This window comes from Siphateles boraxobius, unplaced genomic scaffold (genome assembly GCF_051911475.1).
Source record: "Siphateles boraxobius isolate OS27281-9 unplaced genomic scaffold, OSU_SipBor_1 214, whole genome shotgun sequence".
Lineage (NCBI taxonomy): Eukaryota > Metazoa > Chordata > Actinopteri > Cypriniformes > Leuciscidae > Siphateles > Siphateles boraxobius.
Genome location: NW_027508827.1, coordinates 1 through 50477, shown reverse-complemented (window position 1 = coordinate 50477; position 50477 = coordinate 1). Strand labels below are relative to the sequence as shown.

General features: G+C 41.7%; 2 protein-coding genes across 2 annotated transcripts; both read left to right on the top strand.

Moving 5' to 3' along the window:
- Nucleotides 1-19249: 19249 nt before the first annotated feature.
- Nucleotides 19250-26453, top strand: penkb (proenkephalin b). The gene is made up of 2 exons (XM_077237965.1): nt 19250-19352; nt 25879-26453. Exons 1-2 carry the CDS (start codon nt 19251-19253, stop codon nt 26341-26343), a joined length of 567 nt encoding a protein of 188 aa, XP_077094080.1. The 5' UTR covers nt 19250; the 3' UTR covers nt 26344-26453.
- Nucleotides 26454-31791: 5338 nt separating this feature from the next.
- Nucleotides 31792-44589, top strand: sdr16c5b (short chain dehydrogenase/reductase family 16C, member 5b). The gene is made up of 7 exons (XM_077237946.1): nt 31792-32076; nt 32170-32508; nt 35024-35155; nt 35710-35809; nt 40568-40712; nt 42255-42380; nt 44423-44589. Exons 2-7 carry the CDS (start codon nt 32188-32190, stop codon nt 44517-44519), a joined length of 921 nt encoding a protein of 306 aa, XP_077094061.1. The 5' UTR covers nt 31792-32076; nt 32170-32187; the 3' UTR covers nt 44520-44589.
- Nucleotides 44590-50477: the final 5888 nt, after the last annotated feature.

The following is a 50477-nucleotide window of genomic DNA, read 5'->3' as shown; positions in this document are numbered from 1 at the left end:
GGTTACAAGGTAGTTTGTGACGTCAGAAACACCAGCGATTTCAAACCGTGTTTTTGAGACTGTCTTTGGTTCACTGCAGTTTTAAGGAGAAAATACTCAGCAATGCTGTCGACTTATGAATTTACACATGGTTTGCCTTAAAGCGTATTAAAAACAACACATACACATATAAACAACATTAAAAGCTGGATTTTCACCATGTGTTTTAATAATAAAACTCTCAAACGACCGGTCTTGTCCGCTGTATAAACTGCTCGTTATCCGACCGCAGGAACTGAAGGTTTAGTGCGTTAACTGATGATGCGTGACGAACTCCCGATCGACACCAGATGCTCTGAAGACCTGCGGTACATTAACCTCATCGACACACACCAGCAATTTACTGTTCACACACACCAAGACATGCTTCATTTGCAGCAGTCGCTCATTCCTTTAAATGTGTCCGAGTTTACATAAAACAAAAGCTAAAGTCGCATTTTTGTGAAAAGCTGCAGTACAGGTATAATGTAAAGTATTATATCATAGTTATTATCTATCTTTAAGAAATATATCTGTTTATGTATGAATCACCCAATACTTAAACCCCTACACACACACACACACACACACACACCTCAAACCCTCAGAACCAGCATGATTCAGGGTTGCCAAGCAACTGTTTTGATCATGTGACCCTTTCAACCTAGTTTTCCACACATATGCTGACAAACCGTTTAATAACAGTAATTCCAGAAACGCACCGCTCCATCTTTCATTCCTCTCAAGCAAACTATGAGTTATGAAACTGTAAACAAGCAGTCTTTAAAAGATTGGGTTCAAAACTGTTTAAAGTGGAATTGTATTTAAAATTAAAATAAAGAAACGTTTTAAAAATAAAAGCAATGAATGTCCAGAGTATGCAGATTTCCATCAGACGTAACTTTATTTTTCAAGCATTATTCACATATATATATATATGTGTATAAAAAAGACAATATTTGGGAGAGAGGAGTTCTCACGTAAATGCGTCTCTATAGCACGCATTGTGTATTATCGTGTAATTTATACGCGAAAATGAGTTTTCACGTGCATACGATACGCAGTTTTTTGCGTGCATTTGATACGCCATTAATTGCGTGTAATACACACGCACCCCACACGACTAATCCTACCCATGCGTATCATATGCACGTAAAAACTCATTTTGGCGTACATTGCACGATAAACACCATGCGTGCTGTAAAGACGCATTTAGTGTGAATGGGTTGATTACAGGCGTATCGTCAGTGTTTTCAGAGAAATCAACATACTGATGTCACCACAGTAACAATATACATTTCTTTGCTAGATAAACCTAAATTGAAAAAGCTTGTGTTTAGCATGAGAGTCAAACGTTGTCTCCAGATACACACACACGAATCCAAAGACAAACACGATTGCTCTTGTAGGACGTTTGTACTTTCAAAGGGCTGATGATGATGTCACTTTTCAAGCATTTTTATTTTCATGAATTTCTTTGTTTTTAACATAAAGAGGGCTTTTGTGTTCAGTCTGCCATTGTGCTCATTCTCTCTCTCTATCGTTCCTCTGTCCTACCTACGGGGACTAAATGAGGTGTAAAACTCTTTTCACTGAACAATACAATCTCCATTCAGACATCAATAGCTGAGATCAGATGACATGATTCAAGGCTTATTTTGTGCAATAACAAAACATGTATGAAGAGAATTTAGGTCAATAAGCTGGTGGTGTGTGTGTGTGTGTGTGTGTGTGTGTGTGTGTGTGTGTGTGTGTGTGTGTGTGTGTGTGTGTGTGTGTGTGTGTGTGTGTGTGTGTGTGTGTGAGTGTGTGAATGAAAATGTGTGTGCGACCTTCTATTAAAACTATATTATCTAAGTGCTGATTACTGACATTTCACACGATCATTTTCTCTTCTAATGCGTCCTGAGACACAAACACAGAGAGTAATCAACTATCTACTGATTGTAAATTTCTCAGATGTGTCAATCATGCAAAACGAATGTTTGTAAGTGTGCGATCGCAGGTGTTCAGAAACACAAGCCTGAGGCTCAAAGTGAAACTGATGCTACTATTGAGACCGTCATGTTCAAAACTAAAGGTTTGTTGAAGTTAATGAACTGTAAAACATCCAAAAACTAAATCACAGTATGTGTGAGTGAGGACAGTGTTTATACGCTGAACTTACGTTCCATATTTAATGGTGCAAAACTAAAATATGTAATCGTGTGCATCTTATGTAGTGCCTTTTAACATCTCGTTTATCGACAGCTAGTGTGCTCTGCAATACACACATGATGGAGACGTTTGCTTTGTGAGTCTAGCAATCCAAAGTAGCTATTAAGACGCCACTCTGGTAAAAAGGCATTTGTAGAAGAGACATGATGAGTGCATTTATGGCTGAAAAGATTTACTCAATGTGACAAAATCATCCTTGTTTCCTCTTTCACTCATTTTGACTGCAAGGCTTTGATTGTTCTGTTTTCCAGAGCGGCAGCCATGTTTTTCTTTATGCTCATGCATGTTTCTTAACTATGTCATGTTATCTGATGTTAAAGGCCTGATATCAAGCCATTCCCCCCAGATTATTTGTTATTGCTTGTCAAATTTCCCGTTTTTTGGATGAGAGCTAAAATTCGCCATGTTTGTGTGTCTCTTTAAATGCAAATGAGCTTTTGCTCCGCCTCCGTTCAGAAGAGGGCGGAGTCTTTACACGAGCTTCATAAACTCCGGCAATAACAAAACAGGCCAATCTCACTCATCCAGAATCCCAGAATAACCAGTAGCGAGTGCAGCCTCACGGAGAGACTCAGGAAGAGTTTCTGAATGTTAGTGGAGACATGTATGTTGTTGTTGTGGAGTTACACTGATCATCTCATCATCATGTTGAACTTCTACACAAGTGTCCACAGTTCCTGAGGTGTTTATAAGACAGCGGTGACATGTTCTGGTCAATAGTGTTCACTGCTCGTCTGTGCTCAACGACAGAACAGTTTCAGGCTTTGCTGGATCTTCTGCCGGTGCGTTAGAACTGCTCACTGTTGTCGCTCGAGAAACCGAATTTCTCGAGTATTATAAACGTTAATATAATACGGTACTATAATACCGAATTTCTCGAGTATTATAAATATTATAAACGTGCAGATTAAGAGCCGGTAATATTATAAACGTGCAGATTAAGAGTCGGTAATATTATAAACGTGCAGATTAAGGGCCGGTAATATTATAAACGTGCAGATTAAGAGTCGGTAATATTATAAACGTGCAGATTAAGGGCCGGTAATATAATAAACGTGCAGATTAAGAGCCGGTAATATTATAAAGTGCAGATTAAGAGCCGGTAATATTATAAACGTGCAGATTAAGGGCCGGTAATATTATAAACGTGCAGATTAAGGGCCGGTAATATTATAAACGTGCAGATTAAGAGCCGGTGATATTATAAACGTGCAGATTAAGGGCCGGTAATATTATAAACGTGCAGATTAAGAACCGGTAATATTATAAACGTGCAGATTAAGAGCCGGTGATATTATAAACGTGCAGATTAAGGGCCGGTAATATTATAAACGTGCAGATTAAGAGCCGGTGATATTATAAACGTGCAGATTAAGGGCCGGTAATATTATAAACGTGCAGATTAAGGGCCGGTAATATTATAAACGTGCAGATTAAGGGCCGGTAATATTATAAACGTGCAGATTAAGAGCCGGTAATATTATAAACGTGCAGATTAAGGGCCGGTAATATTATAAACGTGCAGATTAAGGGCCGGTAATATTATAAACGTGCAGATTAAGGGCCGGTAATATTATAAACGTGCAGATTAAGGGCCGGTAATATTATAAAAGTGCAGATTAAGGGCCGGTAATATTATAAAAGTGCAGATTAAGAGCCGGTAATATTATAAACGTGCAGATTAAGGGCCGGTAATATTATAAACGTGCAGATTAAGGGCCGGTAATATTATAAACGTGCAGATTAAGAGCCGGTAATATTATAAACGTGCAGATTAAGGGCCGGTAATATTATAAAAGTGCAGATTAAGAGCCGGTAATATTATAAACGTGCAGATTAAGAGCCGGTAATATTATAAACGTGCAGATTAAGGGCCGGTAATATTATAAACGTGCAGATTAAGGGCCGGTAATATTATAAACGTGCAGATTAAGAGCCGGTAATATTATAAACGTGCAGATTAAGAGCCGGTAATATTATAAACGTGCAGATTAAGGGCCGGTAATATTATAAACGTGCAGATTAAGGGCCGGTAATATAATAAACGTGCAGATTAAGGGCCGGTAATATTATAAACGTGCAGATTAAGGGCCGGTAATATAATAAACGTGCAGATTAAGGGCCGGTAATATTATAAACGTGCAGATTAAGGGCCGGTAATATTATAAACGTGCAGATTAAGGGCCGGTAATATAATAAACGTGCAGATTAAGGGCCGGTAATATAATAAACGTGCAGATTAAGGGCCGGTAATATTATAAACGTGCAGGTTAAGAGCCGGTAATATTATAAATATGCAGATTAAAACGTGCAGATTAAGAGCCGGTAATATTATAAACGTGCAGATTAAGAGCCGGTAATATTATAAAGTGCAGATTAAGGGCCGGTAATATTATAAACGTGCAGATTAAGAGCCGGTAATATTATAAACGTGCAGATTAAGAGCCGGTAATATTATAAACGTGCAGATTAAGAGTCGGTAATATTATAAACGTGCAGATTAAGGGCCGGTAATATTATAAACGTGTAGATTAAGAGCCGGTAATATTATAAAGTGCAGATTAAGGGCCGGTAATATTATAAACGTGCAGATTAAGAGCCAGTAATATTATAAACGTGCAGATTAAGGGCCGGTAATATTATAAAGTGCAGATTAAGGGCCGGTAATATTATAAAGTGCAGATTAAGGGCCGGTAATATTATAAACGTGCAGATTAAGAGCCGGTAATATTATAAACGTGCAGATTAAGAGCCAGTAATATTATAAACGTGCAGATTAAGAGCCAGTAATATTATAAAGTGCAGATTAAGAGCCAGTAATATTATAAACGTGCAGATAAAGAGCCAGTAATATTATAAACGTGCATATTAAGGGCCGGTAATATTATAAACGTGCAGATTAAGAGCCGGTAATATTATAAACGTGCAGATTAAGAGCCGGTAATATTATATACGTGCAGATTAAGAGCCGGTAATATTATAAAGTGCAGATTAAGGGCCGGTAATATTATAAACGTGCAGATTAAGGGCCGGTAATATTATAAACGTGCAGATTAAGGGCCGGTAATATAATAAACGTGCAGATTAAGGGCCGGTAATATAATAAACGTGCAGATTAAGGGCCGGTAATATTATAAACGTGCAGATTAAGAGCCGGTAATATTATAAACGTGCAGATTAAGGGCCGGTAATATTATAAACGTGCAGATTAAGGGCCGGTAATATTATAAACGTGCAGATTAAGGGCCGGTAATATTATAAACGTGCAGATTAAGGGCCGGTAATATAATAAACGTGCAGATTAAGGGCCGGTAATATAATAAACGTGCAGATTAAGGGCCGGTAATATTATAAACGTGCAGATTAAGAGCCGGTAATATTATAAAGTGCCGATTAAGGGCTGGTAGTATTATAAACATGCAGATTAAGGGCCGGTAATATTATAAAGTGCAGATTAAGAGCCGGTAATATTATAAACGTGCAGATTAAGAGTCGGTAATATTATAAACGTGCAGATTAAGAGCCGGTAATATTATAAACGTGCAGATTATGTGCCGGTAATATTATAAACGTGCAGATTAAGGGCCGGTAATATTATAAATATTATTTGATTTTTTCAGGGTACCGATGTCGATAACAAATTTAGTGAAAGCCTATTTTGGAGATTTCCAATTTAGTTTCTCAACTCCAGAATTCAGCACTACTTGGCAATGCTTAGAGGTTGGAATAATGGCAGGATGCACCATTTCTCCACTGGCTTTTACCATGGCAATGGAAGTAATCATTAGGGCATCAAAATGGGTAGTAGGAGGAGAGCGCTTGGCTTCTGGGATGCGACTACCACCAATCAGAGCATACATGGATGACATGACAACCATGACTACAACGGTAGCCTGCACTAATCGGTTATTGGGGATGTTAACAGATAATATTGAATGGGCACGAATGCAATTTAAGCCCTCTAAATCAAGGAGCATCTCAATAGTTAAAGGCAAGGTAGTAGATAAAATATTCTTCATTAATGGTGACGCAATACCAACAGTTTCTGAGAAGCCAGTGAAGAGTCTTGGGAGATGGTACGATGGGGATCCAAAGGACACAGTTCGAGTGGGAGAAGTTAGACGACAAGCAGTGGAAGGGTTGAAGAGCATAAACAGCTGTGCTCTACCAGGCAAACTAAAACTCTGGTGCTTTCAGTTTGGTCTACTGCCAAGGTTGCTGTGGCCACTGACTGTGTACGAGGTTTCTTTGACAACAGTGGATAAGCTGGAAGCGTTAATAAGTTCATACATCAGGAAATGGTTGGGAGTTCCACGCTGCCTCAGCAGAGTGGGACTTTATAGTAAAGGAGTATTGCAGCTGCCAGTCTCTGCTTTAACCGAGGAGTTTAAGTGTGCCAAGGTCAGACTGGAAATGACTTTAGCAGAGTCACGCGACAAATGTGTAAGGGAGGCAGCCCCTGTGGTAAAAACTGGTAGAAAGTGGTCAGCAAAGAAATCTGTAGTAGAGGCAAAGGCTGACCTTCAAATTGGGGATATCGTGGGACAGGTACAGCATGGAAGAGGGGGTTTTGGGCTCAGTTTAGCTCCTCCTAAATGGCACAAGGCAGGCCCAGCTCAAAGGAGGAAGCTGGTAGTCAACGAGGTGCGAAAGCAGGAGGAGAGGATGAGATGTATAAAGGCCATTTCCCAGGCCAAGCAGGGAGAGTGGATGAGATGGGAGAGTGTGGAACAACGAAAAATGGGCTGGCAAGACCTTTGGTCAATGGAAGAGAGTAGGATCAGTTTCCTTATTAGGTCAACATATGATGTTCTCCCATCACCGCAGAACCTAAACCTCTGGGTAGGAGAGGATCCCTCTTGTCCTTTGTGTTCATCACCTGCCACATTAAGGCACATTTTGACAGGATGTAAGGTGGCTCTTAGCCAAGGTCGGTTTACTTGACGCCATGACCAAGTATTGCGATGTTTGGCTTTAGCATTGGAAGGCAAGCGTAGTATGACCAATAAGTTGCCGCCTGTTCTAGCAAAACATTACACGCAGAAGACAATATTCCTCCGCCCAGGCGAGCAACCACCAAGAAAAGCTGCTAACACCAATTCTCGCCCAGGACAACTGGAAGCTGCTAGGGACTGGAAGATGCTGGCTGATCTTGATCAACGGCTTATTTTTCCACCTGAGATTGCCACCACTAACCTACGACCAGATATTGTTTTGTGGTCTGGATCAGCACGCATTGTTCAACTGATAGAGTTAACAGTGCCATGGGAGGATGCGGTAGATGAGGCATATGAGAGGAAGAAATTGCGGTATGCTCATCTGGCCACTGAAGCAGAACAGCGAGGATGGAGAGTCCAGGTTTATCCAGTGGAAGTGGGTTGTGGAGGTTTTGTGGCACACTCTACAACCCGGTTCCTCAGAGACATCGGATTCAGTAGTCAAGAGTTGCGTCGCACAGTAAAGAACTTATCTGAAGCAGCAGAAAGGAGCAGCAACTGGCTGTGGTTGAGACGGAAAGATTCTAGCTGGCTGAGTACAGGCCGCCATGCTACGGTTTCGTAGAATTCTTGAAAACTTGAAGGGTGTTGGTTTATTTGTATAGGTTGTATAGTATTTACAGTCATTACGTTCCTGTGTATATTGCGTGAATGACGGGATGTTGGGCAGATATTGTGTTTTGCGGTAGGTGGTATGCCATACGGAACCGTTGCCACTGAAACTGCATATTAACGCACCAGTGGGGCTCGACAGCCTTAGTCAAACGGGTTGGCGCGTATGGTTGGGTTGCGGAGAGATTGTGAGATTGTGGTTCGGTCTCACCAGCAAGAGGGAAGTAGAGGTCAGTAAGCTGGGCTGAGTTGAGTGGGGGACGGAGGGGGGTGACTCTGGGACGCCAGAGTCACTGTCGAGCCCTCTTGAGGTGTCGTGGGCTAGTCGACGAAACACTGAGGACGGAAGGTGCCCACTTGAAGACCCTAGAGATGTTCCCTACTCCGCTCAATCCAGAGGGTTGTTATGGGGGGACCGCACTGTGGTTGCAGCCGTTGTGTGTGCTGACGCGCAAATACACTATTAACACCAGACAGAAGGAGATTCACGTCACCAGATGGAAAGAAGCGTAAATGGATGGAGAAGCACAGGTTACTGTAAAGCTACGTCTTAGTTGGTGCTTATCTTGGCGAAAGCCGAGTACAAATCAGCATGAAGTTTTAACATCTACTCTCGTGTAATGGAAATCATAAACGTGCAGATTAAGGGCCGGTAATATTATAAACGTGCAGATTAAGGGCCGGTAATATTATAAACGTGCAGATTAAGAGCCGGTAATATTATAAACGTGGAGATTAAGAGCCGGTAATATTATAAACGTGCAGATTAAGAGCCAATAATATTATAAACGTGCAGATTAAGAGCCGGTAATATTATAAACGTGGAGATTAAGAGCCGGTAATATTATAAACGTGGAGATTAAGAGCCGGTAATATTATAAACGTGCAGATTAAGAGCCAGTAATATTATAAACGTGCAGATTAAGAGCCGGTAATATTATAAATGTGCAGATTAAAACGTGCAGATTAAGAGCCGGTAATATTATAAACGTGCAGATTAAGAGCCGGTAATATTATAAAGTGCAGATTAAGGGCCGGTAATATTATAAACGTGCAGATTAAGAGCCGGTAATATTATAAACGTGCAGATTAAGAGCCGGTAATATTATAAACGTGCAGATTAAGGGCCGGTAATATTATAAAAAGACGTTCTTATTTTTTGACATGCTTGCAGAGAAAGGCTTACCAAAACATAGTTACTGGGTTTCACTTTTCATGAGCTTTCATAAACTCACCGTATCTATCAAGAAAACCGTCATGTGGTGTGACTTAACCACTGTCCTGACATGGATAAGTCAGACTCATGTCAATTTAAGGACAGATCAGCATGCAAGGACGATCGTGAGCTCATCCCTTAAAGGTGCATTGTGTAATATTTAGGAGGATCTTTTGACAGAAGTACAATATCATATACATAACTATGTTTTCAGTGGTGTATAAAGACGAACCGTTATGTTTTTATTACCTTAGAATGAGCATTTCTCTCTACACACACCGGGTCTCCTTACATTCACATGTTTCTACGGTGGCCCCAAACAGACAAACCTGTTTCGTCACTATGTTGTTCTTCGTGTAGAGAAGCTGCTAAAGTCAGCGAATAAAACACTGACACAATGATGAACAAGTAACAATAATATTCGCAATAACATATCGTTTCACTGAATAATTAACTAAACCTAATTTTTTTTATTTATCTTTGTAAAGAACCCTCATTTCTTAACTGGCTACTCTCTGCTGTCTCAGACAATGACATCACTTCCTGTCGGCCACCGTAACTTCTGTTGGGTGCAATTCGCAACCTCACCACTAGATGCCGCTAAAACTTACACACTGCACCTTTAAACCTTTATTTTGAAGAATATTGGAAATCAAACAGTTGAAATGAGTCCATCACCTGTTTGATTGCTAACATTCTTCAAAATATCTTCCTTTGTGTTCAGCAGAAGAAAGAAATTAATTCAGGTTGGTTTGGAACAACTTAGGGGTTGACACCACAGGGCGAGAACCATAGCCTCCGAAACGCCTGGGCCTTTCTTTCAAACACACAAACACACATCAGTTAGGGGATCTTCCTCTCGCGATTTCTCATGAGTGATGCTTCAAAGAAGTGAGACACCGCCCAGACAGCAACATAGTGTTGGCCCAGATCCGGCCCACATCTGAGCCGTGTTGAATCCATGTGTGCCGGATCCGGGCGCACAAAACCTGCAAGATTATTGAACCACTATCCAACCATCTCGACTCCCTGCCAAATTATAACCCGCCTCGGTAAAGCCACTACTTGATTGCCTAATCCTAACCCCACACCTAATCCTAAATATAACCATGATGGGAAATGAATGAGGGGATTCATTTTTTGGCATGAGAGCCGTTCAGCACTCATGTGTTTTTTGTGTAATTCTTTGTGCAATGACCGTTCCTCATTATCTCTGTGCAATAAAGTCAATATACGCTGTGATGGAAGGGGGAAAATACAGTCATTCCCCCAGTCTCTGCCCGTTTAGAGCACACGATATCATTCAGCCTCTATTGATTTACTCAGAAGCATTTAGGGGCATCTTGAAAACAATCAAAATTGAATACACACTCCAATACACAAACCACCTCACCTCAACGTTATTTCGTCTGCCGAGATCCACAGAAATGGGCAGAAATATTGAAGCACAGGCTTTTAAAGTCATTATTTTCTTGTGCCAAAGAAAGATGACAAGGTGCCGCCCCATTATATCTAAGACAACAGTGTCAGTGAAACGGCTGTTCAGAATAATTACTCAAAAGCAGTATCTTTCACACATTCTTCTGTAAGGTTTGTTTTAGTGGGTCTGAAAGACACGTATACACCTCTACAGCTGGAAGATCCAGAGAAGATTTTGTGGGTTTGTTGAGCCTGTTCAAATATGACGTGTGTTTGCCGGCTTCTTTCTGTCTGTGTGACTCTCCCAGCGAGGATATCATCGGCCCCGTCTCATATAACAAGGAGTTGACATGATATTCCTGGGGTTTTGCACTCAGTCCTGAGGCTTCAATCGTCTGGTCCATGTTGGATAATCCGCAGAATTGAAATCGAAGGGCTTTTGCGGTGCTGTGATGTGAACACACCTCAAAACTCACTGATTCAACAATCCGGTCCAAACGAGCCGAGAACTGGGATATAACGATGACTGATGAAAGTGGGTTGCTAACGTTGAATCTTAGATCTGATGATTGTTTTGACTGTCAATTATTTGCAAAGTAGATCTGCTGAAAGAGGACGAGCTCTGGAAATGCTTGAATGTGGCGTTTGTGATCACGACTGTAATTTGACCTAAAATAAAACGGTTATGTTTGCATAGCGTTGATCTTAAAATATTAATGCATTTTCCCCATGATGTGACGTCTGTCCATTGTATTTAATACTAAGCTATTTGTAGCCAAATATTTACATGAATTTTCTTTTTCCAAAACTAACTATGTGTTATTTCACTTGTTTGCACATTTTAATTAAGAAATATAGTTACTTAAATTGATGGATTGAAATAACTATGTACAGTATTCACAGGCATAAATGCATATTGCACTTTTTAATAATCCGTAGCTATTACTTTTCAGACGGACAGAAACTCATTTCTGTTTTTTCTCTGTAAATGGACAGAAATGACAGAGAACAGAGAAATATTAGTATGTCACTAATATTACTGAAGTGCTTTTACTGTTCAGCATGCATAAATAATGCAGCTGTTTAAAAGAGCACCACTTCATGTGACACTCGAACAATGAAGTAACAAAAAACACTGACAGAGAAACAGTGAGGACTGAGTCAGAGTTGGAGAGCAGAAGAGTATCTGTGTGTATCGCTGGGAAATCCAGATAAAACCAGTTTCTAATGGTAGTTTTCACATGGATTCTGGATGGTGATTAGCTGAGTCGGTTCATATTGCCTGGACTGAGAATGATGTGGTAGATTGAGACCAACTTGCGCTGCGTATAAAATACTGCCTAGGTACTACATTTGAAATTGAATTTACTGTTAAAATAGTACATTATATATAGTATGAATGAAATTCGGGCGTACTCGATCCGCCATGTTCTTACTGTGATGTGACCTACCCGCCTCAGCTGCCTTGCTTCACTGTCATTCATAAATACTTTAATGGGATAGTAAAGTGTCCATCATACACACACTTCATAATCTCGCTGGGAATAGTAGGTAATCCAGAACTGTTTTTTGAATACTATATAGAAGTTGCAGACGATATTGTTCTTTTTTTTTGTGTGTGTCGTCTGTCTCTTTAAATGCGCGAGCTCTTAAAGCAGGATGGATTTTGATTGGCTGTTGATGTGTTTATCGTTAATCGGCTGGAAGAATAGTCGTTGCCAGTGAGTTAAGCGATATTGGATTAGCTGTGGTGTGACTGCTGTATGTAGAAAGATTTTGAAAACGATATCTCTATATGATTCTTCACTTCAGCTGTTTTTAACCACTTCGACAGAAGAAGGATTCTGTTACGAGAGCACTCTCGTGTTGTGTAAGCTAGCTTACGCTACGGGACAAGCCTCTTTTCTCGAGAATTCTGAAGCCAAGAATTATCCTTAATTTTGCATTAGTTTAAAACGCATTGCTGCACAGAGCAGACCTAGGCGAAGCAGTTCGTGCACCTATTGGTTGCTCTACGGCAACTGCTGTAGCCTAGCGATGGACTTTTCTTGACGTAAGCACCAATAAGGGTGCGGGCGCCCTCGCCCCCCGCCAGAATGGCCGTGGCTTATGTCTATATAAGCCGAGTCCAGATAGGATGTTCTTTGATTTTACACCTCTTCAGCGAAGACTCCACATCGCTGAATCTCCGTAAAAAAAGCCTGCGCCATTGACGAAGCCTTTCAGTGGGACGAGCATCTGCTTCGCAGAACAGGAGTTGGCCATCCTCTCCGCTTCTCCACCGTACCTGCTGCGCTTTCCGTCGCCCATATCCTTTCATACTTGCTGTGTGTTCGCCCTGGAACGCACTTTATAAAAGAGCTGAGGCATTGCTTCAAATGCCTTGTTTCACTAAGTCCGGCTCTTGCAGAGCCCCTCTCAGCGACGGGGACCGCCAAATCCTCTGCGTTTCTTGCCTGGGACGGACCCACGCCGACCTCGCGCTTTCCCAAGGCGGCTGCCCGGAATGCGATGATGGATTCGACATGGATCCCACTCCTCCGTCTCTTCTGTCTGGGCCGCGCCGTAAAAAGCCCCACTCACAGAGAGCTCCGGAAGCTACCACAGTGAGCTAATGCACGCCGGCCCCCTCCCCACGTGCATCGCTGTCTGGTTCCCCTGCCTCGATCACAGCCGCCCAGCCTCCGTCTGCTGCCATCGTGCACGTCGAGTCTGAAGGGGAAAATGCGGACGAGGACAGCTGTTTTATTGCCGCGTCGCTGAGTGAAGGATGGTCAGGCTCCATTCCGGACCCCGCCCCTTCCCTGCAAGAGTCGAGCAGCGTGCGGGAGGACGAGCGTGGACGACCTCGGCCTCGATTGGTCGCTCCCCGAAAAACCCTCACCCAGCAGGCTGGATGGCTGTTTCCTGCCCGGCTGCCGCTCGACGCCTCAGACGAGGCCCACTCCTTTCCTGCCACAGCTGCACGAGGAACTATCCAAGAGCTGGAAAGCGCCATTTTCTGCCAGGCTACGGTCTTCTATTTATTCGACGCTCTCAACAGTTGACGGCGCGAAGTATAAAGGCTACCTCGCCATTCCACCGGTCGAGGAAGCTGTAGCCACCCACTTGTGCCCGTCCTCCGCTGGATTGCAGGCCAAGCCCGCTCTTCCCTCAAAAGCCTGCAGGCCCACGTCGGCTCTCATCGGTCGCGCATATGCCGCCGCCGGTCAGGCTGCTTCGGCCCTTCACTCGATGGCGGTGCTACAGATTTATCAGGCCAACCTTCTCCGCACAATGGACGAAGCGGGCCCGAACCCTGAGAATTTTACGGATCTCAGGAGTGTGACGGACTTAGCGCTACGAGCCACAAAGTCCGCTGCACAGGCCATCAGGAGGAACATGGCAGCTCTCACCGTGACTTAGAGCCACTTGTGGCTGACTCTGGCTGACATGAAGGAGTCTGACAGGGTCACTTTCTTGGACGCGCCCGTCTCTCCGTCCAGCCTCTTCGGCCCGGCGGTCAAGGGATTCGAGGAGCGCTCTTCGTAAGTGCAGAAGACGTCGCAGGCCATGCGACACTTCATCCCAAGGCGCTCCAGCTCCGCGACAGGTCGCTCTAAACAGCAGCCGCCTAGCTGCAGTACAGCGCCCCCGCCTCCTCCTCCACCAGCCCGCCAACAGAGGGACTCTCAACAGCGCTCACGCTGTCGAGTCGCCGCAGGCCGCCTCCCCCCCGGTGACCACGGCCTAAGATAGCGCTGAAGCCTGAGCCCTCAAAGTCTTCCTGACCTCTAGAGGAAGTTCCGCCGCGGCCGGACTACCATCAAAGAAACCATGTCTCGTTCTCCCAGTCCCCTCGACAGAGCCGGCTGGAGAAGTACACTCTGCAGTCAACGAGCCCGTCACTCGACCCGCTCGCCTGTACCCAAAGGCCGGTTTCACGGCTACCCACATAAATCTCAAAAAGAGCGTTTTCTCTCTGTGTCCGTCTCACGCCACAGAGACTGTGTGTGTAGGAAACGTGCCCACTTCCCAATGTTCACCCCTACACATAAGCACGGCTCGTCCAGTGTCACACACTCTTTCATGGCCCACCCCATTAAACTTGGCTCAAGCCACAGATGTTAAAAACGTAGGTTATGTGCCCACTGCCCAGTGTTCACACATACCCACAAACACTGTTTATCATATGACACACCGCCCGGCTCACGCCGCGGATGTTATAAGTGTAGAAGTGGTGCCCACTACCCAGTGCTCACCCCTACACATAAGCACAGTTCCCTCTATGATTCACATGCACTCAGGTTGCCCAGCTCACGCCGCGGATGTTATAAATGTAAAAGTGGTGCCCACTACCCAGTGCTCACCCCTACACATAAGCACAGCTTGCTCTATGATTCACATGCACTCAGATTGTGTTCAGTGTGTAGAGAGCATGCGCACCTCTCAGAGTGCGCGCCTCACTAAAAGTGAGAGCTTACATGTGAAAACCGCAAGCTAAGTGTCACTCACACGCAGGGGCCAGAGCCCAGATATCATTCTCCCCCTGGCTTTGAGTTAAAAAGCATGGGAAATTATCCCGGGCGTGTCACAATGGGTACTGAACACCATAAAGCAAGGCTATTCACTGCAGTTCGCTTACAGACCCCCACGCTTTCGGGCCAGCACTACGAGCCACAAAGTCAGCTGCACAGGCCATCAGGAGGATCATGGCGTCTCTCACCGTGACTGAGAGCCACTTGTGGCTCGCCCTCTACTAGACGCCTCTATGCTTCCAAGTGGTCAGTGTTTTTTAGCTGGTGCTCAGCTCAAAACCTAGACCCACAACGCGGCAGCGTTACGGAGATCCTCTCCTTCCTACAAGAGCTCTTGGACGAGGGCAGGTCCCCCTCAACGCTCAAAGTGTATGTTGCAGCCATTGTGGCGTTTTTGAAACCCCTGCATAGTCAGTCACTGGGAAGGAATGATCTTATCATCCGTTTCCTTAGAGGCGCTAGGAGACTAAACCCTCAGCGACCCTCTATGGTTCTGGTCTGGGACCTCTCCACGGTCCTGAACGCTATGAAAGCGGTCCCTTCGAACCCCTACAGTCAGTAGACTTGCGGGTTCTATCCTTTAAAACCGTTTTCCTCATGGCTCTCGCTTCAGTCAAGCGAGTGGGTGACCTGCACGCGCTCTCTGTGAGTGCGACGTGCTTGGAGTTTGGGCCTAACGACTCTAAAGTTGTCCTCAAACCAAGACACGGCTATGTCCCCAAAGTGCTCTCCACTCCATTCAGAGTGCAAGTCATCTCCCTGTCAGCCATACCTGGGTCTGACGGCGAACATGATGTTAATCTCCTCTGCCCGGACAGGGCATTGAGGATATACGTCGAGCGGTCTGCTGCGTTGGCATCGCGCTGGCTTATAGGTCTAAGGGCCTTCAATGCCCCCTGAGCATCAGAGCCCATTTGACCAGAGGCGTGGCCTCTTCATGGGCCTGGTCCAGTGGGGTTTCACTCCAGGATATTTGTAGCGCGGCAGGCTGGGCCTCTCCGTCTACATTTATATGATTTTACAACCTGGAAGTGCGCTGCAGGCTGAGCTGTTCTCAGTCTAATACTCGACTGACAGGCTATAAAAGTCAGATGCAATACAGTTCAGACCGACTCAGGTCCCTCCTGTCTGTGATTATGTGATAAGCACTGATTCCTATAGTTATAGTATGGTCTGAATATCACTCAATAGTATGGTTCACAAGTATGGTTCTCCAGGTACATATCCCTTGAGGCTATGTGTGGACACTCTAGCACGCACAGCGTTTTACATTGGGTTCCCGAGGCGTAAGCTAGCTTACACAACACGAGAGTACTCTCGTAAGAGAACGCTCTTGGTTACTAACGTAACCTTGGTTCTCTCTAGATGAGGGAACGAGTGTTGGTTAACCCTGCCGTGGTTGTGCTACGTTCTGGTTTCGCTTCAGTGTGAAAAATCAAACAACATCCTATCTGGACTCATCTTATATAGACAGAAGCCACACACATTCTGGTGGGGCGTGACACGCGATGGCGCCTGCGCCCTCATTGGTGCTTACGTCACGTACAGTCCGTCGATAGGCGCGCGAGCTGCTTCGCCTAGGTATGCTCTGTGCAGCAATGCGTTAAGGATAATTTTTGGCTTCAGTATTCTCGAGAAAAGAGGCTTTTCCCGTAGCGTGAGCTAGCTTACGCAACACTCGTTCCCTCATCTAGAGAGAACCGAGGTTACGTTAGTAACCGAGAGCGTTATTATCTACACTCTTACGTCAGGATGCGGTTATTCGAATCGATATGGATCTGCATAAAGATCTTTGCTTACTTTATATTCCTTTGAATTACAAACACTGTAAGAGTGTTATTTAATGTTTGAGTGCAGCACATCAACACTGTGATGAGATCTTATGCTGTACATGTTGTCCTTTCAAATCTGAGATCATTACAAGGATATTACATAGAGTTAGAGTTTGGGGTTACACTTTATTTGGTAACACTTTATTTTAAAATGTCATTGTTACAGTGTAATTTTATATTTTAAGTACTGAGTAATATTAATAAATAACATGTACTTACTCTAGGGTTAGGGTAGGATTGGGATTGGTTGAGGTTTAGTTGTATGTATGTATGCATAATTTACTGTTATTATATGGTATGTATAACATGGACACTGTAAAGTAAAGTGTTACCGAGTGTTGTGATGCCAAGCCGCTCTCGTGGAAGCTTTATTGTGTTTTGCGTGGATGCTTGGTATAATTATTTATTAAACATGAGAAAACATAAAACAATGATATTACCATAAGTTTATTTTGTACTTATGGATATTCATTTAACAGCCACTGATTTTAATAACAAACCGTTCCACACGTTATTCTCTGTGTGTGATCAACAGTCCCTCGGGCAAAACTAAACTAACGGCAAAATAAACATCATAAGAAGTTGCTCAGTGTAGTGAATATTTTATGGGATTAAATTTTGTCCATCCCTGATTACACACTCAAACACACACACACACACTCAAACACACACACACACACACACATACACACACACACACACACACACACACACACACACACACACACACACACACACACACACACACACATATAGGTTTTTTATAAGGCATTATGCAGGCATTATAATGCCAAATACCTTTATAATATATTATAAATACAGGACAGTTGCACTCCTGATCCTCTAAACTTCTGCAGGAGTGATTCTCTGTGAAATTAAACCACTATTAAAACTTAGGTAATAACCCATTAAAATGAACAACAACCCAGCTTGTCGTTGATGTAAGCGTTGTGCAATCAGAAATGCCACCAAAATTAATACAAATATGATATGAATTGCCCTTGTATGAGTCCTTGTATTTTGTGTTTAACATTTATAAGTTAAGCAATATCACACAATGATGTTTTCTCGAATATCATCACGATTGCTAAATCCGATATTCATTTTATTTTACAATGTTATGTGAATACAAAATTTTTAGACACAACATTGTCAGTTTTGACTGATTTGACTTTATTTTGCCGACGAAAATAGTTCCATCACACAGTGGTGTTTCGTTCTTGAATGATTCATCCTTTTGAACGAATCAGATGAGTCAATGATTCAATGACTCGTAAAGTCAGTGAACACTTGCTTCGTTTATGAATGAATCAGCCGGTTTAAACGAATCGGTTGAATGAATGATTCTATGATTCACTTATTATGACCCACTGGCGGTTTTAGATTCATTTATAATAGTGTCATTTCATTTTTCCCAACATTTCATATTTCTATATTTAGAACATTAATCGAATGATCTCATAATAACATTTAGGCAATTGTAATTTCAATGTTAATGGATTTTGTTTAGAGTGATTTCATTTAACTGGTATAACAGCCCTATAGTGTATAGGTTAAATAGGCCTATTGTAATTAATTAAAAGATGATCAACAATATGTAACTTGAGAGTGCCATTTTTTCCACTTGAGTTCCTTCCCCAAAATGTGTTATTATATAGTTTATGAGTTAAATTAAGATCAGACAACATTTTCTTATGCAGAAATCAGACATAGGAAAGGCTTTACATTACAAACATATTCGTATACATTCAGGAACAATCTGGTTTACAAGCAAATAAATGAACATTGTACATGCATAATATAGAAAAATACCATACGGATTTACTGTTACCAGAATACTGCATGTAGGCTATTAATCAGAAATCAATAGCTCTCATATATCAGTTAATAATGATATATAGCATAGGCCTATAGTATAAAAGCCACTTATACAAACAGTGTGCAACTCCCACAGCAAATTGTTATTTTTATTGCAAAATAATGTTAGCTAGCCCACATTTCAGTCAGGAACTATATCATTTATAATTTCATTTAGGCTAATTAATTGGCTTAATTTATTGTTCAACGCACGATCCCATCGCCCCGCCCCTTTACTCTCTCTCTCTCTCTCTCTCTCTCTCTCTCTCTCTCTCTCTCTCTCTCTCTCTCTCTAATAGTAACGCAGACTTGTGTCTTTAGCATTGACGAGATTTTACACGCACAAACAAACTGGAGTAACTGGCGCAGTGATGAAGGTCAGTAAAACTGCTTATCTTGGTATTTTTCCAGTGATATTCTGAATTATGAACAGCTTAATTTTGTTTTATTTTTTTTACGGCACAAACTTGAATAAATGCATGGATAGAAAGCGTTGTAAGAGTGTGTTCTGTGTGTTTTCTTGAAGACTCTGACAGTTCTCGTGAGCTCCAGGTGCACGCGCCTGATGCTGTGCGCGTGCCTGGTGCTGTGCGGGTGCCTGGCCGTGCGCGCGGACTGCGGTGGAAACTGCGCGTTCTGTTCGCGGCAACTCAACATAAACTCGATAGTAAGTCTATTGTTGTACACACACACACACACACACACACACAGAGAGAGAGAGAGAGAGAGAGAGAGAGAGAGAGAGAGAGAGAGATGAGTAAAATCACCTAGATGAAGAAAACGGGATGAGAGTACAGACTAGGCTACTTGTTTGAAAGTCTTTTAAAAGTGTAAAGATAACCAAGTGCTATTTTTTTTATATAAGCAATTATTTTCTTAATGTTACATTTGCTTAACTAACACAAATAAACGATTTCATTCATTCTTGCAATTCTCTAAAGCTAATAGGCTACATGTTGTAGATCCCTATCAAATTATCAAACAATATTGCTTGGAGGCAAAAGTCGGTCAGTTTTTATTAAAAAAAGCTATATTCATATGTATAGTCTGTACAGTAATCTAAACGCTATTTAGATAAACAGCCGAGAATCGCGACGAACTGTGAGATTGTGTGACATCAACCTCCCCATAAAAATGCGTCAATATTCAACAATTAATAAACCTCTATGGATCAAAATAATTGTTGGCGTGTGATCAGGTAATCGATGAGAGCATTTATAGCTGGAGAAATGACACTTTCTAACAGTTTCTCATGTTAGGAAACGAATGTAAAACAGGAGAATATTCTCTCAGATGAAGCGAAGTTTGGTCCGATTGGGGTTTAGTATCGCTGTTTTTGGGTTATGTTAAATTACCCTTTTTATATATAATTTTTCAGCCTTCAGTCTTTTGATATAAACCATGTTATATGGTGCTATAGATAATGCCTACAAACATATGATCCAAACTAAAGAGTGGGTACGAAGATGACAGATATGATAATAATTCAGCTGAATAAATAAATAAATAAAACTTTGACATTATATTTAACCTCATGTGTTTTCAGTTCTTTATGCTGTTATTTATTTTATTCATTGAGACACACACACACACACACACACACACACACACACACACACACACACACACACACACACACACACACACACACACACACACACACACACACTATGAAACTTCATCTGTCAAACTCCAACAAGGATTTTGTTTAGTCTTTTTGGAGCTTAGTTTCATTATGACATTGTATTAGTGAAAATGGGAGTGAATTTATCATTTTTGGTTGAATGACGTGTTCATGTCAGTTTAGCAACATGTCAGAGAATTGAATAACACACTTGTGTGTGTGTCCTGTTCTTTGTGCTCTTGTTCTGTCGTGAATGTTTAGTTTGTAGTTCCTGTTTTCCAGGTTATTCCCTGAATGTGTGTGTTAGTGTTTGTTCATTTACCCAGTGTGTATTTAAGCCGTGTTCGTGTGTCATGCGACTCGTGTCTGCTACAGACTGTGCGACTTCTGCAATCCTATAAAATCATCATTACTAATCACTGTACGACACGAATAGTACACTTGTCACGCGCAGCTGTAGTAGTTAAAGAAGAGAGAACCAAACAAAGCAGTAAATGTTTCGGTTCTTGTGCTTAACTTGCAACGGGTGATTTGCTACTTTTCTTCTCCTATCCTTCCAAACGAATATCCTGTAATGACCGAACCCATTCATCCGCGGTTTAACACTGAAGGTCCGGGTTTACTAATTTCCCGCGTTGAGTGCGAGAGCCTTTCAAATGGATCTGTGGATTTTGTTTTCAAGTCACTGCACATGCGCAGTTGTGCGCGCCGACACAAAAATCCCGCGGATGATCCTGATGACGGGGCTGCCCCCTAATAGAAGAGGTTTGGTAACAAACTTTTATAAGTCGGTTCATCTATCCATCATAAAAATGCATCTATCCATCCATCATAAAAGTGCATCTATCCATCCATCATAAAAGTGCATCTATCCATCATAAAAGTGCATCTGTCCATCATAAAAGTACATATATCCATCATAAAAGTGCATCTATCCATCATAAAAGTGCATCTATCCATCATAAAAGTGCATCTGTCCATCATAAAAGTGCATCTATCCATCATAAAAGTGCATCTGTCCATCATAAAAGTACATCTATCCATCATAAAAGTGCATCTATCCATCATAAAAGTGCATCTATCCATCATAAAAGTGCATCTGTCCATCATAAAAGTGCATCTGTCCATCATAAAAGTGCATCTATCCATCATAAAAGTACATCTATCCATCATAAAAGTGCATCTATCCATCATAAAAGTGCATCTATCCATCATAAAAGTGCATCTGTCCATCATAAAAGTGCATCTATCCATCATAAAAGTGCATCTGTCCATCATAAAAGTACATCTATCCATCATAAAAGTGCATCTATCCATCATAAAAGTGCATCTGTCCATCATAAAAGTGCATCTATCCATCATAAAAGTGCATCTATCCATCATAAAAGTGCATCTGTCCATCATAAAAGTGCATCTGTCCATCATAAAAGTGCATCTGTCCATCATAAAAGTGCATCTATCCATCATAAAAGTGCATCTATCCATCATAAAAGTGCATCTATCCATCATAAAGTGCATCTGTCCATCATAAAAGTGCATCTATCCATCATAAAAGTGCATCTATCCATCATAAAAGTGCATCTATCCATCATAAAGTGCATCTGTCCATCATAAAAGTGCATTTGTCCATCATAAAAGTGCATCTGTCCATCATAAAAGTGCATCTGTCCATCATAAAAGTGCATCTATCCATCATAAAAGTGCATCTATCCATCATAAAAGTGCATCTATCCATCATAAAGTGCATCTGTCCATCATAAAAGTGCATCTGTCCATCATAAAAGTGCATCTATCCATCATAAAAGTGCATCTATCCATCATAAAAGTGCATTTGTCCATCATAAAAGTGCATCTGTCCATCATAAAAGTGCATCTGTCCATAATAAAAGTGCATCTGTCCATCATAAAAGTGCATCTATCCATCATAAAAGTGCATCTATCCATCATAAAAGTGCATCTGTCCATCATAAAAGTGCATTTGTCCATCATAAAAGTGCATCTGTCCATCATAAAAGTGCATCTGTCCATCATAAAAGTGCATCTGTCCATAATAAAAGTGCATCTGTCCATCATAAAAGTGCATCTATCCATCATAAAAGTGCATCTATCCATCATAAAAGTGCATCTATCCATCATAAAGTGCATCTGTCCATCATAAAAGTGCATTTGTCCATCATAAAAGTGCATCTGTCCATCATAAAAGTGCATCTGTCCATAATAAAAGTGCATCTGTCCATCATAAAAGTGCATCTATCCATCATAAAAGTGCATCTGTCCATCATAAAGTGCATCTGTCCATCATAAAAGTGCATCTGTCCATCATAAAAGTGCATCTGTCCATCATAAAAGTGCATCTATCCATCATAAAAGTTCATCTGTCCATCATAAAAGTGCATCTATCATCATAAAAGTGCATCTGTCCATCATAAAAGTGCATCTGTCCATCATAAAAGTGCATCTGTCCATCATAAAAGTGCATCTGTCCATCATAAAAGTGCATCCGTCCATCATAAAAGTGTATTTATCATCATAAAAGTGCATCTATCCATCATAAAAGTTCATCTGTCCATCATAAAAGTGCATCTATCATCATAAAAGTGCATCTATCCATCATAAAAGTTCATCTGTCCATCATAAAAGTGCATCTATCATCATAAAAGTGCTCCACAGGCTCTGCGGGGGTTAATAAAGTCCTTCTGAAGTGAAACCATGTAAGAAAATATTTAAAACTTTATAAAGTAAAATAACTAGCTTCTGGCTAAATGAACATACGGATTCGACTTATGCGAGTAATGTGACGCACTGCAGATATTTATGTAGGCTACCATAAAAATATCATTAAATCGCATTTAAAAAGTACAACAAAATCCCCTAAAAACACAAAAGTACATTCATTTTATTGAAATGAAAAAATTCATTTCGGTAATTTTTGACCGACATGCTCTTCGCACCGGGATCTTGCTTTTACCAAAAGTTACAGTAATACAGTTTTTTTTCAGTCGCTAACAAGCGTTTGTCCAACCAGTTGTTACATTTTCAAAACTCTAAACACAATTAGCACAGCATCGGTCTATTGTGGCCATACCATTCACACATTTCATGTCGTTTTCACACAATATGCAGTCAGTGAACACATTTCCACAATGCTTACATTTTCTTAACAGACAAGATATACCTCCCAACAAAATTATGGATTGTTTTTGTAGTATTTACAAATGTTAACACACACCATCCCACAATAGCAAAAACAATATTCCAAACCTTAGATACAGTATAAAAACATCTGCTTCTGCAATTATATCAGTTCAAAAACAATATATCTCAGCTGATTATAAACAAACAATTGAATAATTGACACACCGTAGCTGATTTATGTTGGGTAAATTGGGCCAACCATAGCTGATTCCAGTCTGGCTTATACTCAGTAGCAGGGGTTATTTTTTTCTATTACATTGACACTTATACAGTAAACGGAGGACTTTGAGAAGTTATGTTTTTGGACACAGAAATAGAAAAAGACAAACACTGTAATGTCTGGACGAGAAAGAGTAAGAGCAAGGGGCCCAGGGAGAAGAGCAGGCCCAGTGAGAGATGCAGTGAGAGATGCAGTGAGAGGTGCAGTGAGAGGTGCAGTGAGAGGTGCAGTGAGAGGTGCAGTGAGAGGTGCAGTGAGAGGTGCAGGTGCAGTGAGAGGTCCAGTGAGAGATGCAGTGAGAGATGCAGGTGCAGTGAGAGGTGCAGTGAGAGGTGCAGTGAGAGGTCCAGTGAGAGATGCAGTGAGAGGTGCAGGTGCAGTGAGAGGTGCAGTGAGAGGTGCAGTGAGAGGTGCAGTGAGAGATGCAGTGAGAGATGCAGTGAGAGATGCAGTGAGAGGTGCAGGTGCAGTGAGAGGTCCAGTGAGAGGTGCAGTGAGAGGTGCAGGTGCAGTGAGAGGTGCAGTGAGAGGTGCAGTGAGAGGTGCAGTGAGAGATGCAGTGAGAGGTGCAGTGAGAGATGCAGTGAGAGGTGCAGTGAGAGATGCAGTGAGAGATGTAGTGAGAGATGCAGTGAGAGGTACAGTGAGAGGTGCAGTGAGAGGTGCAGTGAGAGATGCAGTGAGAGGAGCAGGGCCAGGGAGAAGAAATGGCCCAGTGAGATATGCACTGAGAGATGCACTGAGAGGTGCAGTGAGAGGTGCAGTGAGAGGAGCAGTGAGAGGTGCAGTGAGAGGTGCAGTGAGAGGTGCAGTGAGAGATGCAGTGAGAGATGCAGTGAGAGGTGCAGTGAGAGATGCAGTGAGAGGTGCAGTAAGAGTTGCAGTGAGAGATGCAGTGAGAGGTGCAGTGAGAGGTGCAGGTGCAGTGAGAGATGCAGTGAGAGGTGCAGGTGCAGTGAGAAGTGCAGGTGCAGTGAGAGGTGCAGTGAGAGATGCAGTGAGAGGTGCAGGTGCAGTGAGAGATGCAGTGAGAGGTGCAGTAAGAGTTGCAGTGAGAGATGCAGTGAGAGGTGCAGTGAGAGGTGCAGGTGCAGTGAGAGATGCAGTGAGAGGTGCAGGTGCAGTGAGAAGTGCAGGTGCAGTGAGAGGTGCAGTGAGAGATGCAGTGAGAGGTGCAGGTGCAGTGAGAGATGCAGTGAGAGGTGCAGGGCCAGGGAGAAGAGCAGGAGAGGGCAAGGTAGAGGTGTAAGAATGAGTGGTGGTGGCATTCCAAGGGCTGCAAGAACAGTAGTCAGTGATGAAATTGCCACTATCATTGACCATGTAATCAACCACGGTCTTTCACTAAGAGAGGCTGGTAAACAGTAAAGGGAAAAAAATGATTTGCTTTTTACTGGAATGCTTTTGAATGTGAACATTACAGTACATGTGGACATAAAGTTCCTAACCAAGACATTTAGTGTAAAAACGGTGGATTGTATGTTTTGCATGCAAATACCTGTAAAACTGAAACACAAAAGTCTATGAAGTTTTTGTAATGTCAACAATAGCCAGTATTTTGAAACCTGGTGTACTGTGATTGACTGCATGTACCTTGTGAAGTGAAAACAAGTGTTATTCTTTGACAGAATAATTTCATTCTGAGTCAGATTTCCAGTGTTTTGGTAAAGTTAGTGTGTGCAGAGAAAGATGTGTTCTATTTTGAAATGAAGAGTTAGTATATATTTAACAAAATGTGTTTTTGAGAAGAAAGCTATCCATTTGGCCAATTGTGTTTTGTAGGTGTGAGTCTGTGTTAAGAGTTTAGAAAAAGTATCTGAAGTATGTGTAAGCGCTTGTTAGCGATTGAAAAAAACTGTAATTTGTGTGTGTGTGTGTGTGTGTGTGTGTGTGTGTGTGTGTGTGTGTGTGTGTGTGTGTGTTGGAGAGAGTAAGGTATTTTGTTAAAATGTCACTCAGTATTAGTGTTTCCATGGTTTCCCACAAGCTTAGCTCAAGCTGTACACCTACTCATCCCGCTATCATCCCAAACACACGCTCATTTGCATATTTACATATATATATGCTGAGGGGGGGGGGGCACTGTTCCAGATCCTCACTTTAAAGGGCAATTAATTTCTCAGGCTGTTGTTTCTCATTGACTATCTTTCACAGGAGTGTGTGTCGGAGTGTGCGGAGCGCAGGGATTCAGGAAACTCTTGGCGTTTGTGCAAACACTTGATGCTGAGAGACGATAACACTCCTGGATCTGCTGAAAATGAACAACAGCATCATGTGGACAGACGATATGAAGGCTTTATGAAGCGTTATGGAGGTTTTATGAAGCGTTATGGAGGATTCATGAAGAAGACGGCGGAGATCTACGGGATGGAGCCGGAACAAGCGATCCTGAGCAATGATGAAGCAGAAGCGACAGATGAAGAGGGGAGGGAGAAGCGTTACGGGGGGTTCATGAAGAGGGGTGGGGGGGGGAGAGAGTTACACAAGCGTTACGGGGGGTTCATGAGGCGTGTTGGGGAACCGCAGTGGAGTAAACGCTTCCTAAAACACTCCCGAGAGGAGGAGGATGGAGATTTATCAGGGATAGAGAAGAGGTACGGTGGATTCATGGGGATTTAAGCGCCCTCGTCCACTTTCCCTCCAGGAGACATGATTAAAGGGATAGTTCACCCAAAAATGAAGATTAGCCCATCATTTAATCTCCCTCAACTCATCCTAGTGTATATGACTTTCTTCTTTCAGACGAACACAATCAGAGTTATATTAAAACTTGTCCTGGCTCTCTCAAGCTTTATAATGGCAGTGAATGGCCTATTCTGTTTTGAAGTCCATAAAAGTGCATCTGTCCATCATAAAAGTGCATCTGTCCATCATAAAAGTGCATCTGTCCATCATAAAAGTGCATCTGTCCATCATAAAAGTGCATCTATCCATCATAAAAGTGCATCTGTCCATCATAAAAGTGCATCTGTCCATCATAAAAGTGCATCTGTCCATCATAAAAGTGCATCTGTCCATCATAAAAGTGCATCTGTCCATCATAAAAGTACATCTGTCCATCATAAAAGTGCATCTATCCATCATAAAAGTGCATCTGTCCATCATAAAAGTGCATCTGTCCATCATAAAAGTGCATCTATCCATCATAAAAGTGCATCTGTCCATCATAAAAGTGCATCTGTCCATCATAAAAGTGCATCTGTCCATCATAAAAGTGCATCTGTCCATCATAAAAGTGCATCTGTCCATCATAAAAGTGCATCTGTCCATCATAAAAGTGCATCTGTCCATCATAAAAGTACATCTGTCCATCATAAAAGTGCATCTGTCCATCATAAAAGTGCATGGACATTCACTGCCATTATAAAGCTTGGAAGAGTCAGGACATTTTTTAATATAACTCTAACTGTGTTCGTCTGAAAGAAGATAGTCATATACACTAGGATGAGTTCAGGGAGAGTAAATGATGGGCTAATCTTTATTTTTGGGTGAACTATCCCTTTAAAATGCGCTCATGATGTTTTAATAAAGTGTCTGTTGTGTCCTTGTGTTCATGTGATTTACTGTGAATAAGAACGTCTTAAAAGTACATCTGAATTCACCTACATGTAAGATTGTAATAACTAATACTGTACAACAACCAGGCCTTTTTTAATCAACTCTACAAATCAGGTCTGCATGAAACATTCATTCACTTCTGCAAACTGGAGGAAATATGACAGAATGAATCTTTTGCTTGAATAAACTGCTCGAAACTGAAGCAGAATGTGTGTCTTTTAATAGAAATCAGCCTTCTCTGTGGTGAAATACAGCTTTAAATGTTGTTTATATGTGTATTTGGTGTTTTTAATACGCTTTAAGACAAACCATGTGTAAATTCATAAGTCGACAGCATTGCTGAGTATTTTCTCCTTAAAACTGCAGTGAACCAAAGACAGTCTCAAAAACACGCTTTGAAATCGCTGGTGTTTCTGACGTCACAAACTACCTTGTAACCAATCAGATCAACGTGTGATCGACAACGAGTGGATCTCTGAGTGAGTGAGTGGAGGCGGGGCTCATTTGCATATTCATAGAACCACGCGAATACTAAATGAGGCGAAGGTTCAGTTACATTAAAGATATTTTAAGACATGAATAAATTATGTTCAAGGAAAAAACTTTAAAAATATGTCATTTTGGTGATTAAAGATGAGTTTTAAGGAAATAATGAGTGACTACAGGTGGATTTTAGGAAGTTTGAGCCTCAGGATCCTCCTGGATCTAGTACATTTATTTAAAAGTTGTGCCCAGGATAACCAGCAGAGGGCACTCCAACCCAGACCATCACCACACATCCACAAACTACATTTCCCATAATCCTTTGCCCAGACTAATCAGCCATGATCACATTCCCCAACTTCACCTTGTTGAGCTCAGCCCATATAAGCCTGAGTTTCACATTCACCCGTGCGAAGTCTCGTTAGTTGTTTACACAGCGTTTTCCTGGTCTCATGTCTCTTGGTTTAGGACTTGTAGCCAGTCTCTGCATTACCCAGAAACCTGTCTGACAGGTACTTTTGACTACGTGTTTGGACTGTCCCTGTTAAATAAACTGCATTTGGATCCTCAACCTGCGTGTCTCAGAGCAGTTCGTGACTAAAGTATAGTTTGATTATACGGTTAACGATGTAAAGCACTTCTACTGTCATGAAACTCATAGAATCAAGGCAATGTGGGAAAGTTTCACAAAGATCTGTAAACATGCAAACTTCATCTCTGAGATCGGGCTTTATTTAATGTGGGAACGTGACTAAGCCCTGCAGTCGATATCTCTATCATATCTACGCCACCTCTGATCTATACCATAACCATAACCCTATAATTACTAAATAAAGTCTAATGTAGGCCTACATTTGGTAACACTTTATTTTACAGTGTCCTTGTTACATATGTTACATATACTACCATAGTAATAACAGTAAATTATGCATAATTACATGCAACTAAACCTCAAGCAAATCCTAATACCATAACCCTATAAGTACATGTTACTTATTAATATTACTCAGTACTTAAATACATAATTACACTAATGAGTGTAACCGACTTTATTTTAGTGTCTCTGTAACACGTAACATGTTCTTACTGTAATAATAACAGTAATAATGACATACTACTAAACCTAACCCTACAGTAAGTTCACGTTGGTAATTAATATTATCTATAATAACACTGTAAAGTATAACTGTATGTTTGAGTATCCTCCAAGCTGTATAATTATAATTAACTCATATCTGTAACAAAAAGTCTTGTGAGATTCAAAATATACTGTTTATTTGACTTTTGCAATAACTTAACTAACGGCTTGTTCACATCAAGAACAATACGCTTACACTTAATTTGAATGTGTTTGTGTTATAGTGTAATTATACACTTAAGTGCTGAGTAATAATAATGAACTACATGTGGTTAGGATTAGTGGCATGTTACAAAGCATTTATAGTTATTACTACAGTAACTATACGTAACAAGTGTACGAAAGACACTGTAAAATAAAGTGTCACCAACAATAACTATATCAGCATTATAACATCGTTTATTCACGTGCTGCAGTTATGATTATATCAGTTATGATTATATCAGTTATGATCATATCAGTGATTATATCAGTTATGATCATATCAGTTATGATCATATCAGTGATTATATCAGTTATGATCATATCAGTTATGATTATATCAGTTATGATTATATCAGTTATGATCATATCAGTTATGATTATATCAGTTATGATTATATCAGTTATGATTATATCAGTTATGATTATATCAGTTGTGATTATATCAGTTATGATCATATCAGTGATTATATCAGTTATGATCATATCAGTTATGATTATATCAGTTATGATTATATCAGTTATGATCATATCAGTTATGATCATATCAGTTATGATTATATCAGTTATGATTATATCAGTTATGATCATATCAGTTATGATCATATCAGTTATGATTATATCAGTTATGATTATATCAGTTATGATCATATCAGTGATTATATCAGTTATGATCATATCAGTTATGATTATATCAGTTATGATCATATCAGTTATGATTATATCAGTTATGATTATATCAGTTATGATCATATCAGTTATGATTATATCAGTTATGATTATATCAGTTATGATCATATCAGTGATTATATCAGTTATGATTATATCAGTTATGATCATATCAGTTATGATTATATCAGTTATGATTATATCAGTTATGATCATATCAGTTATGATCATATCAGTTATGATTATATCAGTTATGATTATATCAGTTATGATCATATCAGTTATGATTATATCAGTTATGATTATATCAGTTATGATCATATCAGTTATGATCATATCAGTTATGATTATATCAGTTATGATTATATCAGTTATGCTTATATCAGTTATGCTTATATCAGTTATGATTATATCAGTTATGATTATATCAGTTATGATTATATCAGTTATTTTTTCATCAGTTATGATTATATCAGTGATTATATCAGTTATGATCATATCAGTTATGATTATATCAGTTATGATTATATCAGTTATGTTTTCATCAGTTATGATTATATCAGTTATGATTATATCAGTTATGTTTTCATCAGTTATGATTATATCAGTTATGATTATATCAGTTATGATTATATCAGTTATGATCATATCAGTTATGATCATATCAGTGATTATATCAGTTATGATTATATCAGTTATGTTTTCATCAGTTATGATTATATCAGTTATGATTATATCAGTTATTTTTTCATCAGTTATTATTATATCAATTATGATTATATCAGTTATGATTATATCAGTTATGCTTATATCAGTTATGATCATATCAGTTATGATTATATCAGTTATGATTATATCAGTTATGATTATATCAGTTATTTTTTCATCAGTTATGATTATATCAGTGATTATATCAGTTATGATCATATCAGTTATGATTATATCAGTTATGATTATATCAGTTATGATTATATCAGTTATGTTTTCATCAGTTATGATTATATCAGTTATGATTATATCAGTTATTTTTTCATCAGTTATGATTATATCAGTTATGATTATATCAGTTATGTTTTCATCAGTTATGATTATATCAGTTATGATTATATCAGTTATTTTTTCATCAGTTATGATTATATCAGTTATGATTATATCAGTTATGATTATATCAGTTATGTTTTCGTCAGTCATTCATGGGAAGCGTTTTGAAAAAAGTAACTCAGATATTTTGTTGGCTGAATGTATTACTTCACTATAGTTACTTGGGAAAAAGGGAATATGATTACATAACTTGCTTAACCCCCAACACTGGTTTACCATCTAGACAATGCTGCCGTAACACTTTATTTTTAATGTGTCATTATTACAGTGTCAGTATATATTTAAGCATGGGCGTCGGATGCAAAAAAAAAAAGTGTGTGTCCTCCCCCAGAAAAATGTTACTGGAGTAAATGCCATTTCATGTTTTCTGGTGCCTTTTATTTAATCAAGTAAACTAAACTCCGATTCATGTCGTTATTTTCGTCAGTTGCGGCTCGTTGAGAAATATAATGATTCAGCAGAAATGGAGTTTAATTTATTAGGGCTTTCCTCAAGTGGAATGTTTTTGACTGACATCACTCTGGAAAGTGAACAGAAATATGCGCTAGTGGGTCCGATATCACTGGCCTTAAAAAGTGGGCGGGTCTTGTCCCACTCATATAGTACAATGGTTCCGACGCACATGTATTATAAGTACTGAGTAATATTAATAAACAACATTACTCCAGGGTTAGGATTAGGATTTGGTTGCGGTTTAGAATTATGCATAATTTACTGTGGTAAGTAGGCTATGTAAAATATGCAACACGGACACAATAGCCTACAATAAAGTGTTACCTAATGAATGCATGTCCAAATTCAGGGCCCTCACAAGTGTGCTTCATCCACGAGTCCCTGAGTCAGATGAGGATTTAACCTCGTGTTTGTCTCTAAATATAGGCACACATGGTCTAAGCTCCACCTATTCATTTCCCAGCATAATGAAACGAGCTGTGTGATTTATTCCACTTTATGGAGATCGAAGGCTAATGATAAAGGTTTAATTCACTCTTCACTGTGTTTCTCCTTTGCGCGCGTCGTCAAGGCCGGTCGCGGGCGCCAAACGGTTAAACCGAGGCCGCGCCCACAACATCCCGTTAGGACTCCGAGACTGAACTTTGTCTTCGGTAAACACGGAGTGATAACCGGACACCGGAGCGAAGGTCGAGGACAGGAACACTCGGGGAAAGGCGAAATGAACAGTTGTGTCAGTGACGCGTGAGGTAAGACACCGGCATGACGGTAGCGCGCGGATAGACCCGCTTATTACACTGAATAAAGCTGATAAAGCTGACTGTTAACGCTTTCGCCTCCAGGATCGATTCGCCTTCATCATGAACTTCCTCTTGGAGACTCTCCAGGTGCTCTTCTTGTCGCTGGTCTACACTTTAGAAGCGCTGGTTCGGTTGTTTGTCCCGGTTCGACGGAAGCGCGTGGCCGGGGAGCTGGTGCTCGTGACCGGCGCGAGCAGCGGTATCGGGCGGCTCATGGCGCTGGAGTTCGCGCGCCTGGACGCGCGTCTGGTGCTGTGGGACATCAACGAGGGCGCGCTCAAAGAGACCGCGCGCGCGATCAAAGAGGAGCTCGGGGCGCGCGCGTACACGTACACCTGCGACTGCAGCGAGCGCGAGGAGGTGTACAGGACCGCGAACCAGGTGTGATTTTTATTTAATTTTTTTATTGAATGCCAGTCACATACAAATAATAAACATAACAATAATCCAACATATAGTGTAACGTTATTAAACAAATATAGACTACAACAAATAGGAAACGAAAATAAACAGTGTAATTTAAAAATAATAATACATATAAAAAGAAAGAAAATAATATAAAAAAAACAGGTATGAAATCATCACAATAAATAGCATAAAAGCTTCACATAGAGACCTAGTGCGTTTTGCTTTACTATTTTTCAACCCAAGAAGTAACTAAATATAATTTTAATCGGCCTTTCCTTTAGCCAATTTTTATTTTTGTTTATGGTATTTCCCCATAATAATTGTGATAATCTTTGTCTATTAAAATATAACCAGGTGTAATATGGTGCACTTCGTACAGTAACATGTACAGTAACATGTACAGTAACCCTCATATGCGTACAGTGACACGTAAAGTAACCCTCATACAGGTACAGTAACACATACAGTAACCCTCGTACAGGTACAGTAGCACATACAGTAACCCTCATACACGTACAGTAACCCTCATACACGTACAGTAACCCTCATACACGTACAGTAACCCTCATGCGCATACAGTAGCGCATACAGTAACCCTCATGCGCATACAGTAGCACGTACAGTAGCCCTCATACACGTACAGTAGCGCATACAGTAACCCTCATGCGCATACAGTAGCACGTACAGTAACCCTCATACGCGTACAGTGACACGTACAGTAACCCTCATACACGTACAGTAGCACGTACAGTAACACTCATGCGCATACAGTAGCACATACAGTAACCCTCATGCGCATACAGTAGCACGTACAGCAACCCTCATACACGTACAGTAGCACGTACAGTAACACTCATGCGCATACAGTAGCACATACAGTAACCCTCATGCGCATACAGTAGCACGTACAATAACACTCATGCGCATACAGTAGCACATACAGTAACCCTCATGCGCATACAGTAGCACATACAGTAACCCTCATGCGCATACAGTAGCACATACAGTAACCCCCATGCGCATACAGTAGCACATACAGTAACCCTCATGCGCATACAGTAGCACGTACAGTAACACTCATGCGCATACAGTAGCACATACAGTAACCCTCATGCGCATACAGTAGCACATACAGTAACACTCATGCGCATACAGTAGCACATACAGTAACCCTCATACGCGTACAGTGACACGTACAGTAACCCTCATACACGTACAGTAGCACGTACAGTAACACTCATGCGCATACAGTAGCACATACAGTAACCCTCATGCGCATACAGTAGCACGTACAGCAACCCTCATACACGTACAGTAGCACGTACAGTAACACTCATGCGCATACAGTAGCACATACAGTAACCCTCATGCGCATACAGTAGCACGTACAATAACACTCATGCGCATACAGTAGCACATACAGTAACCCTCATGCGCATACAGTAGCACATACAGTAACCCTCATGCGCATACAGTAGCACATACAGTAACCCTCATGCGCATACAGTAGCACATACAGTAACCCTCATGCGCATACAGTAGCACGTACAGTAACCCTCATGCGCATACAGTAGCACATACAGTAACCCTCATGCGCATACAGTAGCACGTACAGTAACCCTCATACACGTACAGTAGCACGTACAGTAACACTCATGCGCATACAGTAGCACATACAGTAACCCTCATGCGCATACAGTAGCACATACAGTAACCCTCATGCGCATACAGTAGCACGTACAGTAACCCTCATACACGTACAGTAGCACGTACAGTAACACTCATGCGCATACAGTAGCACATACAGTAACCCTCATGCGCATACAGTAGCACGTACAATAACACTCATGCGCATACAGTAGCACATACAGTAACCCTCATGCGCATACAGTAGCACATACAGTAACCCCCATGCGCATACAGTAGCACGTACAGTAACCCTCATGCGCATACAGTAGCACGTACAATAACACTCATGCGCATACAGTAGCACATACAGTAACCCTCATGCGCATACAGTAGCACATACAGTAACCCTCATGCGCATACAGTAGCACATACAGTAACCCCCATGCGCATACAGTAGCACATACAGTAACCCTCATGCGCATACAGTAGCACGTACAGTAACACTCATACACGTACAGTTACACGTACAGTAACCCTCATGCGCATACAGTAGCACGTACAGTAACCCTCATACAGTGTTTTCAGTCGCATCAACATTTGTAATGACCATAAACATTATGATTTTTACCTAACCCTACCTTCTTTCTTTCACTCATCTGTTTATTTTCAGTTGCTACACCGTAAATGTTATTATCACACAACTTTGACTTGTTTCAGCTTAATATTATTTGTTAGTAATGGTAAAAATAATAATTAAATGACTAAATTCTTTGACACTTAAAACATTAAGGCAACTTTAAGTAAATTTAACAGGCTAAGAAGAAGTGTAATTCACGACTTGTTCCGTTTGTTTTATAAGGTGAAGCGTGAGGTTGGTGACGTCACAATTTTGATAAATAATGCAGGAATTGTTACTGGGAAAAAGTTCATGGAATGTCCTGATGCGCTGGTGGAGAAGACTATGGAGGTCAACAGCCTAGCACACTTCTGGGTATCTATCTCTCTATCACTCTATCTCTCTATCTATCTATCTCTCCGTCTATCTCTCTATCACTCTATCTCTCTCTCTATCTATCTATCTATCTATCTATCTATCTATCTATCTATCTATCTATCTATCTATCTATCTATCTATCTATCTATCTCTCTGTCTATCTATCTATCTATCTATCTATCTATCTATCTATCTATCTATCTATCTATCTATCTATCTATCTATCTATCTCTCTATCTATCTCTCTATCACTCTATCTCTCTATCTATCTCTCTATCACTCTATCTCTCTATCTATCTATCTATCTCTATCTCTATATCTATCTCTCTACCACTCTATCTCTCTATCTATCTCTCTATCACTCTATCTATCTATCTATCTATCTTTCTATCTATCTATCTATCTATCTATCTATCTATCTATCTATCTATCTATCTATCTATCTATCTATCTATCTATCTATCTATCTATCTATATATATCACTCTATCGCTCTATCTATCTCTCTATATATCTCTCTATCTGATCATGATATCCAGTCTCTCCTCTCAGATGTATAAGGCGTTCCTGCCGGCTATGATTGCTGGTAATCGAGGTCATCTGGTCAGTATAGCGAGTTCTGCTGGACTCATCGGAGTCAATGGACTGGCAGGTACAGTAGATCTTCTCAGTTTATCACTAATATCAACACTAATATCTCTTTCTCAGGAGGGAGTGTGTATTTCTCACTACATGTCCTCAGATTACTGTGTGAGTAAGTTTGTGTTGTCCTCAGATTACTGTGCGAGTAAATTTGTGTTGTCCTCAGATTACTGTGTGAGTAAATTTGTGTTGTCCTCAGATTACTGTGTGAGTAAGTTTGTGTTGTCCTCAGATTACTGTGCAAGTAAATTTGTGTTGTCCTCAGATTACTGTGTGAGTAAGTTTGTGTTGTCCTCAGATTACTGTGCAAGTAAATTTGTGTTGTCCTCAGATTACTGTGCGAGTAAATTTGTGTTGTCCTCAGATTACTGTGCGAGTAAATTTGTGTTGTCCTCAGATTACTGTGCGAGTAAATTTGTGTTGTCCTCAGATTACTGTGTGAGTAAGTTTGTGTTGTCCTCAGATTACTGTGTGAGTAAATTCGTGTTGTCCTCAGATTACTGTGCGGTAAGTTTGTGTTGTCCTCAGATTACTGTGCGGTAAATTTGTGTTGTCCTCAGATTACTGTGTGAGTAAATTTGTGTTGTCCTCAGATTACTGTGTGAGTAAGTTTGTGTTGTCCTCAGATTACTGTGCAAGTAAATTTGTGTTGTCCTCAGATTACTGTGTGAGTAAGTTTGTGTTGTCCTCAGATTACTGTGCAAGTAAATTTGTGTTGTCCTCAGATTACTGTGCGAGTAAATTTGTGTTGTCCTCAGATTACTGTGCGAGTAAATTTGTGTTGTCCTCAGATTACTGTGCGAGTAAATTTGTGTTGTCCTCAGATTACTGTGTGAGTAAGTTTGTGTTGTCCTCAGATTACTGTGTGAGTAAATTCGTGTTGTCCTCAGATTACTGTGCGGTAAGTTTGTGTTGTCCTCAGAATACTGTGCGAGTAAATTTGTGTTGTCCTCAGATTACTGTGTGAGTAAATTCGTGTTGTCCTCAGATTACTGTGCGAGTAAGTTTGTGTTGTCCTCAGATTACTGTGTGAGTAAGTTTGTGTTGTCCTCAGATTACTGTGCGAGTAAGTTTGTGTTGTCCTCAGATTACTGTGCGAGTAAATTTGTGTTGTCCTAAGATTACTGTGCGAGTAAATTTGTGTTGTCCTCAGATTACTGTGCGAGTAAGTTTGTGTTGTCCTCAGATTACTGTGCGAGTAAGTTTGTGTTGTCCTCAGATTACTGTGTGAGTAAGTTTGTGTTGTCCTCAGATTACTGTGCGAGTAAGTTTGTTTTGTCCTCAGATTACTGTGTGAGTAAGTTTGTGTTGTCCTCAGATTACTGTGCGAGTAAGTTTGTTTTGTCCTCAGATTACTGAGTGAGTAAGTTTGTGTTGTCCTCAGATTGCTGTGCGAGTAAGTTTGTGTTGTCCTCAGATTACTGTGTGAGTAAGTTTGTGTTGTCCTCAGATTACTGTGCGAGTAAGTTTGTTTTGTCCTCAGATTACTGTGCGAGTAAGTTTGTGTTGTCCTCAGATTACTGTGTGAGTAAATTTGTGTTGTCCTCAGATTACTGTGCGAGTAAATTTGTGTTGTCCTCAGATTACTGTGCGAGTAAGTTTGTGTTGTCCTCAGATTACTGTGCGAGTAAGTTTGTGTTGTCCTCAGATTACTGTGTGAGTAAATTTGTGTTGTCCTCAGATTACTGTGCGAGTAAGTTTGTGTTGTCCTCAGATTACTGTGCGAGTAAATTTGTGTTGTCCTCAGATTACTGTGCGAGTAAATTTGTGTTGTCCTCAGATTACTGTGTGAGTAAGTTTGTGTTGTCCTCAGATTACTGTGCGAGTAAGTTTGTGTTGTCCTCAGATTACTGTGCGAGTAAATTTGTGTTGTCCTCAGATTACTGTGCGAGTAAATTTGTGTTGTCCTCAGATTACTGTGCGAGTAAGTTTGTGTTGTCCTCAGATTACTGTGTGAGTAAGTTTGTGTTGTCCTCAGATTACTGTGCGAGTAAGTTTGTGTTGTCCTCAGATTACTGTGTGAGTAAGTTTGTGTTGTCCTCAGATTACTGTGTGAGTAAGTTTGTGTTGTCCTCAGATTACTGTGTGAGTAAGTTTGTGTTGTCCTCAGATTACTGTGTGAGTAAATTCGTGTTGTCCTCAGATTACTGTGCGAGTAAGTTTGTGTTGTCCTCAGATTACTGTGCGAGTAAATTTGTGTTGTCCTCAGATTACTGTGCGAGTAAATTTGTGTTGTCCTCAGATTACTGTGCGAGTAAGTTTGTGTCGTCCTCAGATTACTGTGCGAGTAAGTTTGTGTTGTCCTCAGATTACTGTGCGAGTAAATTTGTGTTGTCCTCAGATTACTGTGCGAGTAAATTTGTGTTGTCCTCAGATTACTGTGTGAGTAAGTTTGTGTTGCCCTCAGATTACTGTGCGAGTAAGTTTGTGTTGTCCTCAGATTACTGTGCGAGTAAATTTGTGTTGTCCTCAGATTACTGTGCGAGTAAATTTGTGTTGTCCTCAGATTACTGTGCGAGTAAGTTTGTGTTGTCCTCAGATTACTGTGTGAGTAAGTTTGTGTTGTCCTCAGATTACTGTGCGAGTAAGTTTGTGTTGTCCTCAGATTACTGTGTGAGTAAGTTTGTGTTGTCCTCAGATTACTGTGCGAGTAAGTTTGTGTTGTCCTCAGATTACTGTGCGAGTAAGTTTGTGTTGTCCTCAGATTACTGTGCGAGTAAGTTTGTGTTGTCCTCAGATTACTGTGCGAGTAAGTTTGTGTCGTCCTCAGATTACTGTGCGAGTAAGTTTGTGTTGTCCTCAGATTACTGTGTGAGTAAGTTTGTGTTGTCCTCAGATTACTGTGTGAGTAAGTTTTTGTTGTCCTCAGATTACTGTGCGAGTAAGTTTGTGTTGTCCTCAGATTACTGTGCGAGTAAGTTTGTGTTGTCCTCAGATTACTGTGCGAGTAAGTTTGTGTTGTCCTCAGATTACTGTGCGAGTAAATTTGTGTTGTCCTCAGATTACTGAGTGAGTAAATTTGTGTTGTCCTCAGATTACTGTGCGAGTAAATTTGTGTTGTCCTCAGATTACTGTGCGAGTAAGTTTGTGTTGTCCTCAGATTACTGTGTGAGTAAGTTTGTGTTGTCCTCAGATTACTGTGTGAGTAAATTTGTGTTGTCCTCAGATTACTTTGTGTTGTCCTCAGATTACTGTGCGAGTAACTTTGTGATGTCCTCAGATTACTGTGCGAGTAAGTTTGTGTTGTCCTCAGATTACTGTGCGTGTAAATTTGTGTTGTCCTCAGATTACTGTGTGAGTAAGTTTGTGTTGTCCTCAGATTACTGAGTGAGTAAATTTGTGTTGTCCTCAGATTACTGTGCGAGTAAATTTGTGTTGTCCTCAGATTACTGTGCGAGTAAATTTGTGTTGTCCTCAGATTACTGTGCGAGTAAATTTGTGTTGTCCTCAGATTACTGTGCGTGTAAATTTGTGTTGTCCTCAGATTACTGTGTGAGTAAGTTTGTGTTGTCCTCAGATTACTGTGTGAGTAAATTTGTGTTGTCCTCAGATTACTGTGCGAGTAAGTTTGTGTTGTCCTCAGATTACTGTGCGAGTAAATTTGTGTTGTCCTCAGATTACTGTGCGAGTAAGTTTGTGTTGTCCTCAGATTACTGTGCGAGTAAGTTTGTGTTGTCCTCAGATTACTGTGTGAGTAAATTCGTGTTGTCCTCAGATTACTGTGCGAGTAAGTTTGTGTTGTCCTCAGATTACTGTGCGAGTAAGTTTGTGTTGTCCTCAGATTACTGTGCGAGTAAGTTTATGTTGACCTCAGATTACTGAGTGAGTAAGTTTGTGTTGTCCTCAGATTACTGTGTGAGTAAATTCGTGTTGTCCTCAGATTACTGTGCGAGTAAGTTTGTGTTGTCCTCAAATTACTGAGTGAGTAAGTTTGTGTTGTCCTCAGATTACTGTGCGAGTAAGTTTGTGTTGTCCTCAGATTACTGTGTGAGTACGTTTGTGTTGTCCTCAGATTACTGTGCGAGTAAGTATGTGTTGTCCTCAGATTACTGTGTGAGTACGTTTGTGTTGTCCTCAGATTACTGAGTGAGTACGTTTGTGTTGTCCTCAGATTACTGTGCGAGTAAGTTTGTGTTGTCCTCAGATTACTGTGCGAGTAAGTTTGTGTTGTCCTCAGATTACTGTGCGAGTAAGTTTGTGTTGTCCTCAGATTACTGTGCGAGTAAGTTTGTGTTGTCCTCAGATTACTGTGCGAGTAAGTTTGTGTTGTCCTCAGATTACTGTGCGAGTAAGTTTGTGTTGTCCTCAGATTACTGTGCGAGTAAGTTTGTGTTGTCCTCAGATTACTGTGCGAGTAAGTTTGTGTTGTCCTCAGATTACTTTGTGTTGTCCTCAGATTACTGTGCGAGTAAGTTTGTGTTGTCCTCAGATTACTGTGCGAGTAAGTTTGTGTTGTCCTCAGATTACTGTGCGAGTAAGTTTGTGTTGTCCTCAGATTACTGTGCGAGTAAGTTTGTGTTGTCCTCAGATTACTGTGCGAGTAAGTTTGTGTTGTCCTCAGATTACTTTGTGTTGTCCTCAGATTACTGTGCGAGTAAGTTTGTGTTGTCCTCAGATTACTGTGCGAGTAAGTTTGTGTTGTCCTCAGATTACTGTGCGAGTAAGTTTGTGTTGTCCTCAGATTACTGTGCGAGTAAGTTTGTGTTGTCCTCAGATTACTTTGTGTTGTCCTCAGATTACTGTGCGAGTAAGTTTGTGTTGTCCTCAGATTACTGTGCGAGTAAGTTTGCCGCGGTGGGGTTTGCGGAGTCGATGGCGCTGGAGCTGATGGCTCTGGGTTGTGATGGAGTGAAGACCACCATCGTCTGCCCGTTCTTCATCAACACCGGCATGTTCGACGGCGCCAACACTAAGTAAGAAACTGCTTCTCAGAAAATAACAGAACATATTTTTCTGCATTGTTGAGCACATGAATGTTAGATGTGGATCAGTACATTAATTTAACACACTATTATCCAAAGCAGCTTGAGGAATACATGAGGAACCGTTATCTAGAACAAGAACTGATCCGCATCATGTAAGGGATAATGTAGATCCAGTCGGTTGTAATATCAGAATAAACCCCATTCAGGTGTGTGTGTGTGTGTGTGTGTGTTTGTGTGTGTGTGTGTTATCTCAGAATAAACCCCCTTCAGGTGTGTGTGTGTTATCTCAGAATAACCCCCTTCAGGTGTGTGTGTGTGTGTGTGTGTGTGTGTGTGTTTTCTCAGAATAAACCCCCTTCAGGTGTGTGTGTGTGTTATCTCAGAATAAACCTCCTTCAGGTGTGTGTGTGTGTGTGTGTGTGTGTGTGTGTGTGTGATATCTCAGAATAAACCTCCTTCAGGTGTGTGTGTGTGTGTGTTATCTCAGAATAAACCTCCTTCAGGTGTTTGTGTGTTTTATCTCAGAATAAACCTCCTTCAGGTGTGTGTGTGTGTGTTATCTCAGAATAAACCTCCTTCAGGTGTGTGTGTGTGTGATATCTCAGAATAAACCTCCTTCAGGTGTGTGTGTGTGTGTGTGATATCTCAGAATAAACCTCCTTCAGTTGTGTGTGTGTGTGTGTGTGTGTGTGTGTTATCTCAGAATAAACCCCCTTCAGGTGTGTGTGTGTGTTATCTCAGAATAAACCTCCTTCAGGTGTGTGTGTGTGTTATCTCAGAATAAACCTCCTTCAGGTGTGTGTGTGTGTGTGATATCTCAGAATAAACCTCCTTCAGGTGTGTGTGTGTGTGTGTGTGTGATATCTCAGAATAAACCTCCTTCAGTTGTGTGTGTGTGTGTGTGTGTGTGTGTTATCTCAGAATAAACCCCCTTCAGGTGTGTGTGTGTGTTATCTCAGAATAAACCTCCTTCAGGTGTGTGTGTGTGTGTGTGTGTGTTATCTCAGAATAAACTCCCTTCAGGTGTGTGTGTGTGTTATCTCAGAATAAACCTCCTTCAGGTGTGTGTGTGTGTGTGTTATCTCAGAATAAACACCCTTCAGGTGTGTGTGTGTGTGTGTGTGTGATATCTCAGAATAAACCTCCTTCAGTTGTGTGTGTGTGTGTGTGTGTGTGTGTGTGTGTTATCTCAGAATAAACCCCCTTCAGGTGTGTGTGTGTGTTATCTCAGAATAAACCCCCTTCAGGTGTGTGTGTGTGTGTGTGTGTGATATCTCAGAATAAACCTCCTTCAGCTGTGTGTGTGGTTGTGTTATCTCAGAATAAACCTCCTTCAGCTGTGTGTGTGGTTGTGTTATCTCAGAATAAACCCCCTTCAGGTGTGTGTGTGTGTGTGTGTGTGTATATATGTGTATATATAGTTTGTACAGTGTAAAAACCATTACATGTGTGTGTGTGTGTGTGTGTGTGTGTGTGTGTGTGTGTGTGTGTGTGTGTGTGTGTGTGTGTGTGTGTGTGTGTGTGTTGCAGATTTCCCAGACTCATGCCTGTTCTTGAGCCGGATTATGCGTGCAGGAAGATTGTGGACGCGGTCCGCCGGGATCAGGTGTATCTCTACATGCCTCGAAGCCTGTACATCGCCATCGCTCTGAAGAAGTGAGTGTTACACTTCTGCTTCAGTTCACATTTCACTCTTATAAAACACACTTTACGGTTCCATACTACGGTGGGCGAGAGAGCTCAATGTGCTGCGACTGAAGAAAACGCATGCAAATAGAAAAAAAACGCCTGCAAATTAAGAAAACATCGGTTTCACAACATGCGTGTGCTCCAAATACTCACAACACAACCAAATACAGAAACTCTGCAAATAACACAAACCACAACGGAAACGTTTCCGGGGGAACCAAATAAGTGACGAACACGTGCTTATTGCTCGTGAGCATCCCTATTCCCTACTCCCTTCGAAGGGCAGACGGCAGAGCTCTTCAAGTGCGACTCCGGAGTGAGCATGACACTAGTGTGCCATTATGTAGACGTTTGGAACGCACTTGATGAAGGGAGCAACGAGAGACAACGTAATTTTCAACTGGGATGTTCCCATGACAACGCAGCACGTTTTTTAAAAAATCTTTATTAAATCTTAACGATACAAATAGTAAGAACATATAAATAGACTCAATAATACAGCAAACAAAATATTAAACAAGAACAGAGCCAGGGGGAGTTTCAAATAAATATATATTAAAGATAGAGCATAACTGAATGGTTTTAGCAGCCGCCTTATTTTTTGAATCATAGATGGGTCTGATGTACTGTTCCGCCTCCTTACCAAAAGCAATAAAGGAAGGTTTACATTACTAAATTTGGCTTTGTGAATATGATATTTCCCTAAAATGATCAATAGATTAATTAGGTATATTTCTTTCTGTTTTTTACATCAGCTGAGCTGTTCTGGCCACAGAAATATAATAATGCTGTTAACATAACGGTTGCAAATAAATTAATTTTTTTTTTTTTATTAAAATATGCGTTATATATCTGTGTGTCAGTGTCTCAACTTTAAAACTTTGGACCCTACATTCCCTCACATTTCTTATGAAACTTTTCTTTATGAAAATTTAAACATAACATGAAAGTATTTGTACAGTGTAACTGATGTATAGATTAATATCTTTTCTTAATGTTCTTCTTTTTTATTTATTTATTTTAGTTTTCGGCTCATTGTTCTTTTCTCATTTGTATTCTGATGACATTGAACATATTGTTGATACACATTTTGTATATTGTATACAATTTGTATGTCATAAAAATGTAATCTCTGTATGTTTTCCGAAAAAAATAAAAAATAAAGTTAAAATAAATAAAGTAGAATTTTGAGCAATAAGCACGTCCCAGCCGGGTTCGTCACTTATTTGGATATCACTTAATAAACGCTGGATGGAAACGCCAAGATGCGCATAAATTCTCATAAAAATGTGTTTTTTACAACATACATTTACACCTGACTCGTATTCTGTCAAACCATTAAAATTATGAATCTAATTTATTACATGATGATTTAAAGTCATTATTGAGTCAGATGAAACAAGCATTGAATAGACATCACACAAAAAAAAACTTTAGAAAGAAATATTTTGATTCAACATTGAATTTATTACAATTTTGAGGCTACAGCGAGGTCATAACATTGTTTTTCAGAATCTGGATCTGAAGTGGCATTTAGGTATATTTACACAGACTATCAATGAATATGAATGAAACATGAAATAATACTCTAAATACGAAACTAAAACCACTAAGCCAGTCTTAATGAGTGAGTCATTAAATCATTCATTCAACCGATTCATTCAAACTGCTGATTCGTTCGAGAACGAAGCAATTGACCGTCTTTATGAATGAGTCACTGAATCAATGACTCACTGAACTCGATTCGCTCAAAGACTCGCAACAGTTCTGCCGTGGCTTCGTTTGTTTCATTGGTAAAATTGAGCACAAACAGACAGCATTGTGTCTAAAATGTAACAATGTTTATTGAACTGTTGTATAAAGTTAATTTCTCTAAACTATATCATATGATATAAATATATTTTTCTGTCATATCTGTAGCGTTTTAACTGCTTTCTGAAAACAGTGTAATTTGTGTGTGTGTTACTTTGGTGTGCTTGTATAACAGTTGCTTTTCCTCCGTCACACAGTTTTCTGCCCACTAAGATCGGTGTGCTGTTGGGCGGATATCTGGGAGCGTTCAACTTCATGGCTAAGTTCAAAGGTCATGGGAAAAAGAGCGATTAATTTCCACGAGAGAGAGAGAGAGAGAGAGAGAGAGAGAGAGAGAGAGAGAGAGAGAGAGAGAGAGAGAGAGGAGAGACAGAGAGAGAGAGAGAGAGAGAGAGAGAGAGACAGAGAGAGAGAGAGAGAGAGAGAGAGAGAGAGAGAGAGAGAGAGAGAGAGAGAGAGAGACAGAGACAGAGAGAGAGAGAGAGAGAGAAAGAGAGAGAGACAGAGACAGAGAGAGAGAGAGAGAGACAGAGACAGAGAGAGAGAGAGAGAGAGAAAGAGAGAGAGACAGAGACAGAGAGAGAGAGAGAGAGAGAGAGAGAGACAGAGACAGAGAGACAGAGAGAGAGAGAGAGAGAGAGAGAGAGAATACTTACACAATAAACACGCATGAAAAAATAGAGAACTGTTTAAAACTGACACATACTGTGACCAATCTGCACTTCTGTTTCATCCAATATGAAGAAATTTCCGTTTTAATAACAGAGACATTTTACCTCTTTATCCGTTTGCACTTAATTTGCACCCAAGAAACCATTTCTAACTTTAGAGTTTAAATATTATGGATGCTGTTTCTCTGCAAATTTTTTTTTTAAAACATCTTTTAACTATGTTTTTAATTACTTACTTAATGACAATGATTGTATAATGGAAGTAGTTGATTCGGTGTATTACTGTGGCTCTTACTAATAAATCTGTCAATTATAGTATACTTTGTTTCTTTTTTCTTCAAAATCTACACTTTTTTGAAGACATATCAGCTCCACAAAAGCACAAAACATTAACATGATTTATGAAATAAATGTGTTTGGGGATCCGAGCCCTTTGCGAATCATTTGTTTCGAACCAGTGAATCGGAGCGCGATTCAAACAGCCAGTCACGTGATTCCAGTAATCGAGTCTCCGTGAACCTATGAATAACTATGATTTAAAAAAAAATGTTTCATACATTTGTAAACATTTAATGACATATTTGTATAATTAAAAGGAAGAGTAGTAGTTAAAAGTCTCTTACTGGTCTCTTACAAACTCTCCATAAAACCAACAACACAACCTCTACAATTAATGAAATAACACCTATTATAGAGAAACTTCATATTTAATGGTATTACATGATTTGTTATTTGCATTTAATAGATGACAGCTTCAATTAAATATTGCTGGTTTGTAAAAGCCGTTCTTCTGCATGTTTTGACTGAGTTTTCGCTGCATTTACACTGTTCTGACCAGCAGGGGTCGCCAGCGCTTCCAAACACTGAATCATTTAGCGAATCACTTGATCGATTTGATTCAAAAGCTTCGAAACGCTTCGTTTCTCCCGTCACTGTACATCTAAAGTACAGTAAATTAGGTGCAATAAATAGATTGTGGTCTCAGTGGAATTCAGTCTAATTATACCTTCAAATCTACACAATACATATATGTTATATATACATAAACATTTTTAATGTATGTAATGTAACTAAATATTCAGGCTAGATATGTAAAGTTGTATATAGAAAAATCTTATAAGCATTAGAAATTGCAAGTCTGACTCCCTATTGTCTTTACGTAGGGTAAATTCTTAAACGGCTTTAGAAATATAATATTTCAGTGTTTGTTGTGTGCGCAGTGCGCGTGCGCCCCCACGTGGACACCACTGATGATGACAGAAAACTGAAATTAAATAATACTTTACATAGGTTCACAACCAGCTCAAAAGAACCCACGCTTTATATATTAAAGCTTTTATTTGTTAATTTAAATGCAAAGTTGTATATTGTCAATTAACTATGAATTATAAATAATCATAATTCATGTAATATAAATATAGCAAATTAAAACCTAAATACAACAAATTAAAAGGCAAAAGACAGGCAACTGCGAGAGATAGGGGGCGTGGCTTTATTGCGTCAGATTTACGTCACTTTGCTCGCAGCTGATTGGTCCAGTTCTGGTTTGAGAGAATCGCTTCAAAACTTACAGCTTCATGCAACAGAAAGGCACATCGTTTCATTGTTTTTAATACTTCCTAGATCTTTACAAACATGGTATTTTTGATACAAGGAAGGAGAATTCCCAGGTTACAAGTTGTATTTACGAGCTCCAGGAGGACGTGAACGCTCACAGGATTTAATCATCTCTAAACTGCTAAACCTGGACAATCAGGCATTGAGGTGTTATAACATTACCATCATGCATTTCTGTAAACGAAGCATTCAATAAAATAAACTTGACACAACACCCACTCATACTCAAAATACGTTCACGTTTGAATGACTGAATAGACATTAAATGATTCAGTGATGGACAGTATGATACACAGCATTAGAGAATCCCATGATCTGATGATGTCGGACGAGGGCCTGATGATGTCAGCGGAGGGCCTGATGATGTCAGCGGAGGGTCTGATGATGTCAGCGGAGGGCCTGATGATGTCAGCGGAGGGTCTGATGATGTCAGCGGAGGGTCTGATGATGTCAGCGGAGGGTCTGATGATGTCAGACGAGGGGGTCTGATGATGTCAGCGGAGGGTCTGATGATGTCAGACGAGGGTCTGATGATGTCAGTAGGGTTTTCCTCCGAGTGCTGAGAGGATCTGATCTCGTTCCTCTGCGTTCGGCATGTCAGGCTTGACTCCGTCTCTGCGGCGCTGAAGCATCACTGTGTGCTGAGACCACAGATCATGTTATTCTCCTTTATCAAGATCCTAAACACACTCACACACTTCTAGAAGGAAGTAACACCACAACTAACATTTCCATCAAGATGTGCGTCATTCTTTTGTGTTAAAGATCTTGTATTGTCAACACAAGAGTCCAGCACTCTGTAAAGTCTTGCAGAACATCCCGCGCACTCCTCACACACTCCGACACACCTCGCGCACTCCTCACGCACTCCGACACACCTCGCGCACTCCGACACACCTCGCGCACTCCGACACACCTCGCGCACTCCGACACACCTCGCGCACTCCGACACACCTCGCGCACTCCGACACACCTCGCGCACTCCGACACACCTCGCGCACTCCGACACACCTCGCGCACTCCGACACACCTCGCGCACTCCGACACACCTCGCGCACTCCGACACACCTCGCGCACTCCGACACACCTCGCGCACTCCGACACACCTCGCGCACTCCGACACACCTCACACACCTCACGCACTCCGACACACCTCACACACTCCGACACACCTCACACACCTCACACACTCCGACACACCTCACGCACTCATCACACACCTCGCGCACTCCGACACACCTCGCGCACTCCGACACACCTCGCGCACTCCGACACACCTCGCGCACTCCGACACACCTCGCGCACTCCGACACACCTCGCGCACTCCGACACACCTCGCGCACTCCGACACACCTCGCGCACTCCGACACACCTCGCGCACTCCGACACACCTCGCGCACTCCGACACACCTCGCGCACTCCGACACACCTCGCGCACTCCGACACACCTCGCGCACTCCGACACACCTCGCGCACTCCGACACACCTCGCGCACTCCGACACACCTCGCGCACTCCGACACACCTCGCGCACTCCGACACACCTCGCACACACCTCGCGCACTCCGACACACCTCGCGCACTCCGACACACCTCGCGCACTCCGACACACCTCGCGCACTCCGACACACCTCGCGCACTCCGACACACCTCGCGCACTCCGACACACCTCGCGCACTCCGACACACCTCGCGCACTCCGACACACCTCGCGCACTCCGACACACCTCGCGCACTCCGACACACCTCGCGCACTCCGACACACCTCGCGCACTCCGACACACCTCGCGCACTCCGACACACCTCGCGCACTCCGACACACCTCGCGCACTCCGACACACCTCGCGCACTCCGACACACCTCGCGCACTCCGACACACCTCGCGCACTCCGACACACCTCACGCACTCCTCACACACTCCGACACACCTCACACACTCCGACACACCTCACACACTCCGACACACCTCACACACTCCGACACACCTCACACACTCCGACACACCTCACACACTCCGACACACCTCACACACTCCGACACACCTCACACACTCCGACACACCTCACACACTCCTGACACATCCCTCACACTCTTGACACATCCCTCACACACTCCGACACACCTCACACACTCCGACACACCTCACACACTCCGACACACCTCACACACTCCGACACACCTCACACACTCCGACACACCTCACACACTCCGACACACCTCACACACTCCGACACACCTCACACACTCCGACACACCTCACACACTCCTCACACACTCCTCACACACCTCACACACTCCTCACACACCTCACACACTCCGACCCACCTCACACACTCCTCACACACTCCGACCCACCTCACACACTCCGACACACCTCACACACTCCGACACACCTCACACACTCCGACACACACCTCACACACTCCGACACACACCTCACACACTCCGACACACACCTCACACACTCCGACACACACCTCACACACTCCGACACACACCTCACACACTCCGACACACACCTCACACACTCCGACACACACCTCACACACTCCGACACACACCTCACACACTCCGACACACCCCTCACACACTCCGACACAGACCTCACACACTCCGACACACACCTCACACACTCCGACACACACCTCACACACTCCGACCCACCTCACACACTCCTCACACACCTCACACACTCCGACACACCTCACACACTCCGACACACCTCACACACTCCGACACACCTCACACACTCCGACACACTCCGACACATCCCTCACACTCTTGACACATCCCTCACACTCTTGACACATCCCTCACACACCTCACACACTCCGACACACCTCACACACTCCGACACACCTCACACACTCCGACACACCTCACACACTCCGACACACCTCACACACTCCGACACACCTCACACACTCCGACACACCTCACACACTCCGACACACCTCACACACTCCGACACACCTCACACACTCCTCACACACTCCGACACACCTCACACACTCCTCACACACTCCTCACACACTCCGACCCACCTCACACACTCCGACCCACCTCACACACTCCGACACACCTCACACACTCCGACACACCTCACACACTCCGACACACCTCACACACTCCGACACACCTCACACACTCCGACACACCTCACACACTCCGACACACCTCACACACTCCTCACACACCTCACACACTCCGACACACCTCACACACTCCGACACACCTCACACACTCCGACACACCTCACACACTCCTCACACACTCCTCACACACTCCTCACACACTCCTCACACACTCCTCACACACTCCTCACACACTCCTCACACACTCCTCACACACTCCTCACACACTCCGACACACCTCACACACTCCGACACACCTCACACACTCCGACACACCTCACACACTCCTCACACACTCCTCACACACCTCACACACTCCTCACACACTCCTCACACACCGACACACCTCACACACTCATCACACACCTCACACACTCCGACACACCTCACACACTCCGACACACCTCACACACTCCTCACACACTCCTCACACACCGACACACCTCACACACACCTCTCACACTCCGACACACCTCACACACTCCGACACACCTCACACACTCCGACACACCTCACACACTCCGACACCTCACACACTCCGACACACCTCACACACTCCGACACACCTCACACACTCCGACACACCTCACACACTCCGACACACCTCACACACCTCACACACTCCTCACACACCTCACACACTCCGACACTCCTCACACACTCCTCACACACCTCACACACTCCGACACTCCGACACACCTCACACACTCCGACACACTCACACACTCCTCACACACTCCTCACACACTCCTCACACACTCCTCACACACTCCTCACACACTCCTCACACACTCCTCACACACTCCTCACACACTCCTCACACACTCCTCAC

Bases quoted from the DNA above. Each gene is read 5' to 3' on its own strand.
- sdr16c5b (XM_077237946.1), top strand. From the start codon at position 32,188: ATGAACTTCCTCTTGGAGACTCTCCAGGTGCTCTTCTTGTCGCTGGTC. The intron at 35,156-35,709 runs GTATCTATCTCT...CTCTCCTCTCAG, and splicing joins ACAGCCTAGCACACTTCTGG to ATGTATAAGGCGTTCCTGCC. The intron at 35,810-40,567 runs GTACAGTAGATC...TGTTGTCCTCAG, and splicing joins CGGAGTCAATGGACTGGCAG to ATTACTGTGCGAGTAAGTTT.
- penkb (XM_077237965.1), top strand. From the start codon at position 19,251: ATGCTGTGCGCGTGCCTGGTGCTGTGCGGGTGCCTGGCCGTGCGCGCG. The intron at 19,353-25,878 runs GTAAGTCTATTG...TATCTTTCACAG, and splicing joins AACTCAACATAAACTCGATA to GAGTGTGTGTCGGAGTGTGC.